Source organism: Azolla caroliniana, unplaced genomic scaffold, assembly GCF_043228905.1.
Source record: "Azolla caroliniana isolate FFs.n. ecotype wild unplaced genomic scaffold, voAzoCaro1.0.p SCAF_6, whole genome shotgun sequence".
NCBI lineage: Eukaryota > Viridiplantae > Streptophyta > Polypodiopsida > Salviniales > Salviniaceae > Azolla > Azolla caroliniana.
Window position 1 is genome coordinate 14,974,873 of NW_028230441.1, and position 72,089 is coordinate 15,046,961.

Consider the following 72,089-nt stretch of genomic DNA (forward strand, 5'->3'; position numbering starts at 1 on the left):
CCATCTGGGCCGAATTTTGATGGGCGAAGTTTTGCACGAGGAGATCCCGGAGGATCACCCAGTTCTCCGTCACTTCGTTGGCTTGTTGTACGTACCAAGTGGCGGCGACATTTTCGAGCAAGGTGCGAACTTCCAAAGCCTTGTGCTCGTCAGACCATTTGTGGTAACTTGAGATCATCTCAAAGTGATCCAACCATGCTAAGACGTCCTGAGAGGGCAAGCCGGAGAAGGACTTTGGGCGAACCTTGGAATCGGGCCGATCTGGAGACCAATCGTTGGTAGCGGAGAGGAAGGAGAGCATAGCTTGGGGTTCGTGTGGCTGATTTGAAGCATGGTGTTGGAGAGGAGTTGCAGGAGTTGCTCCATTTGGAAGGGGGGTGGCCGCTCAGGAGGTTGTAGGAACTCAACTTGCATAGGGGTATCATTTTCGACGACGACGGGAGGGAATTGGGATGCCATGAACGAGGTGATAGTGGCTAAAATTTTACCCCGCTTCTCCACCAATTATGTGAAATGCACATAAATGGAATCCAAAACCAACCTACTTAGCTTCTTACTTCCTATTCAATTTATAGTCGTACAAAGGTACCCATTTGGGTTGGCTCTACTTAGCTACATGCGTCCTAACAAGGGTATGCTAAAAGGGGCACAAAGGAACACATGCACACCCAACATGAAGACATGCACTTGCATCCAAGGGACACCACAATATTACAAAGGAGGTTATTCGACCTAATTACAAAGTAGGAGGAGAGTGCTTTATATAGTCACTCTCTCTCTTCATTAACTACCGAAGCTCATGGGTCATGGGGAATGTGAAAAATCATTCGTTATGTGTCATAGAATATGATTCTATGGCACATAGTTAATGTGTAGATAAGAGTGGTGACTTTTGACCTTTGAGTGCACACTCTCAAGGGTGTGTTCAAACACTAGACTAGGTTGAGCTTAATTCTCAACATGCCCCGTCAAGCTCAACTTTGGTCAGCTACTTCAGTTGATGTCCGCTTCGGCTCGTATCCTGTTCGGACGGTATCCGGTTTTCGCTTGTACTCCCCCTCAAGCTTGGCAAGTCAAGGACCGTCAATCCAAGGTCTGACAGGAATTGCCGAAGCTTGTTGGCTCCTAGGGCTTTGGTGAAGATGTTGACTGTCTGAAGATTTGTAGTGATATGTTGAAGGTCGACATCGCCAGCCTGAACACGCTCTCAAATGAAGTGATAGTGCACTTTGATATGCTTCGTGCATGCGTGGAACACCGGGTTCCGAGCTAAATAAATATCTGCTCATGTTGTCGCAGTAAAGGAGAATCAGATTTTTGATGGGAACGCCCAGATCCTTTAATATCCTCTTGAGCCATACGGCTTCACATGCAGCCATTGTCGCGTCCCTGTATTCGGCCTTTGTGCTCAAAAGAGCGACGATTGGTTGCTTTTTGCTACTCCAGGAGATGGCTCCACTTCTAAGGGAGAAGATGAAACCAAAGGTTGATCGTCGGTTGTCTTTGTAGCCTGCCCAGTCGGCATCTGTGTACCCCTCAAGTTGAATTGGCGTGGCCGACTTATAGAGAATGCCATAGTCCATCGTTCCGCTCATGTATCATAGCACTCTCTTAGCACAATCTTGTTGAGCGGCAAGCTCAACTGGAGCCGGATCGGCTGAATAAGCTTGAGCCGGCAAGCGAGACGGATCGGTAAGCTGTGAGCAACCGAGCCGGCAAGCAATAGAGCCGGTGAGCTGGGGAGCCGGTTAGTTAGATCCAATCAGTAACCAGAAGCCTAGTATAAGTGTAGACTACTAGGCAATTATAGTCTCGTAGTAAGTGTCAGATGCTCGTGTGAGCATTGAAGTACGCGGTACTTCTATCAGTCCCACGAGGACTTGTATAAATAATGCTACTGAGCATAGTTGTATGTACAAAGTGTTTTTATCGTTTTTGAATATAGCCTTGAAGTTCTGCTCTCTCTGTCTCTCCCGTGTACTTTGTGTATTACCTACCTTCTCTGTTTTCTAACGCTTCCGCAAGTAATCGTTTACATGATATCAGAGCGTGAGGGTTGAGAACCTTTGCAACCGACAAACGCTTGGAAGCAAACCCTAACAGGTCGTAAAACAACAGACAGAGAAGTGATGGATAGAGGGATGGCTAGCTCGCTCCCTGTGGAGAAACTCAACAGATCCAACTATGCATCTTGGTCGTATAAGATGCACTAGTACTTGCTTGGGCATGGCTATTGGAGTTTCGTCTAAAGAGCCAACGAAACAGCACCTGAGGCGGCACATAAGGACTTCCTAGTGTGGGAACAATCGGCGAGCAGAGTGATGTACTGCTTCGCGTCCAGTGTCGGAGACTAGCTGTTGAGCCACATCCGAGACGCCAAGACGCTGAAGGAGGCTTGGGGGAACCTAAAGGTTTTCGCCACAAGCACTAAAGCCTGGAAGCTGCAACTCCGACAAGAGTTGAGCAATGTCCGATAGAAGGACATGTTGGTGGCGGATTACATGGCCCGGATCAAAGAGGTCTGTGACTCGCTTGCCTCTATCAACATTACCATAGAGGAAGACGAGATGGTACAGGTCTGTCTTGGGGGCCTGGCATCTAAGTTCAGAGCGTTCCAAACGGCGGTGTGTACAAGGGAGAATACGCCATCATTTTTTGACTTACAATCGATGCTCCTTGTAGAGGAGAACCACGCCGGTGCGTCAACTAGCGCACCCATTGACAACCGGATGTTGTACACGGAAGTGGATCGGTCCCATGGGCGTGGTGGATGAGGCAGGTCGGCACGCAATGGAGGTGGCCGGCAAGACCAGGAACAAAGGCACTAAGAACGTGTTGACAACAGTTCCAGACCCTCCGGGAGCAGGGGGAGTCATGGCGGCACTGGAAGACAGCAAGAGAAGACTGCAACGGAATGCTGGTACTGTGGCAAAAAGGGCCACAAAGAGAGTGAGTGCTGGAGAAAAAGTGTTGATTCGAACAAATCCGGATCCGGCAAGGCCCACAAGGATGGCCGGCAAAGCTCGCACTACGCGAAGGGATCGGGAGGATCCAAGAACGAAGACCACTTCCAAATCGGAGGAAGTGTGGTATGTTGATCCCGGTGCGTTGAACCACATGACGAACCACAAAGAGTGGTTCTCCTTTTTGGAGAAACCGGATCAACCAGGAGTAGTCGAAACCGGAGACGACACTCCTCACCCAATTGTGCACGTTGGAGAAGTCCCTTTGAGCCATGTCGAACAGAAGGGGAAGCTGATAAACGTATTACACGTTCCGACAATCACGAAGAACCTGGTGTCGGTCGGACAGATCGTCGACCAAGGGATGCAGGTGCGGTTTACGCAACTCGGGTGCTTCATCGAGGAACAGGGCCAGATTATTGTGCAAGGGCGTAGAGACGAGAGGATGTTTATCCTCGACACCAATGACATCGGCACCACTCTGTTTGCAGAAGGACAGAAGTTCAAATCGGACATCGACCTGTGGCACAAGCGGATAGGCCACGTCAATTACCGGAGGCTTCAAGACCTGCAAACGAAACAAGTTGTTTTCGGTTTGCCGAAGTTCATCGGCCGAAAGGCCCAAGTATGTGAAGTCTGCCAGCTCAGGAAGCAACACCGGCTTCCATTCCCTACCGAATGTAACCGGAGCCGTAATATGCTCGAAGTTATCCATTCTGATGTGTGGGGACCGACACAGAATGTTAGTCTTGGCGGGAGTCGATATTTCATCTCCTTCATCGACGACTATACGCAGCACACATGGATCTACCTCATTGAGTGGAAGAGTGAAGTCTTCGAGTGTTTCCGGAGTCTCCAAATCATGGTGAGCCGGGAATCGAAGAGGAAGATCAAATGCCTGCGGTCGAATGGCGGAAAAGAATATTTTGCTGGCCAATTCAACAGTTATCTGCAGCAAAAGAGAATTCAACAAGAGTTCAGCTACAGATACATACCGCAATAGAACGGTGTTGCCGAAAGGAAGAACCGGTCGCTTATTGATGCGGCAAGGGCAATGCTAGAGGAGAAGAGCAAGCCCAAATTCTATTGGGCGGAGGCAGTCCGAACGGTTGTCTACATCCAGAATCGGATCGGTGACAAGGTGTCAGCTCACGAGCTGTATTTCGGACGCAAGCCGAATTTGAGACACCTTAAGATCTTCAGTAGCATTGCATATGTGCATGTACTAGATGAGAAGCGGGGGAAGCTGGATGCAAAATTGGAAAAATGCATCCTAGTCGGCTATGCCCAAGAGTAAAAGGGTTATAAGTGTTATAACCCCCGGACAAAGCAGGGCAGAGTTAGTCGAGATGTTGAGTTCGATGAATCGGCATCATGGTATTCCTTACCGACTCGGACTTCTGATTCCGACCCGATGCCGGTGGATGAGGCTAGTGAGCCTGAACCGGCCCAAGTAGAGGATGATGAAGCGTGGACTCAGGATGAGAGTCCGGAATCGTTCCGGTTGAGCGGGCCAAATGAGAGACTGAGTCAATTTGACCAGTCCTAGTGGAGACTCTGCCATGCACTCCCCGCGCAAGGAACCAAGGCGATGGTTCACACACAAAGAGAAGGGGAAGAAGAAGATGCCAGAATTCGAAACCGGATCAGTGTGCATCCGACTCCGGCAAGGAGAAAGGCGTCGGCCACGAAGACCGAACGGGCCAAAAGGGCCTCAAACTGGGTAACAGTGAGTTACGTCGGTCCACCCGTCAGAAGGATCCCGTCAAGTGGTACGGGTACAATGAGTACATGGCACATCACTATGCGTGCATGACTAAGGTGGCGGAAGTGCATGAGCCGGAGAGCTACGCAGAAGCGGCCAAGGACGCAAATTGGCGTGCCGCTATGAAAGAAGAAATGCGGGCACTTGATGTCAACAAGACATAGGACCTGGTTGACCCTCCTCGTCACTGTAAACCGATCGGATGGAAGTGGATATACAAGGTGAAGTACAACGCCGATGGTTCTGTTAACTGGTATAAAGCCTGATTAGTGGCGAAGGGATACACGCAGACCCATGGAATCAACTCTGACGAGACCTTCGCTCCTATAACGAAGATGACGACGGTTCGAGTGGTGCTGGCGGTTCCTGCGGCAAGGGGGTGGCATCTTCATCAGATGGATGTGAAGAATGCATTTCTTCAAAGTGATCTTGAAGAAGAAGTCTTTATGACTCAGCCTCCTGGTTTTTAATCGGAGATGAACAAGTCGGAGGTATGCCGGCTGAAGAAGTCGTTGTACGGCCTGAAGCAAGCCCCTCGAGCTTGGAATGCGAAAATCACGCACCGGTTGTGTAAGATGGGGTTTGTGGCCTCCAAATCGGAGTCTTCATTGCTCATTTGGCAAGGTTCAGCTGGTCCGGTATGTATACTGTTGTATGTTGATAAACTAGTTATCACCGGACCGGGTCTTCCAGAAATCAACCGCGTCAAGTCCCAGTTGTCGAACACATTTGAGATGAAGGATCTGGGGGACCTTCATTACTTTCTAGGGATCGAGGTGATCCGAACCCTGGACGGCATATTACTCTGACAACGCCATTACGTCTTGAATATGCTATACAAGTTTGGCATGACAGAATGCCGACCTGTATCCACACCCTTGGACTGGAACCAGAAGCTTCGTCCTAACTCCGGACCGGCCTGCAACGTGCAACGGTTCCGACAAATTGTTGAAAGCCTTATTTAATTGCCTATCACGTGACCCAACATCAGCTATCCGGTCGGAATGATAAGTCAGTTCATGCTGAAGCCGACCGTGGAGCACCTTCAGTGCACGCAATGGATATTGCGATATGTCAGCGGCACCAAGGGTCGGGGACTGTTATACCAGCGAGGTATAACCGCAGAGCTCGTCCGTTACACGGATGCCGACTGGGCCAGCGATGCATCAGATCGCCGATCAACCTCTGGTTACATGTTTTCCCTATGTAGCGCGACTGTTACGTGGAGCAGCAAAAAGTAGCCAATAGTTGCTCTGTCGAGCACTAAGGCTGAGTATCGGGACACTACCATTGCCACCTGTGAAGCCATTTGGCTTCGGCGACTACTGCAAGACTTATGGATCGAGGTACAAACCTTGATTCTGGTCTACTGCGACAACATAAGCAACATGCAACTCGCCAAGAACCCCGTATTCCATGCTCGCACAAAACACATAGAAGTGCAATATCACTTCGTGCGTGAGTGTGTCCTGAGCGGTGAGGTTGAACTTCGGTATGTTCACACGGATCGGCAAGTTGCCGACATCTTCACCAAACCACTCGGCTCGGAGAAGTTGCAACACTTCACCGAAATGCTTGGTGTTCAGCATCTCGACGTACCACACTTGAGGGAGAGAACGGGCAAAGAGACTGCCGATTGCGCCGATGAGGGAAGAACAGAAGGCGGCAGAGTCAAGGACAGAGCCAACCGAAGGAAGAAGGCCAAGACCCGGACATGGTCCGATGTGGTGAAGGGCTTGGAACCAGAAGACGAATCGGGAGCAACCGATTCGGACAAGAGCTGGAACGAATCAGAGACAGTCGATTTGGTTCAAAAGACAAATTCGAAAGAACCGGATCAATTCAAGGCCAAGCAGACACGGATGCAGCGGAAGTCGATGCCATCGCGGAGAAACCGATGGATCGATAAGCGCCGGAGTCATAGCTGTGAAGGAGCTGAGAGGGGCCTATTGAGCAGACATACCGACCGAGAAGGTCGAGGCGTGTAGCACAAGAGGGGTCGTGGCAAACAGAACTAGACCGGACGAGGAGCGCGAGCAAGGCGAAGCGACGCCAGGAGAGGCCGGTTGGAAGAACCGGCTGCCATAGAGACTGACACTAAGATCCAACCTCAAGTTGAGCTTGAGGGGGAGTGTTGAGCGGCAAGCTCAACTGGAGCCGGATCGGCTGAATAAGCTTGAGCCGGCAAGCGAGAAGGATCGGTAAGCTGTGAGCAACCAAGCCGGCAAGCAACAGAGCCGGTGAGCTGGGGAGCCGGTTAGCCGGATCCAATCAGTAACCGGAAGCCTAGTATTAGTGTAGACTACTAGGCAATTATAGTCTCGTAGTAAGTGTCAGATGCTCGTGTGAGCATTGAAGTACGTGGTACTTCTGTCAGTCCCACGAGGACTTGTATAAATAATGCTACTAAGCATAGTTGTATGTACAGAGTGTTTTTATCATTTTTGAATATAGCCTTGAAGTTCTGCTCTCTCTGTTTCTCCCGTGTACTCTGTGTATTACCTACCTTCTCTATTTTCTAACGCTTCCGCAAGTAATCGTTTCCAAATCCTTTGCATGAACTGGCTAAGAAGGCCGACCGGATATCTCGTGGCCTTTGCATGAACTGGCTAAGAAGGCCGACCCGATATCTTAGGTCTGGTTCAGTGATCGTGAGGTAGATAAGACTACCGATCAATTGTCGAACTGAGTCGGCTCACACTCTGTGGTGCCTGAATTGGCATCTAGTTTGAGGTTTCGGTTGAGAGGTGTTGCCACAAACTTGCACTCAGTCATCTCGAACTTGTATAACAAGTTGAGAGTGTAGTGTCGTTGGGAGATCATAATCCCGACTAGAGTCCGAATTACCTCGATGCCAAGGAAGTAGTGGAGCTCTTTCATGTCCATCATCTCGAATTTGTTGGAAAGGAGGGAATTGACCATGTTGATGTCAACTAGATGCTCACATCTAATGACTAGATCATCCACGTACAGGATGATGATGATCGGACTTTTGGAATTGCTTCTTACATAGAGAGAATTGTCAGATTTTGACATTCAGAAGCCGATTCGATGAAGATATTGTGTTATCTTCGAGTGCCAAGCATGTGGTGCTTTCTTAAGGCCGTAGAGAGGCTTCCTGAGTCGGCAGATGGCTTTCGGATGAATGTTGGATTCGAAGCCGGGTGGTTGTACCATGTACACCTCTTCTTCTAATTCGCCTTGAAGAAAAGCGTTCTTGACATCCATCTAGTGGAGGTGCCACCCTTTCGCTGTTGCAAGCGCTATCACAATTAACATGGTTGTCATCTTTGCCACCAGGGCAAAGGTCTCTTCATAGTCGAAGCCCTATGTTTGTGAGTAGCCCTTTGCTATGAGTCGAGCTTTGTAGCGGTTGACGGAATCGTCAGCATTCTACTTCACTTTGTATATCCATCTGCAGCTGATTGCCTTCTTGTGCGGTGAGTGAGGGACGAGATACCATGTCTCATTCTTGCTAAGAGCTTGCATCTCCTCGGTCATCGCTTCGACCCATCGTGGATCTTTAGCAGCTTCGACAAAGCTCTCTGGTTCTCGAACTACTGCCACCTTCATCATAAAGGCATAGTGGTATGCCATATAGTCGTTGTAGCCGAATCAGCTAACCAGATTCTTCTCTTGGGCGGAGTGATGAAGTTTCTCATTTGCCGATGTGAGTGCTTTCTTAACTTTGGGTGACCTCATAGGAGGCACATCAAAGCCATCGAACTCATTATCGAGTGAATGAGTTGATTCGTTGCCGTTGAAGTGATCGTCTTCATATTCCAGCATTTTGGCCTTCCCTTTGTCCATCTTTGGACTTGGCCGAGATGAGCTTTGGTTGCTCGGAGGCTCTTGTGGTCCGCTCAATTTGGTTGAGATCAGACTCTCTTCGAGTATTGACCTTAGTTGATCATCGTATTCTGTGTTATCGAGGTTGTTCGTAGATGGTTCGGGAGGAGTCGGCTCGGCTTTGTACCATGATGTCGATTCGTCAAAGACGACATCTTGACTTACACGAGTCTTCCGAGTAGAGGGGTTGAAGCACTTGTACCCCTTTTGCTCTAGTGAGTACCCCATGAGGATGCACTTCTTTGATTTTGGGTCAAGCTTCTGCCGCTTCTCATCGGGAATGTGCACATATGCAATGGAGCCGAATATCCTTACATGGGATAGATCCGACTTCTTCCCATAGTATTTCTCGTGCGAGGTGACCTCGTGCACTCGGTTCATGAGGTAGACGGCGGTATTTGCAGCTTCTGCCCAATATGACTTAGGCATATGCTTCTTGTTGAGCATGGCCCGTGCTACCTCGAGGATGTTCTGATTCTTTCATTCGGCTACACTGTTTTGTTGCGGTGTGTGTCGATAAGTGAATTCTTGCCGAATTCCTTCTTGTCGAAGGTATGCCGTGAACGCATCGGAGAAGTATTCCTTTCGTCCGTCTGACCGAAGACATCGTACATGACGCCCAGTTGTCTTTTCAACTTCGTTTTTGAATTTTTGGAAGTGTGTAAACACTTCGCTCTTCATCCTCATGGGAAAGATCCATGTGTATCTAGAGAAGTCGTCGATGAAGGTAACATAGTACTAACATCCTCCGAACGTAGCCGTCTATGCTGGTCCCCACACATTCGAGTGGACTACGTCCAATAGGCCTTTGTTCACGTTCCTCTCCTTTGGGAACGGGTGCCGATGTTGCTTGCCGAATTGGCATGCTTCGCATACTCCAATCTCTTTCTCTTTGAAGGTCGGGACCCCAATGATGACTTCTTTTGATTGCATCGCCTTGAGTCTGTTGAGATTGATATGGCCGATTCTTTTATGCCATAGCTCTATGTCGGTGTCGGGTTTGAGGCCCTTTGCAAACATGGCCGAGTTGACCTCATTCGCTTCGAGGATAAACATTTGGCCTTCCCTTCGACCAATAGCAATTAGTCGGCCTTCCTTCTCAATGAAGCAACCTCCTTGGTTGAATTGAACTTGCATCCCTTGCTCCACAATTTGGCCGACCGAGACCAAATTCTTCGTTATGGTGGGTACATGTAAGACATTTTTTATGCAAGTTTGTTCGCCTTCTTTCTTGAATGGGACATTGCCGACATGCCGAATCGGATGAGTGGTGTCGTCTCCGGTCTCGACATAATCGGGTTCGATCCGGCTTGGGAAGGTCTTTGAACCATTCTTGATGGGATGTCATATGGTTTAAAGCACCGGAGTCGACGAACCATACATCTTCTAGATTGGAGGCATTAGTCGAAGTAGAGGCCAACATAGAATTTTCTCTATGTCTCATTACAAACATTCCGCCATGATCTGCATAATTGGAGTTGGTGGCATAATTGGTGAGTTGTTAGCTTGTGGGAGTTGACTCACGCTTCTTCTTTCGGCACTCTTATTCATGGTGGCCGATTTTTCTGCAATAACCGCATTCGATCGAGTTTTGTCGACTCGAACCAGAATGGAAGCTCCCCCTTCTTCCGAAGGTTCCTAGATGGCTTCCGTCTTGTTGCCAAAATTGGGAGTTGTTGTCATAAGTCGGACCTCGTCTGCCGCCTCGTCCTTGACCGAATCGGCCTCTTGCTTGGCCGCGTCCTCTTCCTCCATTCGAATGCGTGTAGAGCATGTGGCCTTCTAAGGAATTGCTCCTTGTTCCAACATGATTCTCTTCGACCAATAACATAGATTGAAGATCGAAGAAAGAGGGTGGATTCTCCCGTGCTAGTACAACAGTCCGCATCACGCCGAATCATGGTGCAAGGCCGTTGAGGCATATTTGCACCATTTCTTCATCCTCCACATTGATGCTTATCGAGCCGAGTGCATCACAAAGCTCCTTGATCTTCAAGGTGTAGCTTGTGATGGACATATCCCGTTGTTGGATGTTGTTCAACTCTTGGCGGAGTTGAAGCTTTCGTGCCATTGTATTGGCAGTGAATATCTTCCTTAGATTCTCCCATGCTTCCTTTGGCGTCGTGGCTTCTCGAATGTAGCCGAGCATGTGGTCATGAACACATGTCGCCAAGCAATACATTACTCAACTCACCGCTTGCTCCCATGTTGAGTAGTTAGCGTCTTCCGGGTCGGGTCGGTTTTCTTGTGCTCCCTTGATGTTAACCCCAATAGCCTTGGCCGACAAGGTATTGGTGCATCTTGTACTCCCAAGATGCGAAGCTGTTTCGGTCCAACTTCTCGCTAGGGACTGCGCTCCCCATTTGAGTATTCATGGTGTTCGAAGAAGATTTCTTCCTTCTTCTTCTCTGTTGAATACGAACTATGTAGTCACACTACGATATCGATGAGCCGGTTCTTCTTGAATGTCAGCGTAGAGCTCAACACATGCGGATGGGCTAGATCGAGCTACCAAACCGCTCTGATACCATGTAAAGAATCCGGTATGATTCTTGTGGAGCGGAATAGGTGAGAGATGTGCGTTATGTGTGTGTGTGTGTAAGAGAGAGAGAGATATAGATGAGAGAAACGAAAGCTATATTTTTGAGAGACAATAGAATACTCAAGAAGATTTATATTACAAACGAGATTACTCAACCTAATTACAAAGTAGGAGGAGAGTGCTTTATATAGTCACTCTCTCTCTTCATTAACTACCAAAGCTCATGGGTCATGGGGAATGTGAAAACTCATTAGTTATGTGTAATAGAATATGATTCTATGGCACATAGTTAATGTGTAGATAAGAGTGGTGACTTTTGACCTTTGAGTGTACACTCTCAAGGGTGTGTTCACACACTAGACTAGGTTGAGCTTAATTCTCAACACTTGCTAATGCTCAACCCTCCACCTAGTTCGTCAGGTTCTCCCGCTGTCGCGTTATTACGCGCGTGCGTGGAGAACAAGGCGAGACCACTGGGGTCTTGGACCGAGGAATAGGTGAGAAAAGGGAAAGAGAGAGACACGCTCATGCACGGATAGACAAAGAAGCGTGCGGGAGCGTAGCCCAACAACACGAGAGACACCAGTTGGGCAGGAGATAGAGTATAAGAGCGCGTATATAAATATATGTATGCAGATGACTCGAACGGTTACAGCCGATAAGGTCCGCGAGACGGGTGCCGACACCTGATCACCCATGCACACAGGGGGGGCAAGATGGAGATTCTGCCGGAAGCACACAGGCGTTCCACGGAGCAGAATCAGCCTCTCGAGAACCTGCGCGAAGAAAGCTATGGAGACCGACAGAGGAGAAGAGCTCGGTCCCAGTCTGACAGCACTTCGTCCCCTCTAGCGCGCGATCCCCTCTCTCCCCCGTCTCCCTCTCTTTTATAGCTCAAGGAGGAAGGCCGTTTCACCCGTTTACACCACATTAATTGACTGTCCTTTCGGACAGAGATACTCCTCGATTTCCCCTATAGAATATTGCTACCTAGGATTTTGTTGGGATTACGGTCCCTCCGGATGGGATGGTCGGATGTCCGGAGATGAATGACGGCAAGCCCGGCTGCGGTTACGGAGCCGGATGATGAAGACCCTGGCTACGGAGCCGGATGATGAAGACCCCGGTTACGGAGCCGGATGCTGAAGACCCCGGTTACGGAGCCGGATGACGAATGTACCCGGAGAGAGATCCGGATGCGGGGACATATTTGTGAATATGTTTGCCAAGAGCCCTTGAGGCTATAGTTGTAAATAGCCCGAAAGTCATATGTGTATAAATATGACTTAGGGCAAACAGTTTATGTTGTTGCTCGTTTTTCATGCGAAGTGGTTGCAGCCGAGAGAGCGAGAGAGAGGGAGAGAGAGAGACGAAGAGGTCGTTGCCTCTGTGTATTACCGCCGCCTGTGGCGAAGACAGTGAGCTCAAGGTTGTTGCCTTGTAGCTTCACCAGTGTACATCCCTGTTCATAGTGATAGTTGGAGTTTGAGAACTCCCGTGGTTTTTCCCATTTAGGGTTTTCCACGTAAAATATCCAGTGTACCTTTCTCTCTGTTGTCTTCGTGTACATTTGTATTTCCTATTTTCTGTAAGTTGATCCTATTCCTCGGTTGTGGCCGAGCACCGTGTGCAACAAGTGGTATCAGAGCAACGGTAACACAGAAAATGGAAGGCGGCGGTAGTGGGCCTCCGGGCATGATGGTGTTGAACTCACAGAACTACGCCGACTGGAAGATAAAGATGGAAGACCTTCTCATCGTCCGAGATCTGTACGAACCGATCGACAATGCCGAGATACCCAAGGGAGTAATAGAGTCGGAGTGGAAGCTCCTGAACCGGAAAGCCGTAGCGACGATCCGGCAATATGTCGATGTAAGCGTCCTACAACATGTGGCGAATGACACCAACGCATATGAGATGTGGAAGAAGCTGTCGGGCCTCTACGAGAGGAAGAATGCGTTGAACCGGACCTCCCTGATGAGGAAGATAGTGAACCTCAAGTACCGGGACGGCGAGAATATGGTGGAACACGTGAGCACGTTCATGGGATTCGTGAACCAGCTTGCGGCGATCAAGTTCCCGTTGGAGGATGCAATGCAAGCCATCATTCTGATGTGTACATTGCCGGAAAGCTGGGAGAACTTGGTGGTGACTCTCAGCACCTCCTGCACCGAAGATAACTTGTCTCTACAAATGGTAAAGACAAGCATTTTGAACGAAGAAGCGCGTCGGAGAGATAAAGAACCGGTTTCCAATCCGAAGATGCTGCTTACCGAATCGGATCGGGGAAGACAATGGAACCGGAGTCCGCAAAGACGGGAGAAGTCGGGGACCCGGTCGCAGTCAAGAGGAAGACCCACATGCTTCCACTGTGGGAAGCCGGGGCACTTCCGGAAGAATTGTCGGCATTACCGGAAAGACAACGGAGCCGACGACACCGATTCAAAGAAGTCACCGGAGCGAAACGGTGCATACCGGGGAGCCACGGACCGGAGAGGTCCGGATCGGCGAGGGCAGGACCGGAAAGGAACGACGGCACTCGCGGCAAGTGAAGAAGAGATAATGCTCATTACCGAAGAGAGGGAGCTGAACCTTGCCGGTGAAGAGATGACCTGGGTGGTCGATTCCGGAGCGTCGTTCCACCTGACCCCGGAGAAGAAATACTTCTCATCCTACACAGCCGGTGAGCACGGCTGTGTCCGGATGGGAAATGAAGGTACGTGCCGGATTGCCGGCATCGGAGACGTGTGGTTGACAACCCCGACCGGATGCAAAATGCTGCTGAAGGATGTGCGACACGTTCCGGAGGTCCGATTGAACCTGATCTCGGCCGGGAGGCTTGATGATGAAGGCTACACGGGTAGCATCCTGAACGGTGTCATGAAGTTCAGCAAGGGGAGCCTGATAGTGGCTCGGGCCCGGAAGATCAACACACTGTACCTCATGAATTCCCGGCTATGTCCGGAGGAGCTGAACGTGGCAGCCGATACTGCCGGTGAGCTGTGGCACAAGAGACTGTGTCACATGAGTGAGAAGGGGATGAAGAGGCTTGCAGAAGACAACCTTATTCCAGTGAAGCATGTGCACCTGGAGAAGTGCACCGATTGCCTGGCCGGTAAGCAGAACCGAACCTCCTTCCACTCAAGGCCACCGACGAGACGAAGCGCACCATTGGAGTTGGTGCACACTGACGTGTGTCAAGTAGAAACGAAGTCACATGGCGGAGCCCAGTACTTCGTGACATTCATTGATGACCACAGCCGGAAGCTGTGGACGGCACCGTTGAAGACAAAGGACCAAGTATTGTCTGTCTTCAAAGAACTCCACGCGAGAGTGGAAAGGGAATCCGGCAAGAAGCTGAAAGCGATACGAGCGGATAACGGAGGGGAATACCGGGGACAGTTCGAGGAGTACTGTCGCTCGAAGGGAATCCGGCTCGAGTTTACTGTGCCGAAGACGCCGGAACTGAACGGGCTGGCCGAGAGGATGAACCGGACCATAATGGAGAGAGTCCGGAGTATGCTAGCACATGCGAAATTACCCAAGGGATTTTGGGCTGAGGCAATGTCGACGGCGACGTATGTGATAAATAGATCACCCTCAGTACCTTTGGACGGAGACACGCCGCAGAAAGTGTGGACCGGTAAGGAAGTGTCCTACCGGCACCTGAAGGTGTTCGGGTGTCTCGCATACGTGCATGTGGCAAAGGACCGGAGAGGAAAGTTAGATCCAAAGACCCGGCCATGCATATTCCTCGGTTACGGCGACGACGAGTTCGGCTACCGAGTATGGGACCCGGTCGACAAGAAGATATTCAGGAGTCGAGATATCATCTTCATGGAGGACAAGACACTCGCCGACTGGGAGTCGGAGAAGAAGATGAAGAGCTCCAAGTCGACCGGTGAGGATAAACTCTACGAGGAGCAGTCCCGACCGGTAAGGGACCGGTTAGCACTCGAGGATCCGGCCGAAGACGGTGAAGAAACAGAACCGGCCGAAGAAGATGAAACTGATACCGGAACCGGCCCCGATCCCGAAATGGATTCGGATGAAGAGGAAACGGAGCAGCCGGTTACCGAAGCTCCGGAACGGAGATATCCTCTAAGAGAGAGAAGGGCCCCCCGGAGATTTCCGGAACCAGAGCACGTGCTGCTAACCGACGAGGGGGAGCCGGAGAGCTTTGAAGAAGCAAAGCATGACACCCAGAGCCGCAGGTGGTTGAGTGCCATGCAGGACGAGATGGATTCCCTGCATGAGAACCACACATATGAACTTGTGGAGTTGCCGAAAGGAAAGCGGGCACTTCGAAACAAATGGGTGTTCAAGCTGAAACCGGGAGATGCCGGAAACCCCCCGAGATACAAAGCCAGGATCGTGGTGAAGGGGTTCCAGCAGAAGAAGGGCGTCGACTTCGACGAGATATTTGCCCCGGTAGTGAAGATGACCTCCATCCGGACGGTGCTGAGCATAGCGGCAAGCATGGACCTCGAGGTAGAACAGATGGACGTGAAGACGGCATTCCTTCACGGTGACCTCAAAGAAGAGATCTACATGCAGCAACCGGAAGGATTCGAGAAGAAAGGGAAGGAGCACCTAGTATGCCGGTTGAAGAAGAGCCTTTACGGTCTGAAGCAGGCTCCCCGGCAATGGTACCGAAAGTTCGACTCGTTCATGACAGACGAAGGGTACCACAAAACGCAGTCCGATCACTGCGTGTTTGTGAAGAAGTTCGAAGGAGGAGACTTTCTAATACTCCTCCTGTACGTGGACGACATGTTGATCGTCGGACGGGACCAGGGCAAGATACGGATGCTGAAGAAAGCACTTCACCGAACCTTCTCAATGAAGGACCTGGGTCCGGCGAGGCAAATACTAGGGATGCACATCATCCGGGACCGGAAGAAGAAGCAGCTGTGGTTGTCACAGGAGAAGTACGTGACAAAGGTGCTTCACCGGTTCAACATGTCGGAAGCAAGACCGGTCGGGTCGACCCTCCCGGCAAACTACAAGTTATCTAGCAAGCAAAGTCCCAAGACAAAAGTTGAGAAGGAGGATATGATGAAGATACCATATGCCTCTGCCGTCGGGAGCTTGATGTACGCAATGGTGTGTACAAGACCGGACATAGGATATGCAGTCAGAGTGGTGAGCCGGTACATGAGCAATCCCGGCAAAGAGCACTGGAACGCGGTCAAGTGGATACTCCGATACCTGAAGGGCACGGCAAACGTGTGCCTCCGATTCGGCTCCGGTAAGCCCGAACTCGACGGCTTCACCGATTCGGATATGTCGGCTGATGCAGATACCAGCCGGTCCACATCAGGGTATGTGATGACGTATGCAGGGGGAGCTGTTTCATGGCAGTCGAGGCTGCAGAAGACGCTTGCGTTGTCAACCACGGAGGCGGAGTACATGGCGGCTGTTGAAGCCGGCAAGGAAATAATATGGATGAAGGACTTCATTAGAGAGCTCGGTATCCGGCAGAAGGAGTACCGACTCTACTGCGACAGTCAGAGTGCAATCCACCTTGCGAAGAACGCGGCCTATCACTCCCGGACGAAGCACATCCAACGAAGATATCACTGGATCCGGGAAAGGATAGAAGACAAGGAGTTCGTGCTAACGAAGATCCACACGGACGAGAACGGGTCGGATATGCTGACCAAGGTGCTCACACCTGACAAGCTGGAAGCATGCCGGAAGAGGATCGGATTGGAGAGACATCCCATGCCGAAGTGAAGGGGGAGTTTGTTGGGATTACGGTCCCTCCGGATGGGATGGTCGGATGTCCGGAGATGAATGACGGCAAGCCCGGCTGCGGTTACGGAGCCGGATGATGAAGACCCTGGCTACGGAGCCGGATGATGAAGACCCCGGTTACGGAGCCGGATGCTGAAGACCCCGGTTACGGAGCCGGATGACGAATGTACCCGGAGAGAGATCCGGATGCGGGGACATATTTGTGAATATGTTTGCCAAGAGCCCTTGAGGCTATAGTTGTAAATAGCCCAAAAGTCATATGTGTATAAATATAACTTAGGGCAAACAGTTTATGTTGTTGCTCGTTTTTCATGCGAAGTGGTTGCAGCCGAGAGAGCGAGAGAGAGGGAGAGAGAGAGACGAAGAGGTCGTTGCCTCTGTGTATTACCGCCGCCTGTGGCGAAGACAGTGAGCTCAAGGTTGTTGCCTTGTAGCTTCACCAGTGTACATCCCTGTTCATAGTGATAGTTGGAGTTTGAGAACTCCCGTGGTTTTTCCCATTTAGGGTTTTCCACGTAAAATATCCAGTGTACCTTTCTCTCTGTTGTCTTCGTGTACATTTGTATTTCCTATTTTCTGTAAGTTGATCCTATTCCTCGGTTGTGGCCGAGCACCGTGTGCAACAGATTTGACCTTTGTGCCTACCTATCTACTATACAACAAGGGGCGTGCCCACGTGTAAGGGTCGGTTCACACACACTATACACGGTTTGCGCCGGGGGACGGTTCTCTTCACGACATCCGCCCCCACCTAACCGCGCATCCACCGGTATGCACCAAAATTGGGTTCCTACGGGAGAAAACTGATCCTTGCTTTTATTCCTTGTTTACCGATTCATCCTCTGCCTCGGGCTGCTCATCGTTGCTGTCCATGCCCCCTTGCTCCGGCTCACCGTCGCGTCGTTTCTTGAACGCTTTGATCCTCTTCCCCGCTACCGGTATTGCCATTCTAGTACCGTCGAGCTCCGCGAAATGGTACGTCCCATTGTTGTTGGCGCTTGTTACTACGTAAGGCCCGAACCACCTCGTCGCAAACTTCCGCATGGCCCTGTGCTGATTGTCGAGCCTGCTGTCGTAGACTAGTACCCAGTCACCTTCCTCGATCTTTCGTGGCCGGAGCCGGTGTGTTCAGTCGAACCGGGCTTTGTTCCTTATCCTCGCTACCCGAAGTTTCTCCGCGGCTCGCTCTACGTCCTCCGGCCTCCGCTCGAGCTGTCGAATCCGCGCCGCCAACAGTTTCTCCCGACTCATCTCATCCTTCTAGTCCACCGTGGCCCATGAGGAGATCGTCCGCTCTGTTGGCATGATCGGCTTCTGTCCGAACATAAGCTCGGCCGGCATGAACCCGGTTACCGAGCTGTGCGTAGTCCGGTCCGCCTACAAGGCATATGGTAGCAGCCTTGGCCAGTTCCCGACTTGGCCTCCGCACGCCCGTACTAGCGCTTTGACAATCGGCCCGTGTCCGTGCTCTACCTTCCCGTTCGCCTCCGGATTGTATGCTGTGGTGAGTGAAAGCTTGATTCCTAGCCGGCCGAACAGCTCTTCGGCCTCTTCTGCGTTCAACTCACCATGGTCAACCACGATCTTCCCTACGCACCCATATAAAAAACCGGCACACAGCTGCAGTCGTCTTGTTCTGCAGGGCTCGGCCTTCAACCTGGTTCGTTAGATCCTCTCGAGCCAGCACCAGATACCGCATCTGCCCTACCCCCATTGGCATCGTCACCAAATCCACCATCCACTTGAAGTGGACGGTCGGAGGGTAGGTCGGGTGAAGCTCGTCCCAGTGTCAGATCATGGAGTGTACCTGACAGCTTTCGCAAGTCGTCACGAACCGATGCACGTCCCGGTATACTTCCCTTTTAGCTTTTCGAACGTAGCCCACGTTCCACGGTGTCTAGCCCATGGACTATCGTGGTACGCCGCCAACAAATCCTCATGTTCCTCCTTCTTCGTCACCACTCGGAGCGAGATGTCATTCCTCTTCTTCGGGTGCTTCCATATGTACCCGTCCCGGAGAAAGAATCGGTAGGCTTTCTTCCAAATCCAGTTGGCCTCGTCCTTTGTCCATGCCGCATCCGGTGTCATTTTTTTCAGGAACCCGCCGATCTGCAGCCACTCCACGTCGTACTTGCTCTCGTCGAAATCATTAAGCATTGGAGTGCACTCCTTGCCGGTTGTTACGTGAGCCGCCTTGAAGAAGTCCACGCCGACTTCCTCGTCCTCCGAAACCATGCCGCCCTCATTTTCGAACCTCGCCCTTGAAAGCATGTCGGCCATGGCATTGTCTTTCCCGGAAATGTGTCGTTTTTCTGGATTCAGGGACTTGATGTATGCTATCCACCTTAGCATTGCCAGGTCCGGCGTCGCGCATCCGGAAACCATGCCAAGAATTGGCAGGCAGTCCATCTTGATAATTACCTCTGCCCCGATCAGGTAGTCTTTATCGGCCTTTACCGCCGAAACGATACCCAGAGCTCGCGTTTAACCTGGGCGTATCCTCGCTGTCGCTCGCTGAGGACCTTCGCGCCGAACCGGACCGGGAAACACATGTCGTCCTCGTCCTCTTGGTTGACGTAAATTGGAGTGTCTATCGTTACGTAAATTGGAGTGTCCTTTCCGTAGACAGCCTTTCGGAGCGCCGGAGCTGCGGCAAGTGCTTCCTTCATCTTTCGGATAGACTCCGTATGCTCGTCTCTCCACTCGAATTTTCGCCTCTTTTTCAGCAACCTGTATAATGGCTCCGCGATGTGAGCGTAATGCGGGATCCATATGTGGTAGAACGCGCACGCTCCCAAGAACCTCCGAACCTCCGTGACTGAGCTACAGTTGTCCTTCATCGTGGAGATGGCTTCTACCTTAGTTGGAGACGGTTTCCGGCCGTACGACCCGCATAGGTGTCCGACGACCATGATCTCTGATTGCCCGAAGGGCGATTTTTCCCTGGAGAAGGTGAACCTCATGCCCTCCAACCTCTGCAGCACCTTCTCACAGTCATCAATGTGTGTCGCCACGAATTTCCGGCACCCGTCCGGTCCGATCGTCTCGTCCCTTTCCTCCACCGGGCATCCCTTGATCGGGACGTCGTCCAAAAACGGCATGGTGATGTTCGGGATACAATCCCTCAGCACCTTGTTCATTGCGTTCACCATGTGAGCCACCGAGTTCGTCCCTCCTTGTGGTAGAGTACACATCCGTACTAGGCCGAGAGGAGTTCGCATTGTCGTGATGTCTTTGCTCTCTATGGCTAACTGGAACTGATCGTACCCCGAGTAGAGATCACCAACCGAGTAAATCGACCTTCCGGCGAAGGCCTCCGTGAACTCGTCTATTGTCGGACTGATTCTTGCGTTTGGAATGGTCACCTTGTTGACCGGCTGCAGGTCTTGAATAAAGCGTAGCGTGCCGTCCTTCTGCGGCACGGTAAACCACCGATTCGAGTATGGGGCACTCGACGGTTCGAGGATTCCCATCTCGACCTTCTTCTTTAACAGCTCCATCAGCTTCGGGATGTGAGCTCTGGGTACTGGAATCGGTTTGAGACTCCACGGCACATGCGGTACCGTGAATATCACCATCAGTTCCACAACTGTCGGGTCTACGCACCCGATCTCCTCCGGTGAGAATGCGAAAGCCTTCTCGTGCCTTCCGAGCATTCCCCGAAAACGGTCCTCTTCCCCCAGCAGTAGGAAGCCGCCCCCTCCGATTTTGAGCTCACACAGCGTTATGTCGGTGAAGGTGTGTCCTATGCGGGCCGGATTTCGTAAACTCAGGTCCGACGCAACCCCCTTTATTTGCCATTTCCCCTTCTTATAGAAGTCCATGGACATCAAATTGATTTCTGAACCGTGGTCCACCAACGCCACCACCGGTTCATGAACATCTCCGATCTTCACGGGGGTCTCCGTGGTCGCTCTGGCCCAGTGCGGCCTCGAATAGTGGCTTTCCGCCAACTCGTCTTCCAACGCCATGTCCTCTATGTGCGTCGTCCGCACCTCCACCGGTGTTACCGGCCGGCAAGGAGTCCAAAATACGGAATTAATTAGATGGTTGTAAATGAGCATAGTGTGGACGGACGGACTGGAAACGGTATGCCGTTCCAGATCCGGACGGATCCCGAATAGGTGCGAGAGACACCGTTTTGTACTACGGGCCGGAAACCTATTTAAAGGCCCGGACCCTATTGTAATGACAGCGGATAATTAATAGAGATTATGATGTTTATACTTCTGTCTTGATTTCCGTTCTGTAATCATTGTTATATCTTACGCGTGTAATTAACCTAAGCAATCTAATCGTGTAAACTACGTAAGTCGGTGTAATCGTTGAATCTTAATCCTTTGCCGTAATCACCCTTTGGTGAAGTGTCTCCGTGACACCTTGTGTTAGGCCTTGTCCGGCTAAGCGAATAACACAGTTTTGGCGACCACGATGGGATCAGAAGATAAATGGCTGACGAACATGCACCAGTTCCTAAGCACGGGCCTGCCACCGGAGGAAATGAACCGGGACGAGAGGAAACGACTGGCGGTGCAGAGCCGCAATTTCTGTCTGTTACGGGACACTCTCTACCACAAAGGAGCAGATGGAATATGGAGACGGGCAGTCCGTAGTGACGAGAAAGAAGTAATCTTACGGGAAGCGCACTGTGGGGTTGCCGGAGGACACTATGCCGGGGAAGCGACGGCAAGAAAGGTATGGCAGAGCGGCTTATGGTGGCCCACGACGCTAAAAGATGCCGTCAGGTATGCTAAGGAATGTGACCTATGCCAACGAATGGGCCAGCCTACGGAGCAAGCACGGATGCCACACCAACCGGTACTTCCACTAGAGCCATTCCAGAAGTGGGGATTGGATTTTGTCGGACCGTTCAAGCCACCGGCAATGAGAACGGGTAATCGTTATGTCATCGTGGCAACGGATTATTGCACGAAATGGGTGGAAGCTAAGGCCCTGAGAGACAACACCGCGTCATCTACAGCAAAATTCCTGTACGAGAACATTTGGTGCCGATATGGATGTCCGATTGAACTGATCAGCGACCAAGGAGGGCATTTCCTCGGCCAGGTAGTGGAAAGTTTAACAACGTTCTATGCCGTGGTCCATAAAAGAAGCACACCGTATTACCCACAGGCGAACGGGTTAGCAGAGTCCACCAACAAAACGCTGCAGAACATTCTCCGCAAAATTGTCAATGAAAACCGGACGGACTGGGACACAAAGCTCCATAGTGCGCTATGGGCGTACAGAACGGCATACAAAACGAGCATCCGGACAACGCCGTTCCGGTTAGCATTCGGCTTAGAAGCGGTCATGCCGGTCGAGTTTCAGGTACCAAGCTTACGGATCCAACTACGGGAACGGCTGAATGAAAAGAAGTCGGAGGAAATACGGCTAGCAGCACTATGCGAACTGGAGGAGCAACGGCTGGCCAGCATCCTCCACATGGAACTGGAGCAACGACGACGGAAAGCGTTCGTTGACCGTCACCGGAAAGGTAACGAAAAGATGTTCGAAATCGGAAAGCCGGTGCTAGTATTCCAAACGAGGATGGGCAAGATGCCGGGTAAACTCCGGTTCAGATGGACAGGCCCGTATTGGCTGACACGAGAATACAACGGGTCCTATCAGATAGGGACACTTGCCGGGGAAGTACTGGGCAAGTGGGTGAATGGATTTCGACTAAAGCCCTATAAAGGACCGATGCCAAAGAACCCGTTTATGCAGCTCACCGGCACTACACCAGGAACCTGTCCGGGATCGGTACGGATTGATCCGGAAGAAAAGGACGACGGGGAACCCGTAGTAAATACGAAGGAAGACACGGCAACCCGTAAGGAAAACGGTCAGGGTCCGGAGGGACTTACGGATGTGTAAGGTCACACACCGTCATAAAAAAAAAAAAAAAAAAAAAAAAAAAAAAAAAAAAAAAAATCAAATCATTAAAAATTGAGGTATGAACGGGTGTGAAAGCGAGGCGCGAAAAGGTACGTAGTGGGCATTTAAGAGACGCCACGCCACTTAATACTAAATTAGTACACGACGTGTGCATGCTCGAAAAAGGCGCCAAAACGCACAAAGAAGAAACAGAGCGCATGGAGACCTTCTATTTTCGCGAGCCAAGAAGCACAGAAGCACCAAGGCAGTGGAAGCTGAGCAAACGCGAACCTGCACGCAGAGAACCCCCGCGCTCAGAACGCTCTCTCTCTCGCTCTCACCCTCATCACCACTCTACCTCGCCATCGTCCCTCGACCTTGAAGCAGACATGGAACCACAAACGCTGTCGGAAGCGGCCAGGAAATGGTTCAGGCAAAACGGACTGGAAGGGTTCTTGGCCATCATGGAGGCACCGCCGCACAGAGAAGCAGACCGGGTCATCAAGGAGCTCGCCACAGAGGTCATCACCGAGGAAGCGATCCGCGCGCTAACAGGCCTTCCGGAGGGAGGAATCTTTCAGATCGATAACCCAACCTCGGAGCAACTCACCCGATATTTCGGTGAGTACTCTGTTGCCGGCAAAGGCTATCGGACGCAGGGCGGCGAAGATCCGCTATTCAGGGAGATAGCTCGAGTGCTCCACGAGTACGGTCACGTGTACCCCCGACCCCCTGTCATGCCAAAAAATCGGGCAGGGATGATCATAGCCACCTATGAAGGGGTCAAGGTGGACTGGCCGGTGCTGATTGCAGACGGATTGTGCATGGCAATCGACATGGTACGAGGGAAGGACGGCAAGGAGGGCCGGAAGCTGTGGCACGCCGTAGCTCAATGGATAACATTGCTCGTGCCGCCGGTCGAGACCGCCCAGCCAAAGAAGCGGCCAAGAGTATCGGAAGGAAGCACCTCGAAGCCGGCGTCCAAACGACAGCAGCTGCTGGCGTCGAAGGCGGCGAAAGGGAAGAAACGGGTCCCAGAACCGGAGGAGGTGTCACCGGTCCGACCCGTCAAGATAACCTTACGGAGACCGGGACAGAAGGAACCGGAACCCTTGACGGCACAGAAACATGTCGTGGCACAGGAAGAGGAAACGGAGGAGCCGGAAGAGCACCTCCAACGACGGCCAAGAAGTAGGACCGCCGAGACAGGAGGGGAGCGGTCGTACCCGCGAGAGGCAGAAACGCCCCCAACTCAACCTGAGCAAACCACAAGGGAAGAACCGGAACCGGTGCGTAGGGAACCGGTCTTGTCGACTTCTATAGAAGAAGTCAGTCCAACGGCTCCGGAGACGGCAAGAACCGGAACTCAACAGCCGGCGAGCCCAGCCAGAGCACACGGCGGCCAAGGAGTAGAACCAGAACGTCATATACAGGCAATCAGGCCAGACAATTCCACGGTGAATGAGCCGACCCGACCAGGACAGCAACAAGGCACCAGTAGCATGTGGCTACGGTGGGTAGGCGAGCAAATCGCCGGAGTGGTCGAGTATATAGAGGCGGAAGAGAGAGCGCACCAGGAACGGTTGCTCGTCACAACCGTAGATCTAGAGACGGCCCGGTCCAGAATCCGGAGCCTTGAACAAGACTTGGACAGGGTCACAAGGGAAACACAAGTCCAAGCACCGGTGACTCCGGGCAATGTACAGAATAAAGAGGATCAACCTGTACATAGCAATCAGACCCCGGCAACGGAAACCGTTCCGGAGAAAAATGCGGCACAAGCCCAAGAGCTTGCGGATTTAAAGGATGAGCTTGCTGCCCAAGAAGCGCTGAGGAGCCGCGAAAGAGAACTGAAAACGGCAGCGGAGGCAGAACTCAAAAAGACTGCTGAGAATCTACGCCGGGCCGAGGAGAGCTTACGGAAAGGCCACCAAGCGTACGACCGGCTCAAGGAGGAGAAAGAGAAAATGCTGCAAGAGAAGGAGAAACTCCGGAGGAACGCCGAAACAGAAGTAGAGCGCCTGAAAGAGGAACTCCGGCAGGTAAAGGACCGGGAGGACCGGAACCATCGCCAGATCAACGGCAAGCTCAAACTAAAAACAGAGGAATTTGAGAACTTGCACCGGGAGTATAAACGGTTGCAAACGGAGCACAAGGAACGGATGGATGAGCTCCGGCAAGCAGTTGATCGGACCGCAACCGCATTCGCCAAGGAACAAGCGGAAAACAGAAGACGGTTGGAAGAGGCGGAGAAGGTTCGGACAGAGCTCCTCAGGCAACAGCAGGCGGAAAAAGAAAGAGCGGCGGAGGTACTGCAGAGGCTGCAAACGACATATCAAGGGCAGCTGACGCGCTACCGAGAGCAGGCGGAGGATACGGCAAACCTCATCAAGCAGTTGAAGGAGGAGCGACAAGTGGTGGAAAGCAGAGCACAGATGGGATCAAGTCGCATCCAGGATATAATGCGGGCCTGGTTGAACCAGACCAAGAGCTTGATTGACAACGGCTCCGTCAAATGGTGGACCAAGTGGGCCACAAACGCGGCGGAACTCCAATTGCTCCGGGCTGACGTAGAGAACCGGCGGAAGGAGGGAGATGATTGCTATATGCTGACTTCCGAAGACTTCACCGGCATAAGGGATGAGCTTGCCGAAGACTTTCAAGCCTTGGCAGAGGACCAACTAGAGCAAGTCCGGCAACTTGTAGCTCAGCTGGACGACGACAGGCTGGAGGCGCAGATTCAGTTTGAAAGCTACGAGAGGTCCCGGATCCGGGGAGAGAAAGAACGAGAACCAGTTACGGTCAACCTCAGTGATGAGGAACCGTTACTGGAAGGAGACCGGACCGGAAGCAGTCAAACGGAGTTGCCGGAGCCAGAGAGACAAACGGAGCAGCCGGAGTCAGCGAGACAAATGGAGCAGCAGCAGCAAGCAGAGCAGCCGGAGCAACCTCAGTCACAACCGCAATCACAGCAGCAGCAGCAAGCACAGCCGCAACAACCACAACCGAAAGAACAAGCGGAAATTCTCGAACCAAGTATTTTGGACAATTTGGGTGAACAATGAAGGGGCCGAGAAGGGTTCGACGTACAAGGTACTGTCCCACGGGCGTGCCATGTGTTACCGGCCGGCAAGGAGTCCAAAATACGGAATTAATTAGATGGTTGTAAATGAGCATAGTGTGGACGGACGGACTGGAAACGGTATGCCGTTCCAGATCCGGACGGATCCCGAATAGGTGCGAGAGACACCGTTTTGTACTACGGGCCGGAAACCTATTTAAAGGCCCGGACCCTATTGTAATGACAGCGGATAATTAATAGAGATTATGATGTTTATACTTCTGTCTTGATTTCCGTTCTGTAATCATTGTTATATCTTACGCGTGTAATTAACCTAAGCAATCTAATCGTGTAAACTACGTAAGTCGGTGTAATCGTTGAATCTTAATCCTTTGCCGTAATCACCCTTTGGTGAAGTGTCTCCGTGACACCTTGTGTTAGGCCTTGTCCGGCTAAGCGAATAACAACCGGCTTCTCTGGTTCTGTCTCCGTCGACAGCCTCTTCCTCTTCACCAAGTCTACGATGGAGTCGTGGAACTCCTTCTTGGCTATCCCAAGCACTTCCCTCAGCGACAGTTCCACCTTGCTGTCAAGGATTCGTTCTTCCAGGACCTTTCGCAGGTCCGTGGATCTTTTGATTTCTGTGCCCAGCCGGTACCCGCCCTTCTTGGGATTATCCTGGGCGCCGGTTACACCGGCCTCATTCCGTCTTTGCCCAAATCGAGTTTCATATCGTTGCAAGGGCCTGGCCCCTCTGGGTTTCCCTACCCGCTTGTCCTCCACCAGCGCCTCGTAGGTTTGACAAGCGGCTTCGACGAAGCCCGTCTTTTCTTCCACCGGGTCACTCCACCCGGTTACCTCCCGGACCCGTCTTTCCGCGCGGTCCGCCTCTTCTTTCTTTAGACGTGCGCCGGCGAGGCCTTCTAGTATCGTCAGCCAAAACCCGACATTGTTCGTCTTCGGGGCCTCGCCACCTCCGACCCGAATACCAACCGACGCCGAGTAGTGGACGGTCTCCGCATGACTAGCCGCCGCCTCCTCCATCAACCTTTTCATACCCCCTCGCCCGACGTTCAGGTCCAGGGGCCTTCGGGTTTCGCTAGCGTGCACCCGACCGTTCCACAAGTACACCACGAAGTCCCCGCAGTCCTTCCGGATGTGGCCAACCGCGTCACACCACATGCACCTGTTTCTAGCCAGAGGTCGTCGGTCACGGCCCTGTTCACTACCTTACCTCCGTGCCTAGGCGATCTGGAGATCCTTTACCATCCGCGTCAGTTCCTCTAGAGCTGCTCCCCCGGACGAGCCCTTGACCATGCCGGTCAAAGCCGATCCGGTTTCGAGCCAATCTCGGGTCTCTTCCCTTCGCGTTGGTGGTGTTGGCTCGAGCTTCCTCGTTGTGACAGAGCCCGTCCCTGTCGATCCTTTGTCAACCCATTCCCGCCATTTGTCGAAACGGCCACAGACCCTTTTCACCACAGCCTAGTCGGCCGTTAGCCCGTCATCAGTCTCCAATAGGAGGCCTACCTGCTCCCGATCCCACTCATCAACTGACTTAACAAACAATAGGACACGGCTTGTGTCCAGAATGGTCCGGTCAAGCACCGAGAGGCGCGCGAAGCGTTCCTCAAACTCCCGAAGGAGCACCGACGTGTTCCTTCCTTTGTCAGCGGTCTCCACCCATTCCATGAAGTCCCGCTTCGAAAGTCGAAGCGCATCTTCAAGCCTGTATTTTTCGAGGAGCCGACCCTCGAACTCCTCCCAGGTCCGGCTCTCGGCCCGTACCTCGAGCACCTCCGTATGGATGCCCGGTATTGCCACTCGAGGGGACCCGGCTAGACGCCTCTCTTCCGGAATGTCCCTCATTACCATCTCAGCCCGGTAGGACGCCAAGTAGCTCGTGGCATCCTTCCCACTAAACCGGCCGATCGTACCGACAACCGCCTCGATAGCCCTATCAAGGGCGCCGGTGCCTTCGCGCGCACTCACTATACGGTCAACAGCCGAAGCCATGGCTTCTGCGAGGTCCGACCCCCTCATCTTCTACTCCTTTGCCACCTCTTCACGTCGGGTTCACCAAAGATGTCGCGTTATTACGCGCGTGCGTGGAGAACAAGGCGAGACCACTGGGGTCTTGGACCGAGGAATAGGTGAGAAAAGGGAAAGAGAGAGACACGCTCACACACGGATAGACAAAGAAGCGCGTGGGAGCGCAACCCAACAACACGAGAGACACCAGTTGGGCAGGAGATAGAGTATAAGAATGCGTATATAAATATATGTATGCAGATGACTCGAACGGTTACAGCCGATCAGGTCGGCGAGAAGGGTGCCGACACCTGATCACCCATGCACACAGGGGGGGCAAGATGGAGATTCTGCCGGAAGCACACAGGCGTTCCACGGAGCAGAATCAGCCTCTCGAGAACCTACGCGAAGAAAGCTATGGAGACTGACAGAGGAGAAGAGCTTGGTCCCAGTTCGACAGCACTTCGTCCCCTCTAGCGCGCGATCCCCTCTCTCCCCCGTCTCCCTCTCTTTTATAGCTCAAGGAGGGAGGCCGTTTCACCCGTTTACACCACATTAATTGACTGTCCTTTCGGACAGAGATACTCCTCGATTTCCCCTATAGAATATTGCTACCTAGGATTTGACCTTTGTGCCTACCTATCTACTATACAATAAGGGGCGTGCCCACGTGGAAGGGCCGGTTCACACACACTATACACGGTTTGCGCCTGGGGACGGTTTTCTTCACGACACCGCGCAAGCACTAGGTACCACATCTACCCTACCCCCATCGACATTTTCACTAAAACAACCATCCACTTGAAGTGAATGGTTGGCTTATAGTTCAGATGCAACTCGTCCCAGTACTGGATCACCGAGTGCTTCTAGAAGTTCTCACACATTGACACAAAGTGGTGAACACCTTTGTACATTCCCGGCCACCAGTACTTCTCCTTCAGCTTCTCGAACATCGCCCATGGCCCTTGATGTCTGGACCAAGGACTATCGTGGAACTATGATATCAGCACCGATTGGTCTTCTTCCCACGTCACCAACCGGAATGCTATGTCGTTCCGCTTCTTCGGGTCCCGCCATATTTTTCCATTCCTTAGGAAAAAACGGTACGCCTTCTTCCGGATCTGGCTTGCCTCGTCCTTCGAATTGATTTGAGAATACATGTGGTCCCTATAGAATACCTTAGAGATTTCTATAATGTTCTAGAATGTTGTAGGACATTCTAGAACATTCTAGCATGATCTAGAGTTTTTATAATAATCAATGTAATATAAAAAGTAGTTTTATCCTCTCATATGACAATAAGCTATCTTAATGGTTGAGGTTTTCAATTATGGATTACAAGGTTCGAGGTTCAAGTCCGGGTGACGCCATAATGCTCATGTCTTCATGACAGAGGGTAGCCATGTTTACCCTAGCCGATAACACTTTTGGCACGCCTGGTGATCTAGCCGAACATCAGGGAATGGATGACGACTAATGGTCATGTGTTCATGATAGAGGGTAGCCATGTTTACCCTAGCCAGTAACACTTTTGGCATGCTAGGTGATCTAGCCGAACATCAGGGAATGGATGTCTAGCCGTCGATGCACAAGAGAACCAATTCATCAGGATAGACCACCGACCCGGTCCGTAACCCGAAGAGCAGAGGAACGCACTGCGCGAAAACTATGCCTCAACAACTGATTTCCAGGTCTCTTGGAAAATACACTCGAATCAATGCTCACTGAGCAAAGTGGGACTGGGTAGGAGTTCCTATCCCCCCTTCACCACTATAGAGAAACCACTCGCACAACACAAACCTCTCCACACCGCGTCGGTAGTATTTTCCTTAACCTCAGTCAATCTACTATGATGGCCTTCTCATACCCTGATTTCCGCGGTGACACTGATGCCGAATGTCACGCTCGATTGTTCCTGAATGTGTGGAACGCGAACCATGTGTCACAATGGCTCCCGGAAGCTGAAGCTCACGCTTCCAAGGTCCCGGAGTTTGGTCTGACCCTCGACTGATGGGCCACCCGTTGGCATGCCAAGGTGAACATTGCGGCTTTCGCCTCCTTCCAACAACTCCAGTCAGTGTTTTTACACTTCTTTCACCGAAGCATTCCGCAACGCGAAGTTATCAGACAGTTCTAATCTATTTGGCAGCTCCTATAAGAGTCCGTCACTAATTTCAGCCTACGGTTCTAGAATCTAAGGCGCTAGTTGACGAGAGCTCCCATGGAAGACAATCTGCCACCCCCAGGCGCATATGGTGGACCAATGCGAATGTAATATGTTAAACCACCCTATAGCACCGGTACATCGTATCGAGCGTCAATGTACTAACAGACAAAGCAACCGAAGCCAACAAGAGGAGCACTACTGGAATTCGGAGCGCAACCATCGTGCGGGCTATCCCAGCCATCCTCATCGCGACAATGATCCATATTCGGAGGATGAGGATCAAGAGGACGAGGAGTACCCAAGAAATGCCCGTGTTGAGAGTCGAACTCAACTTCCCATAGAGATAGGTTTCACACTAGCTCAGGACATACCAGGCTAGCTTTGTAAATAGATGAAAGGGCACGTGCCCTAGCCTAGTCGGTATTTAAACCAACCTTTTGTAACTTAGTTACTATTGGAAGTAATATACAATTTCTTGTTCGATCTGTGTGTGTGTGTGTGTGTGTCTTACAGTCACACACACACACACACAATCATCTTCTGCTGCACTAAATCTTTCTCGTTTCTTTACATGGTATCAGAGTGTGTGGTTAACTGGTCAAACTCGCTCAAAAATGCTATGATCACAACAACGACAATCATTAGAACCAGTTCAAGAAATAGAGAAGAAATTGAAATCATGAACACTAAGATGGGAAGCGCTCTTCCTACAGAGAAGCTAGATGGAACAAACTTCGCATCTTGGGAGTACAAGATGCATCAATACCTTGTTGTACAAGGCTACTGGAGCTATATTGAAGGTGCCCACGAAACGAAACCCAACCCAACACACGCTGACTACCCAACTTGGGAGTAGGCCGTGAGCCGTGTGTTGTATTACCTTGCATCATGCGTTCATGATCACATGCTCAGCTACATTCGAGAGTCAAAAAACCCGAAAGAGGCATGGGGCAATCTCATGAAGATTTTCGCAGCAAACACGGCTACACGTAAACTCGAACTTTGACTAGAACTAATAGTATTCAATAGAGCGACATGTCAATCGACACCTACACCTTGAAGATCAAGGAGCTGTACGATGCCCTCAGGTCGATTAATGTCCTCATCGATGATGATGAAATGGTGCAAATATGGGTCAGAGGCTTGGCACCTCGATTCAACACAATAAGTTCGGTTGTCCTCGCGAGAGAGAATCCTCTCTCCTTCTTTGATCTCCAGTCGATACTGTTGGTCGAAGAAAATCATGTTCGACAAAAGAACAACTCACATGATGGTTAGTTGCTCTATTCAAACCTCAGTGGAGGAAGAGGGCAAGGTTGAGGAAATAGAGGCCGAGTCAGACGAGGTTGACACAACCAAGAGTAACCCTGTGAAAACAACTCCTACTACCAACATGACACGTCAAACATGCGAGGCGGAGTGCCCAAAAGAAGGGGGAGCCATCCTACCGGACCAAGCAATTGTAATAGCCCGATCGAATTCGGGTACTACGGAAAACTCAGCCACTATGAAGAGGAGTGCCGAAAGAAGAAGCAAGACTCTGCTTCGACCAGTCGACAACTCACGAATTACGCATCGAATTACGACCACGACGATCGTAGCGGAATGTTCATGATGAGGCACAAAGTGCATTCAATGGCGACACAAGGCGAAACAAGCACCACACCCTCAGATAATGTATGGTTTGTTAAATCAGGAGCATCCAATCATATGACATCTCATAAAGATTGGTTCCAAAAATTACAAAAGCCCGAATGGCCCGAATATGTCGAAATAGGAAATGACATGACACATTCAATACAACATATCAGGAACGTCCCATTCGGAAACGACGACAAACAAACCTACCTCAAAAACGTCCTGAAAACGACGATTGAGTCGTAGCTCACGGCTGTCGAGAAGGCCAAATAATGTTCATCCTCGAGTTGAGCGAGGTGAAGTTCGCTATGTTTGCTAATGGCATCAAAGTCGAAACTGACTTGAAACTGTGGCACAAGCGAATTGGCCATGTCAACCTCCAGAAGCTCCAGAATATGCAATCGAAAGGAGTCGTAATCAGACTCCCGAAGTTTACCAAGAAGGAGATTACGGGCATATGCGAGCTGTGCCAGTTCGGAAAACAACGCAAACATCCATTTCCAAAAGAGTGTGTAAACGATTACTTGCGGAAGCGTTAGAAAATAGAGAAAGCAGAGAATACACAAAGTACACGGGAGAGACAGAGAGAGCAGAATGTAAAAGCTATATTCAAAAACGATATAAACACTCTGTCCATAAAACTGTGCTTAGTAGCACTATTTATACAAGTCCTCGTGGGACTGACAAAAGTACCGCGTACTTCAATGCTCGCACGAGCATCTGACACTTACTACAAGACTATAACTGCCTAGTAGTCTAAACTAATACTAGGCTTCCAGTTACCGATTGGATCCAGCTAACCGGCTCTGTTGCTTGCTGGCTCGGTTGCTCACAGGCTTACCGATCCGTCTCGCTTGCCGGCTCATGCTTATCCAGCCTGCCGGCTCCAGTTGAGCTTGCCGCTCAACACTCCCCCTCAAGCTCAACTTGAGGTTGGATCCTAGTGTCAGCCTCTATGGCAGTCGGTTCATTCAACCGACTTCTCCTGGTGTCGTTCCGCCTTGCTCGCACTCCTCGTCTGGTCAGGTTCTGTTTGCCACGACCCATCTTTTTCTGCGCACCTCGACCTCCTCGGTTGGCTTGTCTGCTCAACAAGCCCAATTCAGCTCCCTTGTTGTTGTGACTTCGGCGCGTTCCAGTTCGCCGATCCCTTTGTATTGGCGTCGACTTTTGCTGCCTTCGTGTCCTCTTGGCGTTGAATTGATCTCGTTCTTCCGAATCTATCTGTTGAACCGAATCGACTATCTCTGATTCGTTCCAGCTCTTGTCCAAATCGATTGCTCCCGATTCGACTTCTGGTTCCAGGCCCTTCACCACATCGGACCATGTCCGGGTCTTGGCCTTCTTCCTTCGGTCGGCTCTATCCTTCTTGACTCTGCCGCCGCTGCCGCTTGTTCCGACTTGTTCGGACGTGTCGACTTCCCTTGTTGACTCGGCTCCGTTCTTCTTCTTGACGCAATCCGCAGTCTCTTTGCCTTTGCCCGTTCCGGTGTCTTTGCCCGTGTCTTTGCCCGTTCTCCCCCTCAAGTGTGGCATGTCGAGATGCTGAACACCAAGCATTTCGGTGAAGTGCTGCAACTTGTCCAATCCGAGCGGTTTGGTGAAGATGTCGGCAACCATCCGATCTATGTGAACATACCGAAGTTCGACTTCACCGCTCAGGACACGCTCACGCACGAAGTGATAGTGCACTTCTATGTGCTTTGTGCGAGCATGGAATATGGGGTTCTTGGTGAGTTGCATGCTGCTTATGTTGTCGCAGTAGACCAGAATCGGGGTCGATACCTCGATCCGTAGGTCTTGCAGCAGTCGTCAAAGCCAAATGGCTTCACAAGTGGCAATGGTAGCACCCCGATACTCGGCCGCAGTGCTCGACAGAGCAACTGTTGGTTGCTTTTTGCTGCTCCACGCAACAACCGCGCTACCTAGGGAAAACATGTAACTGGAGGTTGATCGGCGATCTGATGCATCACCGGCCCAATCGGCATCTGTGTAACCGACCAGCTCTTCGGGTATACCGTGCCGGTATAACAGGCCCCGGTCCTTCGTGCCGCTTACATATCGTAGTATCTGTTGCGCGCAATGAAGGTGCTCCACGGTCGGCTTCTGCATGAACTGACTTATCATTCCGACCATATAGCTGATGTCAGGTCGCATGATAGTCAAGTAAATAAGGCTTCCGACAATTTGTCGGAACCGTTGCTCATTGTAGGCCGGTCCGGAGTTGGGATGAAACTTCTGGTTCTGGTCCAAGGGTGTGGAGACAGGTCGGCATTCTGTCATGCCGAACTTGTACAACATATTCAAACGTAATGTCGTTGTGAGAGTAATATGCCGTTCGGGGTTCGGATCACCTCGATCCCAAGAAAATAATGAAGGTCCCCCAGGTCCTTCATCTCAAATGCGTCCGACAACTGGGACTTCACGCAGTTAACTTCTGGAAGACCCGGTCCGGTGATGACTAAATCATCAACATATAGAAGGATACATACTGGATTGGTTGAGCCTTGCTGGATGAACAACGCAGAGTCGGACTTGGAGGCCGCAAACCTTATCTTATGCAACCGGTGTGTGATCTTTGCAATCCAAGCTCGAGGGGCTTGCTTCAAGCTGAACAATGACTTCTTTAGCCGACATACCGCCGACTTGTTCATCTCCGATTGAAAACCGGGGGGTTGAGTCATAAAGACTTCTTCTTCAAGATCACCCTGAAGAAACACATTCTTCACATCCATCTGGTGAAGATGCCACCCCCTTTTTGCAACAATGTCCAGGACCATACGAACTGTCGTCATCTTCACTACCGGAGTGAAGGTCTCATCATAGTCGATTCCGTGGGTCTACGCGTATCCCTTCTCCACTAACCGGGCCTTGTACCGGTTAACTGAACCGTTTGCGTTGTACTTTACCTTGTACACCCACTTGCATCCGATCGGTTTACAGTGACGGGGAGGGTCAACTAGGTCCCATGTCTCGTTCACATCAAGTGCCCCCATTTCTTCCTTCATAGCAGCACGCCAATTGGTGTCCTTTGCCACTTTTACGTAACTCTCCGGCTGACGAACCTTCCGCCACCTTAGTCATGTACGCATAATGATGCGCCATGTACTCATTGTACCCATACCGCTTGACGGGATCCTTCTGGCGGGTGGACCGGCGTAACTCAACGTTACCCGGTTTGAGGCCCTTCTTGGCCGGTTCGGCCTTTGTTGCCGAAGATCCGCCTTTCTCCTTGTTAGAGTCGGATGCACACCGATCCGACTCATCGTTGCCGGTTTCGAATTCCGGCATCTTCTTCTTCCCCTTCTCTTTGTGCGTGAACCATCTCCTCGGTTCCTTGCGCGGGGAGTGCACGGCGGAGTCTCCATTACTCACCGGTTCCTCATTGGACCAGTCAGATTGACTCAGTCTCTCATTCGGCGCGCTCAACCGGAACGATTCCGGACTCTCATCCTGAGTCCACGCTTCATCATCCTCTACTTGGGCCGGTTCAGGCTCACTAGCCTCATCCACCGGCATCGGGTCGGAATCAGAAGTCGGAGTCGGTAAGGAATACCATGATGCCGATTCATCGAACTCGACATCTCGGCTAACTCTGACCTGCTTTGTCCGGGGGTTATAACACTTATAACCCTTTTACTCTTGAGCATAGCCGACTAGGATGCATTTTTCCGATTTTGCATCCAGCTTCCTCCGCTTCTCATCTGGTACATGCACATATGCAATGCTACTGAAGATCTTAAGGTGTCTCAAATTCGGCTTGCGTCCGAAATACAGCTCGTGAGCTGACACCTTGTCACCGATCCGATTCTGGATGTAGACAACCGTTCGGACTACCTCCGCCCAATAGAATTTGGGCATGCTCTTCTCCTCTAGCATTGCCCTTGCCGCATCAATAAGCGACCGGTTCTTCCTTTCGGCAACACTGTTCTGTTGCGGTATGTATCTGTAGCTGAACTCTCGCTGAATTCTCTTTTGCTACAGATAACTGTTGAATTGGCCGGAAAAATATTCTTTTCCGCCATTCGACCGAAGGCATTTGATCTTCCTCTCCGATTCCCGTTCCACCATGATTTGGAGACTCCGGAAACACTCGAAGACTTCACCATCGATCTCGGGAGGAACAGGCTCCACCAACAAAGCCGATGGCACCCCCAGTCATCGAAAAAGGGGAGTCCAGTGTCCGTTGTTTTATTTTCCAACAGCCAGGACACTGCGCGACTCAATGCCCACGACGCGATAAGGGGAAAGGGCTAACTGTGAACAACATAACGGCAGAAGTCCTACAAGTTACGACCTGTAGTAAGGCTAAAACCACAGAATGGACGAAGCAAGACGTGATCCGCGAAGCTGCGAAAGTGTGGGTGGAGAAGGCAAATGAAGCCAATGTTAAACGCATGCGCTAGGAGTCAGCAAATGCCGCTTCGTCTGCCATCTGCCCACGAATTGGAAACAACACTAACGACGGATCCGTTATGGCAAGCACTTGATGATTTTCAAATTACTCTAACATTGGATAAATTATTGAACCTGGTTCCCCGATTCTGGCAGACCGTGGAAACACGAATCCGGGGCAGGGATAGAGTCGAAATTCCGGCTAATTTTACGGCATCTAGTACGGAGCCAATTGTAGTTGATCATCACAATTTGACTATCAAGGTGGTTCTGCACGGCCAGGAAATCACAGGCTGCATTATCGATGGCGGTTCCGGAGTAAATGTGATCAGTAAGGCCACATGTAGGCCCCTGGCATTATAGAGTTGGAAGTGTGTCCATTTTGGCTCTGTATGGCAGATACCCACTCCGTCAGACTATTGGGGTTGGTCCGAAAATTAAAAAACGTGATAGGTGGCCATGCCTTTGACATCACAATCATTGTTTTGGCTGTTGACGCTCCTAGCGCATACGCCATCTTGTTAGGTCACCCATGGTTATGTTCCGCTAATATAAAGCAGAATTGGCAATTTAACAGCATTAGCTTCCGCCAGGGCCGAGCCAAGGTTTGGGTGCCGACGACGGAAACCACATCACCCACAAAAGCAATAATACCGCTATATGTGGAAGAGGTCAACATGCTGGAAGGGCTGGACGAAGCGGAACTTGAGGCGTACCTAGACGAGAATCCACGAATAGTACCATTGTTCGAGATAACGTCCTAGAGACGGCTAACGGATATGTTGCGTTGTCCACACCATATACGGAGGAGTACAAACCAGAGCTGGAATCATTGCCGGAACTGCGCAAAGCGCGTGATGCGTTTGATTGAGAAATGTACATTTCTCGACGAGTCACAACATCGAGCTTGGAGGAGATTGATGTAGGGATGCTTGAGGCACCACAACCACTATCCATCGCAAAGAACTTGATGCCTGACGAAAGAGTAACGATGATTGACTTATTACAGGAGTATAAAGATATGTTCGCATGGTCACACAACACATGAAAGAGCTGGACCCGAAGTTTTACCAACATCAAATCAATTTGGCAACGGACACGAAACCAGTTTAGTAGTGGTGCCACCGCATGAACCCGAATTACGTGGTGCCTGTGAACGAAGAAATTGATAAAATTTTAAAAATTGGGTTCATTCGATCGGTAAAACAAATCACATGGCTTAGCCCGATCATGGTCATAACAAAGAAAAATGGCAAAATGCTCATTTGTATCAACTATCGCAAATTGAATGTAGTTACGATCACAGACGCCTTTCCCTTGCCATTTACAGATAGCATACTCCATGCCGTGGCGGGCCACGAAATGTACAGCTTCCTAGATGGGTTTAGCGGGTACAATCAGATACGTATTCACCTAGAAGACCAGGAGAAAACTGCCTTCATAACAAATTAGGGCATTTTCGTGGCCGTAGTCATGACGTTCGGATCGAAGACCACCCCAACTACGTTCGAATGCATCATCATCGATTTTTTCAACGAGTTCATCCCCGTGTTCATGCAAGTCCCTCTCGATGACTTTGTGGTTTATGGAACACGAGCGGATCATTTAGGAATTTAGGACTATGCTTGGAACAATGCCGTTCAACTCGACTCAGCCTCAATCCCGCCAAATGCGCGTTACAATCGACACAGTGTATGCCCATAGGGTGTTGTGCATCTTCGTGTCCCAATCCGTGCGGTTGTCGTTCATGAGCTTTTTCAAGTCCATTGGTCTGTGGATAATACAACGTACTTTTCTTATGAACTATGGTGTAATGTTAAGTGAGATCGTGGATGATTGTATTCAGAAAATGACTTCCTTGATCGTTGATAAGCTCAATAGGGCAACCGAAATGGCACCAAATGTGCTCGTATAGGAATTTGGCCGTGGAAGTCGTGGTGTTGTCGCATAACACTTTTGACTTCCACGCATTTCGTACAACAGTCAGTGGCAAATAGGATATATTTATTTCCTGTTCGAACTGCGGCTGGAATAAATGGTCTGACAAAGTCGAGACCCCATTTCTGGAATGGCTCGAGTGGTAGTACGGGCTGATGGGAAATTCGTGCTAGCTCTGTTGGTTGGCCCATTCACTGACAAAGGTCGCATTCTTTCCAATATGCATAAGCATCCTTTTGCGTTATTGCCCACCATAGTCCTCCTTGCCATATTGTGTGGGCAGTTACATCCCCCGCATAGTGTTCCCCTGCTGTGCCGCATTAGCCTCTCATAATACTGCGTCCTTCTCGCCTTGTCGTACACACCGTCGCTAAATGCTGTTGTTGCCCTTATCGTATAGTATTCCTTCTAATAAATAGAAGTTCCGGCTCCTGACCGCCAGTTGTTTCTTCTCGTCCATTAGTAGCCGCGGAGGTGGCAACCCCGTACTTAAGGAATAAGTAATTCCCATTAGCCATTTATCCGGGGACTGCTTGCCTTCTTCCACTGTGGTTGTCGTAATACACAAGATTTCAGTGTCCGGAAAGTCATCGTGCCCCGCTACTGCGTCGCTGCCATTGTTGATCCAGCTTAGATAATTCACTACAACATGTTGGGTCCCTAGTTGATGTTGTATTTCAAACTCAAATTCTTGTAACAATAGCATCCACCATGCCAATTTCCCGGTTAGTGATTGTTTAGAGACGAGGTACAACAATGCGACGTGGTCCACGTGGAAGGTGAATTTTCGACCCAATAGATAATGCCGGAATTTGTTGATGGTGTAGATCATTCCTAAGGCTTTGCGTTTGGTTGTTGAATAGTTTCGGCGTCTGTTAATTGATGCATGAGTGTGCTACTGATGGCTATGTTGGATGCATCGACAAACATGTGAAATGGTTTTGACCAGACCGGAGGTTGTAAGACTGGTGCTTGTGTAAGCATCACTTTTAGTGCTTCGTACGCCTTATCTTCCATCGCGGTCCATTTGAATGATGTGTGGTGTACTGTGGCGTGTATTGAGGTTGCAAAATCCGCCAGATAATGGAACATGCGGCTGTGCCATTGAATTTACCCCAAGAAGTGGCTAAGAGCCTTTGCGTTGCCAGGAGTCGGTACCTCGACGATGGCTTTGGTTTTCCCACAATCTACTATGATACTGTCCCTGCTCACTATGTGCCAGAGAAGGGCTCTACTGGTGACTCTGAACACACACTTGGCCGGATTGAGGCTGAGTCATGCAGCACGACATCGTTCTAAGCATAGTCGTAGATGGCCTAGGTGATCCGCTCGCATCCCATAAACCACAGAGTCATCGAGGAAAACCTGCACGAACGTAGGAATGAAGTCGCCAAAAATTTCAACGATGATGCGTTGGAATGTGGCCGGGGCGGTCTTTAATCCGAACATCATTACTATGGCCATGAAAACGTCCCAGTCTGTTACCAAAGCGGTTTTTTCCAAACATCCGGGTGCATGCGTATTTGGTTGTACCCGCTAAACTGATCCAGGAAACTGTACATTTCATGGCCTGCGACAACGTCGAGTAGACTATCCATAAACAGTAAAGGGAAGGCGTCTGTGATTGTAACTGGATTTAATTTCGGTAGTCGATGCAAACCCGGGCTAAGCCATGTAGCTTGCTTCACTGGCCGAATAAACCCAATTTTCAAAAGTTTATCGATTTTCTCCTTTACGCGTGCCGCGTAATTTGGATTCATGCGATAGCGTCGTTGCTGAACCGGTTTCGCGTCCGTGGCTAGATTAATTTTATGTTGGTAAAATTTTGGGTCTAGTCCCTTCATCTCGTTGTGCGGCCATGCGAATACATCTTTATATTCTCGTAATAGGTCAATCATTGCAACCTTTTCGGTAGGCATTAGGTCCTTTGCTATCGACAATGACTGTGGTGCTTCCATTGTCTCTACATTGATTTCTTCCATGGTCGATGTTGTGACTTGTAGAGAGATCTCCATTTCTTGCTCAAACGCATCCCGTGCTTTGCTCCGCTCCAAAAGTGATTCTGGATCTGGTTCGTACTCCTCGCCCTTTGGTACGGTCGATGCTACGTACTCGTTAGCTTTCTCGAGGATGTCTATCTCGAACAACGATATGATCCGTGTGTTTTCATCAAGGTATGCTTATAGTTCCGTATCATCTATCCCTTCTAGCATGTTGACCTCTTCCGCATATAGTGGCATTATCGCTAATGCAGTTGTACTGCCAATTTTGCTTGATATTAACTGAGCATAACCATGGTCATTCTAACAAGATAGGGTACGCTCCTAGAGCGTCGAGAGACAAAACAACGTCTGCAATTTCAAAGGCATGACTGGTGATTACGATCCATAACTTCCGAACCAATCCCAACAGTTTGACGGAACGAGTGTAAAAAGTAGCGTGCGGAAGCAAGTATAAAGACCGAACAGAAGGAAGAAAACTCAAGTTCAATGGAGAGCTTGAGCTTATGCAGTATACGCCGGAGAGACAGAGACAGAGAGAGTGAGAGAGAGAAACTACAAGAACTATATTCAAAAGTACTCAATCTCTATTCACTACTCTATACATATGTGTGTTGAATGAACACTTTTATACAAGTCCTAGAAGGACTGTCAAAAGTACTGACAGTACTTCAATGCTCATTAAGAGCTCCTACACTAACTCCCAAATATATTCCTCACGGAATATCTTTCCTAACGGCCTCCCGGTTTACGCACTGATCCGTCCCTACCTACGCACCGGTCTGCGTACCGGTTTACGCATTCGGCCTAACCGATCGGTTCCAGCCGATCCGGTCCTCGGCTTCTTCAGCCGATTCGGCCGATGTTGAGCTTGTCTCTCAACACTCCCCCTCAAGGTCAACTTGAGGCTCTTCGGGATCTTTGGGCTCACAGCTCCGGTTCCTCCTGGCTTCACGCCTCGCTCGCGCTCCTCAACGTGTTCGACTCCGCGTGCTTCGACCCTTCTGGTCGGCTTGTCTGCTCATATGGCCCTTATCAGCTCTTCTGTTGTTCCGGTGTTGACGCTTCTCATGTTGCCTTTTCTTCCGCTTGGGCCTCAGTTGATTCAGCGTATCTGAATCAAACATCCGAACCGACTCGGCTACCTCCAATCGGTTTTCGCTCTCGTCCGAGTTGGCTGTCTCCAACTTGTCTTCGGTCTTCTCGCCCTTGATGGCGTCATCTTCCCCATGCATGGTTGGCTTCGGCTCTCTCCTTCGGCTCCTCCCCTTCTGTCCGCTTCCGGACTTTTCCGCGGGTCTGCCCTCGGCTTCTTCAGCCGATGCTGCCTCGCTTGGTCGTTCGGGACTGTTTCTCCCCCTCAAGTTCCGCACGTCGAGGTGACGCAATCCGAGCGCGCCTGAGAATTGCCGCAACTTGTCCAGACCAAGAGGCTTGGTGAAGATGTCGGCAGTCTGCCGATCCGTCGGAACGTACTGAAGTTCGACTTCACTGGAAAGAACACGCTCACGGACGAAATGGTAGTGCACCTTAATGTGCTTGGTCCGTGCGTGGAAAATGAGGTTTTTCGCGAGCTGGATGTTGCTGAGGTTGTCGAAGTAGATCGTCGTCGGATCTGACACCTCCTCTTGCAAGTCCTTAAGTAGCTGCTTCAACCATATGGCTTCGCATGTCACGACAGCTGCTCCTCGATACTCAGCTTCGGTGCTCGACAGTGCAACTGTCGGCTGCTTCTTACTGCTCCACGCGATCGCGGCACTCCCGAGGGAGAACGCGTATCCGGACATGGATCGGCGATCGGCGGCGTTGCCAGCCCAATCATCATCGGTGTAGCCAACTAACTGCGCTACTGTACCGGTCCGATATAGCAGTCACCGGTCCTTAGTGCCGTTGACATACCGAAGTATGCGTTGCGCACACTGAAGGTGCTCCTCGGTAGGTCGCGCCATGAACTAACTGATCACTCCGACCAGATAACTGAGGTCGGGTCGGGTGATGGTCAAGTATATGAGGCTTCCGACAATTTGTCGGAACCTCGTCGGGTCGCATACCTTTCCCGTATTGGGACGAAGCTTGATAGTTCTGTCCAGAGGAGTCGAGACGGACTTATAGTCGGCCATCCCGAATTTGAAGAGCATACTCAGCACGTAATGACGTTGGTTGATCAATATGCCTTCGGGGGTACGGATCACTTCGATCCCGAGGAAGTAATGAAGGTCCCCCAGATCCTTCATGTTGAACGATGCCGCAAGCCGGAGCTTCACGCGGTTGATTTCACCTAGGTCGGCGCCGGTGATGACCAAGTCATCAACATATAGTAAAATACTAACTAGTCCGAGTCGACCTTTCCAGATGAACAGGGAAGACTCTGATTTTGACGTGACGAAGCCCATCCGACGCAGTTGTTGCGTGATCTTCGCATTCCAGGCACGCGGGGCTTGCTTTAGTCCGTAAAGGGACTTCTTCAGTCGCCATACTACCGAGGAGTTCGTTCCGGAGTGAAATCCGGGGGGTTGTACCATGTACACATGTTCCTCAAGGTCACCTTGCAAGAACGCATTATTTACATCCATCTGATGTAGGTGCCACCCCTTCACCACAACTACTACGAGCAAAACACGGACGGTTGTCATTTTCGTGACCGGCGCAAGCGTCTCATCGTAGTCGATGCCGTGTTTCTGTGCGTAGCCCTTTGCCACTAGTCGAGCCTTGTACCAGTTGACCGCGCCATCGGTGTTGTACTTGACCTTGTACACCCACCTACACCCGATCGGTTTTACCCCCCTTGGTGCGTCAACTAGGTCCCAGGTCTCGTTCTTCGCCAATGCATGCACCTCTTCCTCCATCGCGGCACGCCAATTCGCGTCTTTAGCCGCTTCTGCGTAGCTCTCCGGCTCACGCACTTCCGCCACACGGGTCATGTACGCATAATGATGCGCCATGTACTCGTTGTATCCGAACCGCAAAACAGGATTCTTCAGGTGAGTAGATCGGTGTAATCTCACATTAGCCGATGTCGAGGCCTTCTCGGTCGATGCGGACTTCACCTTTAAAGACCCGTCACCGGTTCCCTAGGAGTCGGACTTGCGTCGGTTTGACTCGTCCCTATCCGCGCCGGAATCCGACACCTTCTTCTTCCCTTTCTCTTTGCACGTAGGCCGTCTCCTCGGCTTCCTGCGTGGGGAATGCACGGCTGAGTCTCCACTACTCGCCGGCTCTTAATCGGACTGGTCGTACCGACTCAGTCGTCCAATCGGTCCACTTAAACGGAGTGAAATCAAACTCTCTTCGCGGGTCTCGATTTCGGGCTCATCCGAAGGCATCTCGGCCTCGCTGACCTCATCGTCAGAGCTCGGATTGGAGTCGGGGGCTGGTACCAGGACGCAGACTCGTCAAACACAACGTCGCGGCTAACACGCGCTTGTTTGGTGCGAAGGTTATAGCACTTATAACCCTTCTGCTCGTCCGAGTAACCGACCAAGATGCTTTTCTCCGCCTTTGCTTCCAGCTTCCTCCTTTTCTCCTTCGATACATGCACATACGCAATGCTACCGAACACCCTCAAGTGTCGCAAGTTCAGCTTCGTTCCGAAATATAGCTCGTGCGCCGACAATTTGTCTCCGATTCGGTTCTGGATGTATACCGCGGTCCTTACCGCCTCGGCCCAGTAGAACTTGGGCAAGCTCTTCTCCTCCAGCATTGCCCGTGCCGCTTCCACAATTGACCGATTCTTCCTCTCGGCCACGCCATTCTGCTCCGGCGTGTATCTACAACTAAATTCGCGTTGAATTCCCATTTGTTGTAGATAACCGTTGAATTGACCGGAAAAGTACTCTTTCCCACCATCCGACCGCAGGCACTTGATCTTTTGTCCCATTTCCGTTTCCACGAACCCTTTGAGGTCCCGGAAACAGTCGAAGACTTCGCCCTTCCTCTCAATGAGGTAGATTCACGTGTGCCGCGTGTGGTCGTCGATGAAGGAGACGAAGTATCGGCTCCCGCCAAGACTAACGTTTTATGCCGGCCCCCATACATCAGAGTGTATAAGGTCGAGCTTGTTCCGGCTCCGGTTTCGCTCGTTGGGGAAAGGAAGTTGGTGTTGCTTCCCGAGCTGGCAGGCTTCACAAATTTGTGCCTTTCGGCGACTAAATTTGGGCAATCCGAACACTACCTGTTTCGATTGCAGATCTTGAAGCCGCTGGTAGTTGACGTGGCCTATCCGCTTGTGCCACAAGTCGATGACCGACTTGGATTTTTGTCCCTTCGCGAACATTGTGGTGCCGCTGTCAGTGGAGTCGAGGATGAACATCCTCCCGTCTCTGTGCCCTTGCGCAATCACACGGGCTTCTTCCTCAATGAAGCACTCGAGGTGTGTAAACTGAACCTCCATCCCTTGGTCGACGATCTGTCCGACCGAGACCAACTTTTTCATGATTGTCGGAATGTGCAGCACGTTCATGAGTTTCCCTTTCTGCCCAACATGGCTAAGGGAAACTTCTCCGACATTCGCAATCGGATGCGGAGTGTCATCTCCAGTTGCAACTACTCCAAGTTGTATCGGGTTTTCAAGGTACGAGAACCACTCCTTATGGCTCGTCATGTGGTTTGACGTGCCGGAGTCTACGTACCACACCTCGTCCGATCTCGGGGTGGTCTGTTTCATTGAGTTTGCTTCGTGTCTCATCACGAAGGCAGACCCTTCTTCAGCACTCCTAGAGTCTTCGTCGTAGTGCGATCGCTGCCGATTTCCCTTGTCGGTATGTCCGGAGTTGTTTCCTGGACCGGTTCTCTCCGAATCGGCGCACTTCTTCCAGCACTCACTTTCCCTGTGGCCTTTCTTGCCACAGTACCAGCACTCCGCGATGGCCTTCTCTTGCCGGTTCTCATTGCTTTGACTCCCCCTGTTTCTGGAAGGTCCGGAGTTGCTATCGGCATCACTTCGGTGCCTTCTTCCTTGATCTCGTCGGCCGCCTCCATTGCACGCTGACTCACCTCGTCCTCCACGTCCACGGGGCCTATCTCCCTCCGTGTACATCATTCTGCTATCAGGGTGCGTGCTTGTAGACGCACCCGCGTGGTTCTCCTCTACCAGGAGCATTGACTGTAAGTCGAGAAAGGACGACGTATTCTCCGGGGTACACACAGCCGTTCGGAACGCTCCGAACTTCGACGCCAAACCTCCGAGACAGATCTAGACCATCTTGCTCTCTTCGATGTTCACCTCTATGGAGGCGAGGGAGTCGCAGATATCCTTGATCTTCGAGGTATAGTCCGCCACCGACAAGTCGCGTTGTCGTAGGTTGGTCAACTCCTGTCGGAGCTGAAGCTTCCTTGCTGTGGTGCTCGCGGCGAAAATCTTCTTCAGATTTTCCCACGCACCCTTCGACGTCTTTGCATCCCGAACATAGCTCAATAGTTGTTCGCCCACACACGACGCGAAGCAGTATAATACCCTGCTCGCCGATTGCTCCCATGATGGGAAATCTCTATGTGTCGATTCGGGTGCCGTGTCATTAGCTCCTTCGACATAACTCTAGTAGCCGTGCCCGAGCAGGTACTGGTGCATCTTGTAGGACCAAGACGCGTAGTTGGTGTTACCGGCCTGCAAAGGAGTCCACAGTGTGAAACGGGGAGTTATTTAATTAGTAGGAATGGTTGTAAGTAAGCTATGAGTGTGGACAGACGGACCGGAATCGGTATGCCGTTCCGGATCCAAACCGATCCCGAACAGGTGCGGATGGCACCGTTTTGTAATACAGACCAGAAACCTATTTAAAGGCCCGGATACAATGTAATGAATAACGGTTAATTAATAAAGTTCAGTGTTGTTATCTCTCTGTGTTAATTGCCATTCTGCATTCATTGTTATATCTTACGCGTGTGATTATTAAAGACAATCATGCTAAGTAACCTAATTGTTGGGAGACAGGTCCCTCCAGATGGGAAGGGAGAAGAACAGTGCCGATGAACAAACTCGGCTACGGAGAGCCGGATGATACAGACCCGGTGAAGACCGGATGAGGAGTACCCGGCTACGGAGAGCTGGATGATACAGACCCGGTGAAGACCGGATGAGGAGTACCCGGCTACAGAGAGCCGGATGATACAGACCCGGTGAAGACCGGATGAGGAGTACCCAGCTACGGAGAGCCGGATGGTGCAGACCTGGTATGAACCGGATGAAGAGACATATTCGTAAATATGTTTTCTGAGAGTTCATCGAGGCTATATTTGTAAATAGCCGAAAAGTCATATTAGTATAAATATGACTTAGGGCAAACTTTTAGCAGTTGTTGTTATTTTCTGTTTTGCACGAGATTAGTGTGCGTAACTGTACAGAGAGAGAGAGAGAGAGGGAACAAGGTCGTTGCCTCTGTTGTAACCGCCGCCTGTGGCGAAGATCGTGAGCACGAGGTCGTTGCCTCCGTGAACTCACTGTTTGTACATTCCAATATAGTGATAGTTTGCAGCCTGTGGGCTGCCGTGGTTTTTCCCTCAGTTTGGGTTTTCCACGTAAACATCCTGTCTATCTTTTTTCTCTCCTTTGTGTAGTGCATTTGTTTCCCGTTTTTCTGTGTATGAAAAGAATCTCGGTTGTGGCCGAGCGTTGGCCGTAACACCCCTTTGGTGAAGTGTCTTCCGTAGACACCCTGTGTTAGGCCATTGTCCGGCCCTAAGAGTTAACAGTTGGTTCTGTCGAGCTTCTCTGTTGGAAGCGAGCTCGCCATGCCTCTCTCCATCGTTCTTCTTGTTCTTCTTCATCAAGCTGTGTTGGCTGCAGAGAGGTTCTCAACCCTCACGCTCTGATACCATGTAAAAAGTAGCGTGCGGAAGCAAGTATAAAGACCGAACAGAAGGAAGAAAACTCAGGTTTAATGGAGAGCTTGAGCTTACGCAGTATACACGGGAGAGGCAGAGACAGAGAGAATGAGAGAGAGAAACCACAAGAACTATATTCAAAAGTACTCAATCTCTATTCACTACTCTATACATGTGTGTTCAATGAACACTTTTATACAAGTCCTATAAGGACTGACAGAAGTACTGACAGTACTTCAATGCTCATTAAGAGCTCCTACACTAACTCCCAAATATATTCCTCACGGAATATCTTTCCTAACGGCCTCCCGGTTTACGCACCGATCCATCCCTACCTACGCACCGGTCTGCATACCGGTTTACGCATTCGGCCTAACCGATCGGTCCCAACCGATCGGGTCCTCGGCTTCTTCAGCCGATCCGGCCCATGTTGAGCTTGTCTCTCAACAACGAATATCTGCCATACGGAGCCAGAACAAGCATGCTTCCCACTCTGTAATGTCGAGGTGGTTACACGTGGCTTTACTGATCACGTTCACCCCCGAGCCCCCATCGATAATGCAACCAATGATTTCTTGTCCTTGTAGCACCACCGTAATAACTGGATTGTGATGATCAACCACGATTGGTCCTGAGGCAAACTTCATAAAGTTCGCCGGAATTTCTACTCTATCTGTGCCCTGCATTCGGGTTTCCACAACTTGACGGAACTGTGGAACCAGATTTAATACTTTATCCATTGTTAGCGTAATCTGGCAATCGGAAATTGCTTGCCAAATCGGGTCTATCGCCTATGTTGTGTCTTTTTCGTGGTTGGTGATGTGCCTAGACTCTAGGCACATGAGTTTTACATTGGCTTCATTTGCTTTTTCCACCCAAGCTTTTGAAGCTTTGCGGATCTCGCGTTGCTCTATCCAGCCCGTGTTTCTCGCCTTATTACGGGTCGTGATTGTGTTCACTGTTGGCCCCTTCCCTTTATCACTTCGTGGGCATTGAGTCACATAGTGGTTGGTTGTTGAAAAATAAAACAGTTGACACTAGACTCACCCTTTTCTACCACTTCGGAAATCATGGGCTCCATTGTTGGCGTCTGTGTTTCCCGTGAATGCTGGAACCGCCTGTTGGTATGGGGTTTTTGTCGATATTCACGAAGATTATCCTTGCGCCGCTCTTCCTCTGAACTTTTGTCGGGGATTCGTTGATTCTGCGATTGTCGGTTGCCTCCATATGAGCGGGGCTTAGCCTGACTGCCGCGATTGTTAGTGGAACATTGGTTATCATAGTGATGCCCTCCCCGAGGATTGTACCGGTCATGGGTTGGGTATTCCCCTTCCTCTTGATCTTCTTCTTTTGAATATGGATCATTGTCGCAGCGAAGATGGTTCAGTCGGCCCGAACGTTGATTATGCTCTGGATTTCGGTAGTGCTCCTCCCGTTGACCATGGTCATTCTGGCGGTTCATTTGTTGAGGCTCCATATGATGGACTGATGGTGTGGGCCTATTTAACATGTTATATTCGCATTGATCCACTGTGTGCGCCCTTGAGTGACAAATCGGAATCCACTGCGGAATGCCCTGAGTTCAAATAGATTGTGCACTATATGGCTTGCTGGAAGCGGTACTCCTTGTCTTTAGGTAATACTTGACGCAACGATGCCATGGACATCCCCTCTTCATCGTCTTCCAATTCGAGCGACATGGCCCGTTCTATAACCGTGTCTGCCATTTGGCCTGTAAATTTTGCATTCCTAATGTTGTCCGGAAGGGTCGATGCAACACTGCCAAAAATGTCTCTTTCGCTTCGTCCTTTGTGGGAGCTCTTATTAGCTGGCGTCGTAGGCTTTGGAAACGCAAGCTGAAACTAGCAACAAACTCTTGTTGGAGTTGTTTAATTGTATAGAACTGGCCGATAATTTCACGTTGCGGAATGCTTCGGTGAAAGAATCGTAAAAACACCAATTGGAGTTGGTCCAAGGAGGCGAACGACGCAATGATGAGCTGGGAATGCCAACGGGCAGCTCGTTCGTCCAAGGTTAATCCAAATTCTGCGATTTTGGTGGCGTGTGCTTCAGCCTCCAGAAGCCTCTATGACATATGGTTCGCATTCTAGAAATTCAAGAACGACTGAGCATGGCCCTCGGCGTCGGTATCTTCGTTGAAACGAGGGTATGAGATAGCTATCACAATAGACTGGCTAATGTTGAGGTAAGTGCTATCAACGCGATGTGGGGGTGTTCGTGGAGTGGACGGTTCAGTATATTGGTAAGGTGGTGAGATGATCTCCTATCTAGTCCCGCTTTGTTCGGTGAGCGTCAATTCGAGCATATGTTTTGAGAGATTTGGAAAGCAGTTGTTAAGGCGTGGTTTTTGCGTGACGTGTTCCTTCGCCTTTCGGGTTACGGACCAGGTTTGTAGTTGATCTTGACGAATTGGTTCTCTAGTGCGTCGACGGCTAGACATCCATTCGTTGATGTTCGGTTGTGAGAATTACAGATCACCAGGCGTGCCAAAAGTGTTACCGGTTACGATAACACAGCCTACCCTCAATCCTTAAGGGTATGATTCAAGAAGATTACGGTACAGGGAATGAGAAGCATAATAGGTGTCACTCAAGTAATTGTGACTGTTTTACGTCGTAGGGTGTATGTGAGGGAAGAAGCGTTAACGAGAGACGGCTATAACTGAGCTCCTTCGCATAGTGCGTCGCTTCTAGCACAGACACGCTTGATTGCCACAAATAGAAGATACATAAAAAGAAATAGACACAATTCTTCGAAAAGACACTGGCGGGTGAACCCTCATCTTCGCTCTCCGTCGTCTGTGTTAGTGCACGCTCAATCATCTGTTGTTCAACGTGCTCCTCGACCATTCATTGGGACATCTTAATCTGCTGTGTCGCTAGGAATTCCATGAGTTCATATGTCGTCCTGAATTGTAACAATGCCCCGAACTCATGGGTTGTATCCGGAATGTCTGGATAGTGTAAGACTTCACTTTCTGTCGTAAGCACGCCTTTTCCATGTTGCGATTGTGCCGTTATGATTGGTTGCGGCTCGCGGATGAGCTCTTCCACCCGTGCGTCTGCATCCTTTAATAGTCCGCGATCATTCTTGCGATCCAGCTGTCGACGCTTAGACCTAGGGCTACCATGGCTCGGCTCTTGTGGTTCTTGTTCGGCTGTAGATGGCGCTTCTCCGGAATTGACTCGGTTGGCCTGCCTCTCCTCTTGCGTCAGCACTATTTCGACGGTGGTAGGGTTTGGTTCCTCCTCCCATTCCATCGTCGCCAGGTCTGTTAATCATTGTTTCGCAGATCAAGGTGGAGGCATGGGTCTTGTATCCGGTGCGGGCAGTCCTTGGGGAGGAAACAACACGGTTAAGTATTGTTGTATTATTGGATGCAACTTCTTCCCGGCCTGAAAGGCGTGTAGGCCTTCTCTTAACGCTGGGCCTGTGAGTACTCCGCAATCCACGGTGCGGCCTTCGAACATGTTGATGATGATGCCGACTTTCTGCTACGGCATCCCGTAAGCGTTCACATGGACGCAACCGACTTCCACTAAAAATTTTGCAACCTCCCGGAAAAAAGCGTTTAGAATGTTCATTGTTCTATAGGCTTTGGCGGAGGTTGAGTACTCTCCAAAATATCTTTCCAGGTCTTCTATAGGTGGAATCTCAAAATGTTTCTCTCCTACCACCGTCAAACCCAGCTTCTTTCCGATGTTGGCATTCGTAACTATGTTAATATTGAGCTTCCTGACGATTTCTTGGGCATCGAGGTGCGATGGCGCCTTTGCTACCCGGATCTAGCCTTCAAAGCCCTTTTCCAAGAGCCATCGTCTTATTTCTGAGGAGATGGGCATCGACATAGTACCTTGGCATGGATCGTGCAAGGAGTGATTAGGGGTTAGGGCATGCGAGTTGCGCGTACCTTGATGCCTATGAAAACCTCGAGAGCGAGGAGATTGAGGGGAGCAGAAGGCTTGATTATGTTTTCTGTAAGGTGCAGAAAACCGTCTGTTCTCCTCTTTTTGCGATTTAGGGTTCATGGGCATGTGCATCATTGTGCCGACACATGTTCTTTCCCTTGGAAAGTGTGCATGCATAAAAGCCCTTTAATAGTTGTGACTGTCCTCTCTTTTTTTAATGGTAAAGTACAATATTAATGTTACATTTCTTAGAAGTGGGTCCCGACTACTGGTTGACGCAAACGGCCGTATCGTCTTTTACGACATGAAACGGATTCAGTGGCGTAGGTCCGAAGTACGGCTTCAGGCGAAACTCGTTCACTTTGTGCGACAATATTTCGCCTGCAAGGGTCCCTAATTGAAAGATTCCGTTTTCGACCCCTATTATCCAATACGACCCTTTCCAACAGAATCGTAATTTTTCTCGCATTTGGCCCATCCGGGTTTGGAAGACTAAAACGGCCCTCCCAACTTTGAAGTGTTTCTCACTAGTGCCTCGGTGTCGGTCTACGAACGCTTGACGTTGTCTCTGCTCGTGTTCTAGGATTTCCATACTTTGGCCCATGTTTCAACTAACTCGAGTAATTGTTGTAAACGTATCTGTTTGGACTAACCTTCTAACAGTCTTTCATGGACTTGAATATGCAAGCTGGGTATCTGAAATTCAATGGGCATTACGGCTTCTAGCCCGTACGCTAGTCGGAAGGGATTTGATTGTACGCTTGTCTTGTAGCTCGTGTGGTAAGCCCACAAGGCGCTATGCTACTTAATGTCCCAGTTCGTTCTATTCTCATTAACGATCTTTTTCAGGATATTCTACAACGTCTTGTTCGCTGATTTTGAGGATAATACGGTGTACTCTTCTTATGTACTATAGCGTAATGGTGTGTGAGGTCGTGGATAACCATATTCAAGAAATGGCTTCCTTGATTGCTTATGAGTTCTATTGGGCAACCAAAATGGCACCAAATGTGCTCGTATAAGAATTTTGTCGTCGATGCCGCGGTGTTATCCCGTAATGCTTTCGCTTCTACCCATTTCGTGCAATAATCCGTGGCGACTAAGATATATTTATTCCTTTTTCATGTCACTGCCTGGAGTAAAGGGGCCGACAAAATTGAGACCCCATTTTTGGAAGGGGTCGAGCGGGAGCATTGGCTGGTGCGGCATTCTTGCGAGCTCCGTAGGTTGGCCGATGCGTTGGCAGAGGTTGCACTCTTTACAATATTGATACGCGTCTTTTTGCATAGTTGGCCACCAAAGGTCTGCTTGCCATACTTTTCGGGTTGTAATGTCTCTTGTGTAATGGCCTCTGGTCATTCCGCAATGAGCATCGCGTAAAACGGCTTCCTTCTCCTCTTGTAGTATACCACGTCTCCAGATACCTACGCTCCCCTTATGATATAGGATTCCTTCAACTAGATAGAAATTGCGGCTCCGTACTACGAGTCTTTTCTTTTTGTCTGTTCATAATTGTGGTGGTGGCAGTCCCGTTGTCAAGAAGTAGGTCATCTGCATCAGCCACTGGTCCAGAAATTCAGGCTAAGAGAAATGAAGAAACATCATGCAGGGACAAACAAGAGCGCCCAGGTGAATCAAAAAGCTCATAGCATCCTCATATGATATTGGATTTGAGAGTTCAAATAGATGAATCAAAGCCAATGAAGTAGGCTATGATATGGCATGATAAAATATGAATTTCGAAATTCACGGCAAAAGACATGAAGGAAAAAGTAAACTTGTGGCAGAAGTCATCTAAGGGCAAAAAAAAGCACCCACATGAATCAAAAAGCTCACAACGTCCTCATATGATATCAAATTTCAGAGTTTAAATAGGTAAAAACAAATCCAATGAAGTACGTTATGATATGACCTAATAAAATCTAAGTTTTCAAATTCAGTCCAAGAGACATGAAGGAAAAAGTAAAGTTGTGGCAGAAGTCATGCAGGGGCAAACAAGAATGCCCACGTGAATCAAAAAGCTTATAATGTCCTCATATGATATCGGATTTTAGAGTTCAAATAGTTGAATCAAAGCCAACAAAGTAGGCTATGATATAACCTAATAAAATCTAATTTTTGAAATTCAGGCCAGGAGAAATGAAGAAAAAGGTAAGGTTGTGGAAGAAGTCATGCAGGGGCTAACAAGAGCGCCCATGTGAATCAAAAAGCTCATAGTGTCCTCATATGATATCAGATTTGAGAGGAGAAATAGGTGAATCAAAACCAACGAAGTAGTCTATGATATAACGTGATAAAATATGGATTTCAAAATTCACGGTGAGAGACATGAAGGAAACAATAAACTTGTAGCAAAAGTCATCCAGGGGCAAACAAGAGCACCCACATGAATCAAAAACCTCACAACGTCCTCATATGATATTAGATTTCAGAGTACAAATAGGTGAATCAAAGCCAACAAAATAGGCTAAGATATGGCATGATAATGTATAAATTTTGAAATTCACAATGAGAGACATGAAGGAAAAAGTAAAGTTGTGGCAAACGTCATGCAATAATAGACAAGAGCGCCCACATGAATCAAACATCTCATAGCTTCCTCATATTATATCGGATTTCAGAGGTCAAATTGTTGAGATACAAGCTCAACATTGGCTGCATCGGTGTGGAAATTGGGAAGCTATTGAACAGATATTCCGCGAGGGAATATATTTGGTAGTTAGTGTAGGAGCTCATTTATGAGCATTGAAGTACGTGTTAGTACTTCTGTCAGTCTGTATGGACTTGTATAAAAGTGCTCCTTGAGCACATCCTATGTACAAAGTTTTTACACATTATTTTGAATTCAATTTCTTTTGTGTGTTATTTTTCCTGCTCTGTCTCTCCCACGTGCATCGTGCCTTGAGCTCTCCATTAAACCTGTTGTTTCCTCCTGTTGGTATTTTGTGTGTCATATAGCTTCCGTATGTTACGTTTTACGTGGTATCCGAGCGCGAGGGTTGAGAAGCTTTGAGGCCAACTTTAGCTCGAAACACACACAAAAAAAACTAATCTCATTGAAGAACAAAAAGGAAAAAAATGGATAGAGGTATGGCTAGTTCGCTTCCAACAGAGAAGCTCGACAAAAGTAACTATGCATCTTGGTCGTACAAGATGCACTAGTACCTGCTCAGATATGGATATTGGAGCTATGTAGATGAAGCGAATAATGTAGCACTCGAATCGACACACAGAGACTTCCCAGCTTGGGAACAATCAACGAGCAGAGTTCTCTACTACTTTGCGTCCTGTGTGAGCAAATAGCTCTTGAGCTACATTCAAGATGCAAGAACGCCGAAGGATGCTTGGGGAAATCTGAAAAAGATTTTCGCCACAAGCACCACAACCAGGAAACTCCAAAGTCCGACAGGAGTTGAGCAATGTGCGTCAACGCGACATGATGGTGGTTGACTACACCTCCAAGATAAAGGATATCTGCGATTCCCTCGCCTCCATCAATGTGAATGTTGAGGAGGGCGAAATGGTGCAGATCTGCCTTTGAGGATTGGCGTCGATGTTCGGTGCATTCCGAGCTGCTATTTGAACAAGGGAGAATTCGTCGTTGTTTTTTGACTTGTAGTCGATGCTCCTTGTAGAGGAGAATCATGCGGGTGCGTCGACGAGTACGCACACCGACAACAAGATGTTGTACACAGAGGGAGATAGGCCTCGTGGTCGTGGTGGACGAGGTGAGTCGGCGTGCAATGGAGGCAGCCGACAGGAGCAAGGAAGAAGGCATCGTGGTGATGCCAACAGCAATTCCGAACCCTCCGCAAGCAGGGGGAGTCAAGGAGGCGACAAGAACTGGCAAGGGAAACACGCCGCAGAATGCTGGTATTGTGGCAAGAAAGGCCACAAGGAGAGCGATTACTAGAAGAAGTGCACCGATTTAGAGAAAACCGGATCTGGATCCGGACCGACCAAACAAGGAACTTGGCGGCGGACACACTACACCGAAGGATCCGAAAATGTCGGAAAGGGGGCAGCCTTTGTGAGAAGACACGAAGCGAACTCGATAAAGAAGACCACCCCGAGATCGGACGAAGTGTGGTACGTTGATTCCAGAGCATCAAACCATATGATGAACCATATGTAAGGAATAGACCCTTCTATTCACCTTCTTCACTCGGCCACAACCGAGTAAGCGCGAATCGATTGAGCAGAAAATAGGAACCACATGGAGAACCAAAACGCGAGTACACAGGGATTAACGTGGAAAACCCTAGACGGGAAAAACCACGGGAGTACAAGACTCCAAACCAACACTATACAGAGAAGTATACAATGGCGAGCTGCAAGGCGACGACCTTGAGCTCGCTGTCCTCGCCACAGGCGGCGGAAATACACAGAGGCGTCTACCTCTTCCTCTCTCACGCTCTATCTCTCTCTCTCTCTCTCTCACGGCTGCTTACGCTTCACTCCTCTTGAGTGGAAAAACAGAAAAATGAGAAGCAACAATAAAACTGTTTGCCCTAAGTCATATTTATACTTATATGACTTTGGGCTATTTACAACTATAGCCTCAGGGGGCCCATAGCGAACATATTCACGGATATGTCCCTGCATCCGGATCGCTCTCCGGGTACATCCGTCATCCGGCACCGAAGCCGGGGTCTTCGTCATCCGGATCCGAAACCGAAACCGGGCTCGTCGGCATTGACATCCGACCATCCCATCAGAAGGGACCGTAATTCCAACAAACTCCCCCTTCACTTCGGCATGGGATGTCTTTCCAATCCGATCCTCTTCCGGCATGCTTCCAGCTTGTCGGGTGTGAGGACCTTGGTAAGCATATCCGACCCGTTCTCGTCCGTGAGGATCTTCGTCAGCACGAACTCCTTGTCTTCTATCCTTTCCCGGATCCAGTGATATCTTCGCTGGATGTGCTTTGTCCGGGAGTGATAGGCCGCGTTCTTTGCAAGGTGGATCGCACTCTGACTATCGCAATAGAGTCGGTACTCCTCCTGTCGGATACCGAGCTCTCCAATGAAGTCCTTCATCCATATTATTTCCTTGCCGGCTTCAACAGCCGCCATGTACTCCGCCTCCGTGGTTGACAACGCAACCGTCTTCTGCAGCCTCGACTGCCATGAAACAGCTCCCCCTGCATACGTCATCACATACCCTGATGTGGACCGGCTGGTATCTGCATCAGCCGACATATCCGAATCGGTAAAGCCGTCGAGTTCGGGCTTTCCGGAGCCGAATCGGAGGCACACGTTTGCCGTGCCCTTCAGGTATCGGAGTATCCACTTGGCCGCGTTCCAATGCTCTTTGTCGGGATTGCTCATGTACCGGCTCACCACTCCGACTGCATATCCTATGTCCGGTCGGGTACACACCATCGCGTACATCAAGCTCCCGACGGCAGAGGCATATGGCACTTTCATCATATCCTCCTTTTCAGCCTTTGTCTTGGGACTTTGCTTGCTGGACAGCTTGCAGTTTGCCGGGAGGGTCGATCCGACCGGTCTTGCTTCCGACATGTTGAACCGGTGAAGCACCTTCGTCACGTACTTCTCCTGTGACAGCCACAACTGCTTCTTCTTCCGGTCCCGGATGATATGCATCCCTAGTATTTGTCTCGCCGGACCCAGGTCCTTCATTGAGAAGGTTCGGTGAAGAGCCTTCTTCAGCATCCGAATCTTGACCTGGTCCCGTCCGACGATCAACATGTCGTCCACGTACAGGAGGAGTATTAGAAAGTCTCCTCCTTCGAACTTCTTCACAAACACGCAGTGGTCGGACTGCGTTTTGAGGTACCCTTCGTCGGTCATGAAGGAGTCGAACTTCCGGTACCATTGCCGGGGAGCCTGCTTCAGTCCGTAAAGGCTCTTCTTCAACCGGCATACCAGGTGCTCCTTCCCTTTCTTCTCGAATCCTTCCGGTTGCTGCATGTAGATCTCTTCATCGAGGTCACCGTGAAGGAATGTCGTCTTCACGTCCATCTGTTCTACCTCGAGGTCCATGCTTGCCGCTATGCTCAGCACCGTCCGGATGGAGGTCATCTTCACTACCGGGGCAAATATCTCGTCGAAGTCGACGCCCTTCTTCTGCTGAAACCCCTTCACCACGATCCTGGCTTTGTATCTCGGGGGGTTTCTGGCATCTCCCGGTTTCAGCTTGAACACCCACTTGTTTCGAAGTGCCCGCTTTCCTTTCGGCAACTCCACAAGTTCATATGTGTGGTTCTCATGCAGGGAATCCATCTCGTCCTGCATGGCACTCAACCACCTGCGGCTCTGGGTGTCATGCTTTGCTTCTTCAAAGCTCTCCGGCTCCCCCTCGTCGGTTAGCAGCACGTGCTCTGGTTCCGGAAATCTCCGGGGGGCCCTTCTCTCTCTTAGAGGATATCTCCGTTCCGGAGCTTCGGTAGCCAGTTCTTCCGATTCTTCTTCATTCGAATCCGTTTCGGGATCGGGGCCGGTTCCGGTATCATTTTCATCTTCTTCGGCCGGTTCGGTTTCTTCACCGTCTTCGGCCGGATCCTCGAGTGCTAACCGGTCCCTTGCCGGTCGGGACTGCTCCTCGTAGAGTTGATCCTCACCGGTCGACTTGGAGCTCTTCATCTTCTTCTCCGACTCCCAGTCGGCGAGTGTCTTGTCCTCCATGAAGATGATGTCTCGACTCCTGAATATCTTCTTGTCGACCGGGTCCCATACTCGGTAGCCGAACTCGTCGTCGCCGTAACCGAGGAATATGCATGGCCGGGTCTTCGGATCTAGCTTTCCTCTCCGTTCCTTTGCCACATGCACGTATGCGAGACACCCGAACACCTTCAGATGCCGGTAGGACACTTCCTTACCGGTCCACACTTTCTGCGGCGTGTCTCCGTCCAAAGGTACTGAGGGTGATCTGTTTATCACGTATGTCGCCGTCGACATTGCCTCAGCCCAAAATCCCTTGGGTAATTTCGCATGCGCCAGCATACTCCGGACCCTCTCCATTATGGTCCGGTTCATCCTCTCGGCCAGCCCGTTCAGTTCCGGCGTCTTCGGCACAGTAAACTCGAGTCGGATTCCCTTCGAGCGACAGTACTCCTGGAACTGCCCCCGGTATTCCCCTCCGTTATCCGCTCGTATCGCTTTCAGCTTCTTGCCGGATTCCCTTTCCGCTCTCGCGTGGAGTTCTTTGAAGACGCCCAACACTTGGTCCTTTGTCTTCAGCGGTGCCGTCCACAGCTTCCGGCTGTGATCATCAATGAATGTTACGAAGTACTGGGCTCCGCCATGTGACTTCGTTTCTACCTGACACACATCAGTGTGCACCAACTCCAATGGTGCGCTACGTCTCGTCGGTGGCCTTGAGTGGAAGGAGGTTCGGTTCTGCTTACCGGCCAGGCAATCGGTGCACTTCTCTAGGTGCACATGCTTCACTGGGATAAGGTTGTCTTCTGCAAGCCTCTTCATCCCCTTCTCACTCATGTGGCACAGTCTCTTGTGCCACAGCTCACCGACAGTGTCGGCTGCCACATTCAGCTCTTCCGGACATAACCGGGCATTCATCAGGTACAGTGTGTTGTCTTTCCGGGCCCGAGCCACTATCAGGCTCCCCTTGTTGAACTTCATTACGCCGTTCCGGATGCTACCTGTGTAGCCTTCATCGTCTAGCCTCCCGGCCGAAATCAGGTTCAATCGAACCTCCGGAACGTGTCGGACATCCTTTAGCAGCATTTTGCATCCGGTCGGGGTTGTCAACCACACGTCTCCGATGCCGGCAATCCGGCACGTACCTTCATTTCCCATCCGAACACAGCCATGCTCACCGGCTGTGTAGGATGAGAAGTATCTTCTCTCCGGGGTCAGGTGGAACGATGCTCCGGAATCGACCACCCAGGTCGTCTCATCGCCGGCAACGTTTAGCTCACCTTCTTCAGTGATGAGCATGATTTCTTCCTCACTTGCCGCGAGTGCCGTTGTTCCTTTCCGGTCCTGCCCTCGCCGATCCGAACCTCTCCGGTCCGTGGCTCCCCGGTATGCACTGTTTCTCTCCGGTGACTTCTTCGAATCGGTGTCGTCGGCTCCGTTGTCTTTTCGGTAATGCCGACAATTCTTTCGGAAGTGCCCCGGCTTCCCACAGTGGAAGCATGTAGGCCTTCCTCTTGACTGCGACCGGGTCCCCGACTTCTCCCGTCTTTGCGGACTCCGGTTCCATTGTCTTCCCCGATCCGATTCGGTAAGCAGCGCCTTCGTGTCGGAGGCCGGTTCTTTATCTCTCCGACGCGCTTCTTCGTTCAAAATACTTGTCTTTACCGTTTGTAAGGACAAGTTATCTTCGGTGCAGGAGGTGCTGAGAGTCACCACCAAGTTCTCCCAGCTGTCCGGCAATGTACACATCAGGATGATGGCTTGCATTGCATCCTCCAACGGGAACTTGATCGCCGCAAGCTGGTTTACGAATCCCATGAACGTGCTTACGTGTTCCACCATACTCTCGTCGTCCCGGTACTTGAGATTCACTATCTTCCTCATCAGGGAGGTCCGGTTCAACGCATTCTTCCTCTCATAGAGGCCCGACAGCTTCTTCCACATCTCGTATGCGTTGGTGTCGTTCGCCACATGTTGTAGGACGCTTACATCGACATATTGTCGGATCGTCGCTACGGCTTTCTGGTTCAGGAGCTTCCACTCCGACTCAAGTACCCCTTTCGGTATTTCCGACCTGTCAATTGGTTCGTACAGGTCCCGAACAATCAGAAGATCCTCCATCTTGATCTTCCAGTCGGCGTAATTTTGTGCATTCAGCACCATCATCCCCGGCTGCCCGCTGCCGCCGCCTTCCATTTTCTGCAGCAGTTCGCTCTGATACCAGATTGTAAGGAATAGACCCTTCTATTCACCTTCTTCACTCGGCCACAACCGAGTAAGCGCGAATCGATTGAGCAGAAAATAGGAACCACACGGAGAACCAAAACGCGAGTACACAGGGATTAACGTGGAAAACCCTAGACGGGAAAAACCACGGGAGTACAAGACTCCAAACCAACACTATACAGAGAAGTATACAATGGCGAGCTGCAAGGCGACGACCTTGAGCTCGCTGTCCTCGCCACAGGCGGCGGAAATACACAGAGGCGTCTACCTCTTCCTCTCTCACGCTCTATCTCTCTCTCTCTCTCTCTCACGGCTGCTTACGCTTCACTCCTCTTGAGTGGAAAAACAGAAAAATGAGAAGCAACAATAAAACTGTTTGCCCTAAGTCATATTTATACTTATATGACTTTGGGCTATTTACAACTATAGCCTCAGGGGGCCCATAGCGAACATATTCACGGATATGTCCCTGCATCCGGATCGCTCTCCGGGTACATCCGTCATCCGGCACCGAAGCCGGGGTCTTCGTCATCCGGATCCGAAACCGAAACCGGGCTCGGCGGCATTGACATCCGACCATCCCATCAGAAGGGACCGTAATTCCAACACCATAAAGAGTAGTTCTCATATCTGGAAAAACCGGAACAACCGGGAGTAGTCACAACAGGAGACGGCACTACATGTGGGTGAAGTTCCCCTCAACCACGTCAGGCAAAAAGGGAAGCTAATGAATGTGTTACACATCCCGACAATTACGAAGAATCTGGTGTCAGTCGAATAGATCGTCAACTAGGGGATGCAAGTCCGGTTCACGCATCTCGGATGCTTCATCGAGGAAGAAGGCCAAGTTATTGCGCAAGGGTGTAGAGATGGGAGGATGTTCATCCTCGACACCAATGATGTAGGCACCACCATGTTCGCGAAAGGGAAAAAAGTTGAGTCAGATATCAACTTGTGCCATAAGCGGATAGGCCACGTCAACTACCAAAGGCTTCAGGACCTGCAATCAAAACAAGTTGTGTTCGAATTGCTGAAATTCAATGGTTAAAAGGCCCAAATTTGTGAAGCCTACCAGCTAGGGAAGCAACACTGACTTCCTTTCCCCAATGAGTGTAATCAGAGCCGAAATAAGCTTGACTTGATACATTCAGATGTATGGGGACCGGCACAGAACGTGAGTCTTGGCGGGAGTCGATATTTCGTCTCCTTCATCGACGACTACACCCGTCACACATGGATCCACCTCTTTGAAAAGAAGAGTGAAGTCTTTAACTGTTTCCGGAACCTCAAAAATCTTGTCGAAAGGGAAACAGGGAGGAAGATCCCTCAAGAAGAAAAGGAAAGAAGAAGAAGCTCGCATAAGTCGCGATATTGTGTTTGATGAGTCCGTGTCTTGGTATTTACCTCTAATTCCGGACCCCAACTCCAATTCGAGTTCGGAAGATGAGGTCATCGAGGTTGAGATGCCTCCTGATGAACAAAAAGTCCAAACTCTTGAAGAGAGTCTGATCTCATTTCGGCTAAGTGGAACGAATGAGCAACTTAGTCGGTTTGACCAGTCAGATGAAGAGCCGACAAGAAGTGGAGACTCGGTCGTGCATTCCCCGCGCAGGAAGCCGAAGAAATGGCTTACGTGCAAAGAAAAGGAAAGAAGAAGATGCTAGAGTACGGTGTCGTGAAGGATTTGCTTCACGATATAAAAATAAACTTGAATATTGTATTAAGTAACATTTGAGAGACTTGAACCCATAACCTCACACACCAAGGACGAAGCATATACCATTAGGATAAGTTATTTTCTATAGTTATATTTTTATCATACTTATGACATGTTTCTTCATACATTAGAGCTTAGTTGAGCATGATAGCTATCATGCATCACATGTAAAGCATGTGCGCCAAATGGCGATCATGCATCACATGCATCACATGCATTATATGCATGCCATGCACCCCCATATCATCATATGCATGAGAGAACCTATAAAGAGAGGCAAGGAATTAAGGGATGAAGAGGGGGGAAAATAGGGTAAGGAATCAAGAGAGAGTAAAAAAAATAATACAATCAATTGAAGAAGACTAGCTCATTGGGTGGAGAATCTCTCGTTTCGAAGTTGAGGTCGAGGGTTCAAATCAAGGGTCGGCATTGAAAAGATTCATCTTGCGATCAAGGATTGTAAAGTTGGTAAAATATTATATTTTTAATATACATCATGTTTATATCATATACTCTTGTTCTTTGAATCATACTTTGTCTCAATCTTCTTTCTAGAATCATACTTTGTCTCAATCTTCTTTCTTGAATCATACATTGTCTCTATCTTTTATCTATGCTCGTCTCTCTCTCTCTCTCTCTCACACACACACACACACACACACACACACACATTACTTGTAACTCTTCATCTTACTATCCTTAACCATTCTATCATCACCATACAAGCCTTATTAAACTTAAGTTTCTTCAACTCCCCTTAACCTTAGTCCCCGCGACTTCGCCGCACGAACCACAACTACCCCGACACATTTGGTGAACCCGACGTGAAGGCGACGAGGAGGAGAAATGGAGGAGCAAATGAGGCTTATGTGTACGATGATGGAACGAGTGATGCGGGAACAAGGGATGATGGCAAGCATCGACAAAGCCGTCGACAATATTCTCGCACGAGTAGGAATCTTCGAAGGTATAAATTTAACAAGATTTCTGAAGATTTATAATGAAGAAATGCTTAAACGTGGTGTCGACGAAGCTGCAAAAATTAATAGCTTTAGTCGAGTCACTGCGATTGGGCTACAAGAAAGGATCCAGGAGCTACAGAGGGAACATCAGACATGGGTGACTTTCGAAAGAGCATTGCTAAATGAATACAACCTCAACGATATGTCAAGGATGACAAGGCGAGCCTTCATGGATTGGGTAGAGTCTAATAAACATTTAAGTGTTTTGGAAGTATTAAAAGAGTTTTCTGAAAGATTTGAGCAACTAAATGTTAGAGATAGAAATATAATAGTGCCAGATAAAGTCATATTGTTTCTACAAGCTACTAATATTAAAGACAGGAAGGACTTGGGAATGCTTTTAGAATATCAGAATAGTCCAAGTGGACTTACCGAAGACTGGGAGGAGGTGAAAAGGGTGTGCGCCCATTTCTGCAAAAGAAAGTTATGGTTTATGGAGTTGCCTGACAGAAATGATGAAGAAATGGGGAATGAGTCGGGAGAAAAGAAAGTAGAAGAATCACTCTTACACGAATTGGTGAAAGGCATGAAAGACTTGTCGATCAAAGTGACGAAGCTAGAATTGGGACAAAGCTCGACTTCATCAAGGCAGGGAGGTAGAATGGTCCAAAGGTGTATGTGGTGTGATAGTATCGACCACCAGAAGCAAGATTGTCAAGAGCATAGGGATGCTCTTAATCATAATAAAATCTATTATCAAGATGGCAAGATTCACTCGACAGAGACTCGACAACCACTTCAACTCAACTTTGGGCGAGGAGGAATGAAAAAGCTAATGGAAGATGCTGAGAGAGAAACGACTCAAGCGATACAATCCGTGGCAACCTTAGGATTGCGTGTAGAAGACTCATATGGTGGATCTGGCTTTTGGCAAGATGTGATGGATTATGCAAGAAAAGGGAAGGTTCGAGTGGATGAATTAAAAAGAGTGGGAGATGAAATACGAAACTTCACTGGATGGAATGATCCAGTAGACGCGCTATCAGCATTCGCCCAAGTGAATGCACAAGATGTACTAGTGGAAAAGAAGCAAAAGAGAGCTAAGGAGGATGATCCGGCAATGAAACACGAGACACAAAAACAACTTCAGAGAAGAGAGATGGAAAAGATTGCTCATGAGTCGAAAGAAGCTGATAAAGTAAAAGGGAAGACAAACCCAACTTTTAAGCTTGCTTCGGACACAGAAGTCACGACGGATATAAAACATGTCATGGAAGAAGTTACGAGAGAATGTGCAGCAATAAGTCTCCAAGATTTGGATCATGAATCCATCAATATTGCAGGTGTAAAGAAGATAAATGATGTTGGGATTCATGAAGGGGATAGGAGTCATTATACAAAGAACCATTGGACTCAAGCAACAACAGAGGCGCCTACAAAAATTGCGGAGCAACAAATTCCTTATATTTCTTTGATAGATCATGGATCAAAAATTAACATGATGTCTTCGGAATGTTATGCTCAAGGAAGGTGGCCAATAGATAATAATCATGGGTCGAAGAAAATAGTTGCAACAAAGATGACGGAGGATCTATTCGGAGCATGTCCTAGTGTGAAAGTAACAATGGGAGATGTTTCGGTGGATGAAAATTACTATGTGCAAGATGGATCAACCTACCCTGTCATCCTTGGTCAACCATACATCAGCGTAGTGAGTATGGAAACAAAGGATGGTGAACCATACATCAATGTAGTAAGGATGGAAACAACTGTGATTAATGATGATTCAACTTTCGCGAGGATCAAGAGTCAGGATGGAAGGAAGAGGGACCATATCTTAACCATGACGCCTAACCATGAAAGAAACAAAGAATGCTTGAGGGGACATCCAGTTCAGAAACGGAATGAAGAGTTTTTCCAAGACTTTGGATGAACTTTGCACAACTAGTGTGCAAGTTCAGAGGGGGTGGGTGTCGTGAAGGATTTGCTTCACGATATAAAAATAAACTTGAATATTGTATTAAGTAACATTTGAGAGACTTGAACCCATAACCTCACACACCAAGGACGAAGCATATACCATTAGGATAAGTTATTTTCTATAGTTATATTTTTATCATACTTATGACATGTTTCTTCATACATTAGAGCTTAGTTGAGCATGATGGCTATCATGCATCACATGTAAAGCATGTGCGCCAAATGGCGATCATGCATCACATGCATCACATGCATTATATGCATGCCATGCACCCCCATATCATCATATGCATGAGAGAACCTATAAAGAGAGGCAAGGAATTAAGGGATGAAGAGGGGGGGAAATAGGGTAAGGAATCAAGAGAGAGTAAAAAAAATAATACAATCAATTGAAGAAGACTAGCTCATTGGGTGGAGAATCTCTCGTTTCGAAGTTGAGGTCGAGGGTTCAAATCAAGGGTCGGCATTGAAAAGATTCATCTTGCGATCAAGGATTGTAAAGTTGGTAAAATATTATATTTTTAATATACATCATGTTTATATCATATACTCTTGTTCTTTGAATCATACTTTGTCTCAATCTTCTTTCTAGAATCATACTTTGTCTCAATCTTCTTTCTTGAATCATACATTGTCTCTATCTTTTATCTATGCTCGTCTCTCTCTCTCTCTCTCTCTCTCTCTCACACACACACACACACACACACACACATTACTTGTAACTCTTCATCTTACTATCCTTAACCATTCTATCATCACCATACAAGCCTTATTAAACTTAAGTTTCTTCAACTCCCCTTAACCTTAGTCCCCGCGACTTCGCCGCACGAACCACAACTACCCCGACAACGGCACGTATAGGGATGAGTCGGATCGACATGAATCCGACTGCGAGAAGAGCGATGACAGGCCTTCAAGAGTGAAGTCCGCATCGGCCAGAACGGCCTCAACATCGGCTAATGCGCAATTACGCCGATGTTAAGCCCTTGGATAACACCATAACCAGTCGTGAAGAAGAGTGCATCAACAAGGACATAGTATGGCTAAAGGACCTACGAAGAGGGAATGACAAGAGGAAAGAGGGCTAAGGGACATCGAAGTGTGAGAGGTCCATACCCTAAATGTAAATGCTATATAAACCACATGGTGGTGGCTTTGTAAGGGTTCTTCCATTTGTAAAGATCTCCCTATTGATTAAGAGCTAGAGTTTCCTCTTCTCCTTCTTGTAACCTTTAAGCTTAAGAGAGATTAGTGAAGTGTTTAGCTAGAGAACACTAATCTCTCTTCCTTGTTGGTGCTAGACCTCTTAGCAAAGTGGGTTAGGTTAATAAACATATTCATTACTGTTATTGTCTATATTCATTACCCTATTGTCTATGAGAGCGAGCTTGAGAGAGTGAGAGAGATATCGTGCTTAATCATCTATTAATCATTAAGTGAGTATGAGGCTCGGAGGTGTCCAACAACCATCTCCACCCAATTTTCCATGAAAAGGGTATATGTTGGTTTGAACTCTGCAAACGACTTCGAGGAATTAACTCCATCGATACATTGATCCTACACATCTATTTGGTGCCGCTGCTGGGGATACAATCGACGCTTGAAGCCGACTGCGAGTGGTCAAATACTCGTAAGCAACCCATTTAACGGGGGAAGAAATCGAAAGGAAACCACAATTTGTGTTAATTAAAATACTCACTATTTCACAGTTTAATTAAGTTAAATTTTTTTTTTTAAAACACTCACTATTTCACATTATAATTAAGTTAATTTTTTGTTTTTACAACGCTCAGTAGTTCACATTTTCATTAAGTTAATTTTTTGTTATTAAAATGCTCACTAGTTCACATTTTCACTAAGTTAATTTTCTGTTTTTAAAAAGTTTTAATTTACCCTTAATCGCCCGGACATTAGCAAGCTATTCGTCCGGTTAACGCTAAGCATTGTTCGGATTTAGCCGTTGTAGGGCAAGAATAATCACCGTGATTCTCGCTGATTACGATCATCCTTCGGGGCACGAAACGGCTGTTAGCACCAACAAATTCAAATTTCCCACTCAAAGTTCGTCAAAAGATCAGAGGTCGATAAGGGAAGCATCCTTCGACGAAAGATCAAAGTTCACCAAACCCACATCTTTGGACGAACCCACATCCTTCGATGAACCTACATCCTTTGATGAAAGATCAAAGTTCGACAAACCCACATCCTTCAATGAAAGATCAAAGTTAGACGAACCCACATCTTTCGACAAAAGATCAAAGTTTGCCAAACCCTCATCTTTCGACGAACCCACATCTTTCAACGAACCTACATCTTTTGACCAACCCACATCCTTCGACGAAAGATCAAAGTTCGATGAACCCACATCTTTCGACGAAAGGTCAAAGTTTGCCAAACCCACAAAGTTCGACGAACCCGCAAAGCTTGACAAGAGAACATGGCCAGATCCTCATGGATAGAGATGTTCAAAACTCAACCCACACGCCAAGAGGAATCCACCCAAACCAACCAAATGCACGGTGCTGACCAAGCGCAGCCCCATGCGGCATTCGAGCACAACGGGGGATAGTCCAAATGAAGCCCACACGCAATGACACCCGACACCACCACGTATGGACATGACCCCTACACCCGACCAAACTGCCCCGACACCCCCAAACGCCGAACTCGCACTTGCGTTACAATCCATCCAAACCCTCGTGGCATTGATGGAAAAAGAGCGAGCACCCACGGACCATCTGAGAAACCCTACAAATGACAGCGGGAAGAGTGCTTCCATTTCTAAACTAGTACCCCGTTTTCTCAGTTTCGGTGACACCGGTGATCACGTCGACAGGTTCAAACAGATTTGTCGCGCTTATGAACCCATCACAGAGACCACCAAAGTAGCCGCATTTAGACTTACACTCGATGACCAAGACGCAATTTGGTTTAGAACCTTGAATGAGGACATCGTCATGAACTTCGAGTACGTCATCGAAGATTTCTAGATAAACTTCGCTCGTCCAGGGAATAAATGGAACCCAATCGACCAACTTTTCACCCTCAAGCAAGAAGCGAATGATACGGTCAGGGACTACATACGCCGCACGAAAAGCCTGCACCATTGTTGTAGCCCGAGCGACAAGATGTCAGATGACAAATTGATGAGCTATTTCATCAATGGGTTATTCGATCCAACGCTCCGAAATTTCCTGATTGCCAGGATGTGTCGGTTGCTCGTTGAAGCTTGCACAGTAGTGATGACCTTCGAGGATTCAATGAGAGGGTTATAGATACCCACTCAAGCCTCTACGAACAATAGTGAGAAACCCTCGAACCCCACTCTACCCACGCCACCGAGACCACCCCGTATAGAAAGACCCCAACCATACGCCCAAAGAGAAAATGTAAGGTGTACAGTATGTCATGGTCGTCACACGGGGCAGGAGTGCCCCCTCCTCCAACAACAACGGCCGCAATATTGTAAGTGGTGCAAAGCTTTCGTGATGCATTCTCAAGAGAACTGTTGGCAAGCCCAAAACGGAAGGTATAGCAAACACCAATGGTGGAGCACCCACACTCACCTCCACCGCTTAGTCGCCCACAACTACTAGCGATACTTCCCCAACAACCCCCACTACCGTGTATCAGCACTCACCTCACCGAACTAGAATATACCACCGATAACCAAACCCAAGTCGGGGCGAGCGCTCCCGAATACGAATACCCGTACCGAGAGTATGGTGTTGAAGAAGAGGTGTTGTCCCACTTTGTGGACTTCGATGGCGACCAAATACCAGTGTACGTCTTGAGAGGAGAACAACAGGGTCCGTCGATGGGATATCGCAACAAGAATGGTCTAAGGAGGTCCGAATTGAAATGTTTCAACTGCCAAGGCCCACATATGGTTAGCGAGTGCCCAACCAAACATGAATACTACAACCGGGTGGCACAACGACCATGACACCCCTCACTCGAAACACCCCCACAGCCACTGGCGCAAAGTCTCACCCAACAGTCACAGGACCTTATTGAGTGGTTCCAAAGAGAAGCATCATGCCCAGGTGTGGTAAGGAGCACTTAGTACCTAATTGCCCAGAAAAGAAGAAAAGGATTGGCGCAAATCTATTATCTATCGTACCATCAACGGTTGGCACCAACGTCATCACACGAGCTCAAAGAGTAGCTCATAACATAAAATACCAAGATCAAAGGCCCCCCGTGGCTACGCGTAAAAGACGAAAATCTAGAAAAAATGCATCCACATAGGCCTCAAAACAAGATCAAGAACCGGAGGGAGATGTAGAAACAATACCCATCAACCCTAACCAAGAGCTACAAGCACACCTAACAACATACCCAAACCCAGTGGCTAAAAAACAAAAGGTTGAAGAGTATAGTAACTTATACGCCACGAACAATTCGAAAAATCGCTTAGTCTCCCGAGCTTAAACTTCGACCAACTCGAAGAATGGGTAAACCCCCCACCCCAACACACGGATACACCTCCCCTCGTCGTCACATCAACCGGCACCCCCACCTGCCATCCTAACCCGATCAAAGAGGTCAACACAGCCCTGCTCCAGCAAATATTAAATTTAAGATTACGACTCACATTACGCGAAGTACAAAGCTACACTGGCACCTTCGTGGCCGACAACCCCCAACTACGACCTCTACTCGCCAAGGAAATAGAGTTCACGCTTGACGAACTAGTCAAACTCAACATCCAACCATGGCACGATGTCCTTCGCCGCCTCAATGGAAGCCTATCAGCAGGTTATGGCAAAAAGATACACACCGACATTCCTCATACGTCCACAGTCCTCAAGCAGCCCGAAGGACCACTAGTCGATATACACGAAGCTCACTTCGAGAGTGACGATACTAGTTTCACTCTACCCGTCTGTGTCAACTGTTTGACGTGTGATGCAATCATTGACACCGGAGGGGTAAGTATCGTCAGCTACGAATGTTGGTGTAAGTAGGGGAGCCCAAAAATGCTTGCTTCAACTGTCAAACTACGAATGGCAGATGGGTCCATCCAATGGCCAGAAGGCATGATCCCTACACATCACTTCACTATCCACGGAATCGAGTTCAATCTCACCTTCGTCGTCACAAGATCATCCAATCATGTGGCCTACAAGTGCTTACTAGGAAGACCATTCCTACGTGTAAGCCACCTGGTAATGGATTCTGGGAATGATACAATCTATATGCGTAAAAACAACAAAACCTTCCACATCAAAGCATACACACAAAAAGTGCATGAACAAGAGGGCAACCCTCTCGTGGACGACTGGTCAGAAACCACCGAATTCGAGACCAACCGCCTAGCGTGCAACCCCACAAAAACAGTTCAGATCTTGGCCAGGGGCCAACCGTTCCTCCAAAAATCCGCCAATCCTAAAGCGGAAAATGCAAGAGAAAGAGAAGACCAATCCATAGCTTCTGATACGTTACAAATGAATTGGGTACACGCTCTCGCCATGACTAACGCAATGTATCCCATTGGTACAAAGTGTTGCGACGAGGATGGAGACACGATCTCTTTCTTTAACACCACCACCCTCGTACCCAACTGAAAACAAGTAGAGTTATGGACCTTACGGTTGGAACAAGGAGTGTGGAATGGTGGATCATCGGCGGGTTAAGCTAGGCGAAGAGGAACACCACGCTCGATTTGAGCGCACCCGAATCGAAGACGAGTTAGAAGAAAGGAGAGGTAGCCGACATGATTAGGAATAACAAAAAGGAAGAGGGGTGGGGGGTTAAACACTAAGATTAAAAACATAAACACTAAAACAAAAAACATAAAAACTAAAATTTTAATTATGTTTTTAGTCTCGTTTTTTAGTTTTAATCTTAGGTTTATTTATGTTTTAATCTCTCTCTCTCTCTCTCTCTCTCTTTCATTTTATTTTAATTAGTATGTTAATCCCCCTCCCTTTAACCCTATCTTTTAATTTCTTTCTAATTACCCCACCCTTTACTTTATTTTTAGGTTCATGTTTCTAGATTTAGATTTATGTTTGTTAGTTTTCGGGTTATGTTTTTTGTTTTAGTGTTTATGTTTTTAATTTTAATGTTTAACCCCCCACCCCTCTTCCTTTTGTTATTCCTAGTCATGTCGGCTCCCTCCCCTTTCTTCTAACTCGTCTTCGATTTGGGTGCACTCAAATCGAGCGTGGTGTTCCTCTTCGCCTACCTCAACCCACCTGTGATCCACCATTCCGCACTCCTTGTTCTGACCGTAAGGTCCATAACCCTACAATAGCTAATTTAGCAACGTGTTCGCATGGTCATACATAGATATGAAAGGGGTTCCAGCTGAGGTCGTCACCCATAGTATCCCCATGCGAGCCAACGCCCACCCAATCCGACAAAGACTGCGCCCAATGAACCCTAACTACGCCCAACAAGTAAAAGCTGAAATCAACAAAATGTTAGACACAAGCATCATCTACCCGATCGAACAAACCACTTGGGTCTCTCCAATCGTAGTCGTCCCGAAGAAAAACGGCCAAATCCGCATATGTGTCGACTACCACCAACTCAACAAAGCCACCATCAAGGACAACTACCCAGTACCCTACATCGAGCATTTACTTGAAAGAATCGTGGGAACTGAAGCTTATAGCTTCATCGATGGGTTCTCGGGGTACAACCAAATCTCGGTGGTGCCTGAGGATCAACACAAGACGGCCTTCGCCACTGAATTTGGTACGTTCACGTTGTCGTGTGAATCTTCTCACACTATGTAAAAAATAATAATAATAAATAATAAAATAAGTACTTTATATTAGTCTAATGGCATGTTATAAAAGATGGATGTTTGAGAAGATAGGGAAAATAGAACTATTATTTATCCCACATAGATAGGAAACTTAAGGCCCTGGCTATATAAGCACCTTGAGTCCCTCATTTTCATTTGTGCCAAGAGCACTTTGGCCACTTTGTCTTGATGGCTGATGGTGTTTAAGTTCCCAAAAACTGGAAACCGGTCGGTAAGCAAAATCGGAATCAGGCCGATAAGCAAAAACGGAAACCGACCAGTAAGCAAAACCGGGAACCGGTCAGTAAGCAAAACCGGAAACTGGGCCGGTAAGCAAAATCGAAAACCGGGCCGGTAAGCAAAATTGGAATCGGGTCGATAAGTAAATTCGGAAACCGGCTGCTATGCAAACCAGAAACTGCCGGTAAGCAAAACTAGAATTCAGAAACCGCCCGATAAGCAAATTTGCAAATCGACTGGTATGCAAATCGGAAATTGGCCGGTAAGCAAAACTGGAATCTGGAAACCAACCGGTATGGAAATCTGGAAACCGGTCGATATGCAAAACCGGAAACTGGCCGGTAAGCAAAACCAGAACCAGAACCAACAAGCAAACCGAAACCGGCCGGCAAGCAAAATGGAATCAGCCAGCGAGGGATTCGACGATCTGGTGGAACCGGCTACCGGACGAGGTTGGACGCGGATGGACAGAAGATTGGATCATGCAACAAATTAAAGTGAAGTGAAGAAAACTAAAGTAAAGGTCATGTGGACGGTCACATGCAACTAAAAAAAAAAGCTATGCAACTAAAAGTAAAGGCCATGCAACAAAGTGGACATGCAGATGATCAAGGGGGAACTCCATATAAAATTTCATCGTTTTTTTTACACTCATCCTCTCTCCATATTCTTTGTCCATATTATATTTTTATTTTCTTTTCCTTCTTAGCTCTCTTATCTTATCGAAGCCATATCTCTCATAAACCCTAATTTCCTTACGGAAACCAAAAACCCTAAATTTCCGTACGGAAGCTACTGAACTCATAAACCATAATCTCTTATCAAAGTCAAAAACCCTAAATTTCTA